The sequence below is a fragment of the Pinus tabuliformis genome, chromosome 6 (assembly GCF_031772625.1).
Source record: "Pinus tabuliformis cultivar Carrire ecotype Pingquan chromosome 6, CPIR1, whole genome shotgun sequence".
In the NCBI taxonomy this organism is placed as follows: Eukaryota; Viridiplantae; Streptophyta; class Pinopsida; order Pinales; family Pinaceae; genus Pinus; species Pinus tabuliformis.
In genome coordinates, this window is record NC_142292.1 from 1566929258 (window position 1) to 1567001346 (window position 72089).

A 72089-nucleotide genomic window follows, 5' to 3' on the forward strand; every position below is an offset into this window, starting at 1 on the left:
CTGTTGGGCTTCTGAGCCTACATGAGTTGTAGGTCGGCTTGATAATAATTCCATAATCTAAATAAATTCATATCTCCATGAATACTTATCAGAATTGGATGATCTTTATATCAATCCTACACCTCTCGACGGGAGGAATCTAATAAAAATATTATTAGCCATGAATAAGATGACCCACATGAAGTTTTTCCTTGGTTGCCAATTTTAACACTCCCTCTCAACCATGGAGAACTTCATCTGCAATCTGTCTATCGGTCGTTACTATTCATCCATCAAATGCACTGCCTTGTACAGCCTGACCCTTGCCCTGATCTGCTCTATTTTTCCTGTTTTGCTTTGTCTTGTTCTGCCCTGCACTGATCTGTACTGATTTGTTATGTTCTGCTCTGCTCTTGCATTGTTCTATTCTACTCTGCTTTTGTCCGAATTATGAAGAAGAAGAAATGATCGAGGATGTATCATACTGACTCAAAGTCAGTCTCAGAGTATGTACCACTAGTCCCAGACCAGTCTCAACCAACCCAAAGTCAGCGTCATAGTGAGTACAACTCCAATGGTCCCAGACCAATATCATCCTCCACTGACTCAAAGTCAGTCTCAGAGTATGTACCACTGATCCCAGACCAGTCTCAACCGACCCGAAGTCAGCGTCATAGTATGGTACAACTCCTACCACTGGTCCCAGACCAGTATCATTGATCCCAGATCAATGGAGGTCATCCTAGCGTAGGGAGTACGGTAGTTACAACGATGCATCCATCGGTACTACTATGGTCCCTAACTTCATTTCCCTGCTCATTGATCAGATGAGAGGTACTTCCCATGAGTCCCAGAGTGCATGGGTAGGATGCCTCGACAGGAGAACTAATCAATCCTGTCCTCACAGGAGAACACATCAATCCTGCTGCAATTTCCATGGAGAACACATCAATCCAGGCCTCACAGGAGAACACATCAATCCTGCTACAATTGCCATGGAGAACACATCAATCCAGGCCTCACAGGAGAACACATCAATCCTGCTACAATCGCCGTGGAGAACACATCAATCCAGGCTGCCATGGAGAACACATCAATCCAGGCCTCACAGGAGAACTAATCATCCTGCTACACAGGAGAGAGAATCATCCTGTTCCACAAGAGAGCGAATCATCTTGTCCCACAAGAGAGCGAATCATCTTGTTCCAGTGTGCACCACCAGGGGAGGGTGAGTCACCCTGTGGTCTTATGTTGCTCCAATAGGAACCACAAGCCCTTAGAGCTCCCAGAGCTCAATGTATGCAACATGCAGGACCCTTGTACAAAGGTTTCTTGCCGACTCCAAGTCGTTTTGGAAAATCACAGATTAGATCTTTCCTCGGGGCTTTGACAAGGTGTATCAACCTGTACATCATCTTAATGTGATGAAGCTTCCTTGCTCATCAACTTACCATATCCCAGATGATGTCTATCTGCTGGAGCAATTGACGAATACGGGATTCCTCAATAATCGAATCCCACCTCTGGTTTTTATAGAGAATCACAGTGGTATCCAATGTAAATCCAAACAACTCACTGAAGAGCTTTCACAACTAGACTGCCTCACACGAGGTTATGCTAGCATCAATATATCCTGCTTCAGTGGTGCTCAAAGCTACCGACTTCTGCTTCCTGCTCATCCAAGATATCGAAGAAGATCCCAAGGTGAAACAGTACCCGGAAGTGCTCTTACGGTCCACCACACTGCCTGCCCAATCAACATCAGTATATCCAAGTAGTCTCACATCTCCGGCAGTGTATCTTAATTCATGAGAGATTGTGTCCTGAAGACATCTTAGAAGATTCTTGGCATCAATCCAGTGAGGCTCAACCAAATATGAGCTCACAATGCTAACTACAAAACATATGTTCTGACGGAGGTTCACTAAGAACATCAATGCGAATGAGTTTTTGAAACTCAAAGGCATTTCCCAAGTCTGGCCCGACATCACTACCATATAAATTCTAAAAGTTAAGATCCTCGAGGTAGTCACAGGCTTGCAGTCCATCATACCGAATCTTTCCAATATATTTACCACATATTTTCCTTGAGATAGGAAAATTTCCCTTGGCTTCTGCCACACTTCAAGTCCTTGGTCCTTCATTTCAAATTCAGAAGCCATCTCCCTCTTACATTTGTGAATGAGAGGGTTTGCACCTGTTAGAAAGAGGTCATCCACATCCAACACCAGTATGAGAGGCTTGTCATCTTCAACCTTAAAGTAAAGGTTAGGATCAGCTTCACTCCTAGTGAATCCCAGCTTCATCAAGTAGCTATCGATCCTCTCATACCATGCTTGGGGTGCTTGCTTCAGCCCATAGAGAGCCTTCTTCAACCTTCATACATGAGATTTTCAATCATAAATCTCAAATCCTTCAGGTTGCTCCACATAGACCTCTTCTTTGATAGAACCATGCAAGAACGCGGTCTTAACATCCATCTGATGTAGGTTCCATCCTTGTGAAGCCACAAGGGCTATGATCAAGCAGATGATCGTATATTTGGCAACAGGTGCAAATATCATAGTCTATACCTCCCTTCTGGGATAAACCACGAGCAACAAAATGAACCTTATACTTTTCCATACTTCCATTTGCTGCATGCTTTATCTTGTAAAGCCATTTTGAAGTAACAATTTTCTTGTCCAGGGTCTGTGAACTACTTCCTAGACATCATTTTCCATAATAGACTCATATTCTATGTTCATAACATCCTTCCATAGTTAATGCTTCATGACATCTGAGAATGATGAAGGTTCATTTTGTATGATCGTGCTCATGATGGTCAGGTATCCCTGATACCTGTTAAGTTTCTTACTTTGATGGAAGGTCCCTCAGGGTGTAGCATGTCCTTCAGCATCATCAAGTATCCCCCTAAGCCATGAAGGCCTCTTCCTAGAAGAGGAAGGCTCATGTGGATGAGGATCAATCGGATCCATGGGTTCTTCTACATCAGGCATTGATTCATCATCCTTTTCTTTCGGTTCCCTGGTGTCGGCTTCTTGAGAGCTACTCAAAGTCAGCAGATTGTCCACCTTGCTGAGAGCCATATCTTTTTCAAAGGTGACATCATGACTAATCACGACTTCCCTTTGACCGGTGGTGAACATTTCTTCAGGAGTTTAGGAACCCAATGCTTGATGAGGGCATCAACTTTTTACATATATGACAGTGTTTGTAGTTTCAGCCCATACAAACTTCGGAAGTCTTTGATCATTCCATAATCGTGCAGTTATTCCTTCCCGCCACACCATTCTGCTCAGGAGTACGTGGTGTAGTAGTCTCCCTCTTAATGCTAGCCTCAGATGTGCCTAAGTGAACCAACTGTAATATATCGGAGGTCTTGCTTTGGCTTGAGGGGAATGGTCCCCTTTTGAGCTTTCCTTCGGCACATCCCGGACATACACCTTCTTTCTCTACTTGGAATTCCGGTATCCCTGTTACCATCTGTCTTATATCAAGTAGATCTTTATAATGAAGGTGGGAAAACCTCCGATGCCAAAGTTCGGACTGAAGAGTTGTGTCACAAGACATGACAACTAGCGGAAATCCATCGACCTGATATAATGAATCAACACTAAACCCAAGAGTAAAGGCATCTTTAACATTATTTTTCCGTATACATACCTTGCCATTGCTGAAGGTTACCTTGTAGCCTTTGTCTTCCATTGTCGAGATGGACACTAGGTTCTTTTTGAGGTCAGGTGCATTTAATACATCCTGGACTTTCTAGCCTTCTTGAATGGTTGTCCTCTTCTTCGATCCCCAACTCTCCTCTTACCTTTGCTGTTGAATTTGTCATTCCTTTGATTTGCCATTAGAGGGATTTTGATCATTGTCCCGGTGTGAGTCCTTTCTATCAGGGCACTCCCTTGCATAGTGACCTGCTTTATCGCAGATGTAACATCATCCTTTTCTTCCACCCTTAGGTCCAGCCTTTCCTTTTGATTTAGACCCAGAATTATTTCTTTTCTTAGCATGAGAAGAAAAAGCAGCAGGAGGACCTTTAGGTAAGGGCATTTCCTGCTCTTCTACCCTTGTTTGTTCTTGAATGCATCTAGCCATTAATTCCTCGAAACTAGGAATTACATTATTGTTCAGAAGAGTAGTCCTGAACACATACCATTCAGATGGTAATCCTCCGAGAGTTGTGAGTGCCATTTCTCTGTCAGTAATGGCTTCCCCAATAGATAGGAGATCATTCTTGATCTCGGTGATTCTTAAGAAGTATGCTTGCATACTTTCATCTTTACCCTTCTTGATTTCCCTCAACTTATTTCTAAGAAACAAAACTTGATTTGCATCATTAACTTTAAATAAACTCACCAGTCTGTCGTAGATTTCCTTGGAAGTGTCTAGATTAGAGATGTAGGCCACCAAGCACTTATAGATAGAGTCCCGGATGATCTTCTTTGTTTTGACTTCTCCATTTTTCCATTTGTTCCAGGCAGCAGCAGATGCATTTGATGAAGGCTCAACAATATTGCCTCTTACATGGTCCAGCACTCCTTGATCTTCAAGGGTTAGATCGATAGACATCTTCCATCCGTGATAGTCAGCTTTCTCACGGAGCTTGTCTTCGGCAAGAAAGAGTGTTGAGGACCTGTTGATGCCCCGAAAATCGTTGCAACAACATTGGGGAAACCACCCGGTCCGGACCTTAGTGCAGCTCCTTTTCCGTTTGGGATAGTGGCTCCGACTGGGGATAATGGGACCAGTTTCCCAGAAATATAGATAAATGGGATGGATGAGTGACTTCTGAATTAAGCTAGTGGTAAGCAATGGACTTAAACTATTAGCAAGAATATAACAACTAAAATCTATCCCGGGGTCTTATCAATCTTTCAAAGCGTAGCGTTTGATAATCTATGCTTTAAGGCAGGCATATAGATGACTCTAACACTAAAGCATAGAGGTTTAAATCATTTAAGATTGCTCTGCATAATTAGTTATGCAGAGCGATAATAGCGAATTACTACACTTATTCATTTATATCATTGGCACACGCATGATTAAAAGAGATAACAAATCACAAAACATTCAATAGTGAAATGAAATGAAGATTTGCTGTTATATCGCATACATGTATTCAACAATAGCAAAGATAATAACACAGCAATTCATATAAAAAGAAAGAATGCAGATGTAGATAAAAGTACCATGTAAGTTGCTCAACAATCCAGTGTATCAATCGCTATGTCGCAGTTCTTCCTTCAAACCAGAAAGCATTCCAAACAAGAGACAATAGTGCACAATTGAATATAACAGCCTTCTCGTTAAATTAAGAACTATTGGTCAAATTTCACAAAAGAATATAGGCTGAAGCACAGTAGTGCAAACTTCAGCTTTTAAGTCTGTTACAAAATTTTACGACCCTTTCCAAAACAATGAAAGGGTCTATAAATACTATGCTAATTTAAATATCTAAAAAAACTGAAAAGCTACTAAATTGGCATTAACAAATATCATCATCTTTTCTGGCGATCTGGCAGTCGGCGACGATGCTTCATTCGATGGTCTCTTTGCCTTTACTCCTTTGCTGACATATCGCCAGCATTGGCTCTACTTCTGGTGGAGTGTTGAGACGCGAAGTTAGCTGGGCATCATATGTGGCATCCTGAATGTCGGAAATCAGGTATCGGAGGGCATCTGTTAAACAGTTAAGAGCCGGCCTTTGAGAATGTGGTTTAATCAGAAAGAGCCAGTATGCGTCGGTGGTTAAAGTATTTACTCCTGCGATTAACCTTCCTTGTTTCTCCAGATCAGGATAATTTCTTTGCTCAAGCATGTTTGCTGTGGTTATGCTTCCAGGTGTGCACTGGGAGATCATGTTTTCCAGATAGAGTGTGTCGTTGACTAGATTGATCATGTTGCTGGCAATCATTTTACATCTTGAGGCCGCCCTTTCCGCTTTCATTACCTGGGTGTTCCATTCCATGAAGAGTATGTCCTTGTATGCTTCATAAATTCGGGGGAAGTTTGCCACTTTCCCTTCTTCAGAATCTTGCCACTCAAGATATTCGGATATGGTATCTTCGGCCTGATCTAGCTCATTTCTGGCTTTCTCTATCTGCTGACATACTGCTGTGGATGTTTCGCATAATGACTCAGCGTCAGTAAGTTGTCGGCATAAGAGCCTAATCTGAGATATTAATGCGCCATTTATTCGAGTTGCCTCTGCTCTGAAATCGTTAACACTCTGGGCGTCCTTGATGCTTTCGAGCTGTGCCGATAGCTGATCTATTTGCTCATCTTTCGATTTCATTATCAGCTCATTCACCGTTCTCAACTGTGCCAATGTCTCTGACAATTCATTCTGCCTCTGGACTGCGTTCTGTTCTTCGATTTGCAGCTGCTGGGTTAACAAATTGTTTTCTTGTTGTTGAGCCAGCAACTGCTCTTCTACCTGTGCTGCCTTGTTTTTCGCCTCAATTACTTCTACCTGTAATGCATAAATTTCATGGTCCTTAGTTTTTAACATAAGACTTACCTCTGATGCTTTGTCGATAGTTGCTGCCGAATAAGCTCCCGCGAATTGCGATAGCTTAGTTAGATCATCAGAGGGGTCCAATTCCCCTTTCCAGACCACATTGCCCGTGACTGTTTGCTCAGGAGAAATAGAAGGTTGATCAAGCCTTCGTCTCTTCCTAGAGCGCTTAACAATGGCTCTATGCTTTGGGCTGTAGAAAATATCTAGAGGAGGAATTTCTTCCACCTGGAGATCAATTTGATCGGACGGGTCTTGAGTGATTACCTCGACATCCTGTGAAATGGGTGGGCCGTTGGTTCTTTCTAGAACCTGAGAAGAAGTAGTATCGGGAGCATTGCTTGTTTTAGAGGTGTCTGAGTCTTTGGAGGCTTCCTTACCACTGATAATGGAATCGAATTGGTTCCATTCTTTAATCAATTCAGGATTAGTGGAGGTTTGCTCATGTTGTTCTGTGTGGGCCTTGCTCCGTTCTTTTTCTTGTTCTGCCCTCTGCTGCTCCTCCTGCACTTTCCGCTGCTGCTCCTCCAATTCCTTTTTCTGCCTATCTTCCCGTTCTTTCTTTGCTTTCTCTTCTTCTTTCTTCTTCCTCTGTTCTTCTATCTCTTTCTGCTTTCTTTGTTCTTGATCCTTCTGTGCCTTTTGCTGCCTTTCTAACTGCTCCCTTTTCTGCCTTTCTGCCTGTAGCTTGTTTTGCCTTTCCTCCTGATGTTTATCCTGTTCCTTAGTTGTAACATGAGGTGAACGTATCTGCTGCCGACCAGGCTCGCTTGAGGAAGATGCTGGGGTTGTGGATAATAAATCTAGAGGCAGAGTTTGCAACCTCTGCTCTCTAAGTTTATTAAACTCAGTTAACGCCACATCATTGTATCTTACTGCAGCAAGCTGTTTGGTTTGGCTTATTGAACCGGCACCTACGAACAAGTCATCAAACACGTCTTCTTGATGGACAATCTTTGACAGTTTGGCCTGTTCCAGGGCAATGAAAGCAGTCTTATTTGGATCATAGAGTCTGTTTGGGATAGTGGCCAGGGATATCATTTGGAGTTTTGTTGCTTCTTTTTCTGCATGCTTGTAGTTAAGTAAAGTATAAACTCCAATTCTTAAAGGAAAAGAGGGCCAACCTCTTTTCTTCTCCTCTTTGAGAGTTTGTGTGACACTCTCGGACATAATCTGGTAGCAGATTTCCCGGGCTAACAGTTTGTCTGGGATGTATAAAGGGAGAACGTGTGGCCTAGCTTTACTTCCAAAAACTCTAATATAGGTGAAATGCTCTTCCCCGAACCAATCTGCTAAGGCTGGTAAGTCAAAAGAAGCTTCAAGAGAAATTCTTGGGATAGGTCTGTCGAAAATAGAATAGTGAATGGGCACCATGAAACCATTGCAAATTTGATACAAATGGTCCTTGTAAGAGGACTTCCACAATTTCCGATGATACAAATGGATGGGTGTTGGATCATGGGTGGTCCATCTCCATCCGAGGACAGGAAACTCAGAATTAAAACATAGGGTATCCATAATGTAAGCAGAGTAATAAAACGGTGGGATTTTCCTTTCGCTGACTATGGTTTTGGCTCTAAATTCACGAACAGCTATGACCAACTTATCAGACAGAATAGTGGCCCAATCCATAATTGTACTATTGACAGCCGCTTCCATTAGGGGAACCATGTCAATATGGATATTAGCGGAGTCATGTAATCTCCACAATCTACACATCATAATCCCCGCATAGCAATAGGGAGAAGCCAAAGAAGCATTGGAGTACTTACCCGAACTTTCATGCTTGTGTTTGGCTGGGTTCTGCCTCCAATCTCAGAGGGGTTCGGATGGTGATTCATTCTCTTTCGCGAACTTCTCCACGAAGGCTCTGTTATAGACTAGCTCTGGTTCAGGCAAATGATACATTCGCCTTAGGTCATCAGGCTTGAACGACCCGAAAATCCTTCCATCCTTTGTATGAAAAGTTCTATTAGTGAGAGGAATTTCCTCGATCGCCCAACGTACCACATCAGTGAAAGGTAGGACCTGCTCTCTTGCTGCTATTCTGTGCAAAAAGGAGTCGTCCAAGTCTTTGAGAGTTGCATCAGACTTTCTTTGTTCATCCACACTAGCCTCTGTCACTGTCTTCGCCGGTTGCTCGGCTTCTAACAGATTATATGTACCCTGCCATGTAGTGCTAGGAAGACCGGTGCATGTAGTATCTGAGATTAGGCCTTTCTTCGAAACTGTGGCAGCTTGACCTACGACGGGTGCTGCAGTAGAACTCGCAGCCTTCTTGAACTTCTTCCCCATCATGTTTAGGCTTCTGTCGACAGCTGAACTCTACACAAATGCAAGAGAAATCGTAACAAGGAAATAACAATGACAATCCATAACGGGAAAGATATAACACTTGAAGTGTAGCAAGATCAATTCTAAAAGGGGCTGCGGATCTAATTATTTAAGAAGACACCGCAGATGCAATGATGGTGATTTTACGGCCTGTAGCTCCATAAATGACCATTACATCATTATTAGGCTGAATGACCCCTTAAAGCGTGCAACAGATTTTTTAAAGGTCTAATCGTAAGTGTTCGTTAAATCGAAGGGGCAAAGTTTTAATTACGCATGCATTACCTTATCCCTGCATTTAACGACATTTTGAAATCTGTGCTTTATCAACCGGATTTAAATATAACTTAAAAGCTTGAAGCAATCACCTTTTAAGAACTCAAATCGTCATTACACGTCATCGCATTGGGGTGTAAGTGACACTATCATTTGGGAGCTGTTTTGGCGAATGCCGATTGCGACATCGCATCGAATTAGCGCATGAGCACATTACCAGATGTATGTCAAATGATTTGCCGAGTTCCGATTGCGATATCACATCGCATCGGGGAAAAGACCTGCGCATCCTGTGAAAGTGTTTGGGATTCCGCCGACTACCGATAGCGATATCGCATCGGGTCGGGGCTTATAACTTAAAGCGTTTTTCCACAAGAGGCAGCGCCGATAACAGATTGCCGATATCACATCGCATCGGGGTGTAAGATATGTGCTCTTTTGTGTGTGCATTGAATACCGCCGATCACCGATAGCGATATCGCATCGGCAAGGACCAAGGTGATATTTAAATGTGTTTCTCTTGTTATTGCGTCATGCGATCTTGCGATTGCTTTTTCGCATTAACCAAAAATTGCTTGATATTTATTCAAAAAGGCTCTCATTCACAAATTCGTTTGATTATCGTACCTTTTTTGAACAAATTCATTAATGCCAATTAAATTTTTTAAAAGGGACCCATTTCATATGTTAATTGTTTGTAAATGAAAATGTTATGAAATGGGGGGTTGTTGTAGGGCACAACAGGACCCCATAGTTCTTTTAGGATAGCCTTGCCAATCTTCTCTTCAATGATTGCTCTTGCTCTTGCTCGGGCTTTGTCTTCACCTCAGCTCTGATACCATGTTAAGTTATGGTATGTTCTATGCTTATAACAGTTTACTTCTTTTTCTTATTATATTCCACCGATTAGCAATCACATGTGCATAAAGTAAAGTGCAGATAGAACATTAAACGATCGACAGAAAACAAGCCAAGACAAGAGACACAAGATGTGGTGGCTAGCCAGGGACAAACCCCACAATGTGTGGGGAAACCCTTTGATCAAATATTCTTTTATCTTCAATAATTCAGCAAAGAGAAATAGTACAATAAATCTGATTCATATCAGCAGTAGCAAACCCTAGATCAGTAGCATCAGCATTAGCGACTTCATTATCAAACTAGGGCAGACCATATCTCACAAACCGACAGTCGGATTGACTTCATTCCACCACCAAAAGTTTCAGCTTCCAGAGGAGGTTCAGATGAACCTATAGCGTAGTTCAAATGAGGAGATCTTCTAGGCCACGCAAGTCAATCTTTACTTCTGTAGTTGCAGCTTCAGTTTCAGCAGTTTCCTTCTTCAAACTAGGGCAGTCGACATTCCACCACCAAAAGTTGCGGCTTTCAAAGGAGGTTCAGATGAACCTACAGCGCAGTTCAGATGAGGAGATCTTCTAGGCCACGCAAGTCAATCTTTACTTCTGCAGTTACAACTTCAGTTTCAGCAGTTTCCAGCTTCAAACTAGGCGAGTCGATATCTTGCAAACCGTTCGTCGGATTGACATCATTCCACCACCAAAAGTTGTGGCTTTCAAAGGAGGTTCAGATGAACCTACAATGTAGTTCCAAAGAGGAGATCTTCTAGGCCACACGAGTCAATCTTTACTTCTGTAGTTGCAGCTTCAAATTCAACAGCTTCCGGCTTCACATGTGTGAGAGAGAGAGACCCATTTCAGCGCAGTAGAGAAGAGACTCATATCTGCGCAGTAGAGAGAGAGAGATGTGATGAGATGAGTGTGTCCAAATGAGGAAAAGTCTTCTTATATTTATACACAACATTGGTGGGTGAATAGATACGACTGTTGGGCTTCTGAGCCTACATGAGTTGTAGGTCGGCTTGATAATAATTCCATAATCTAAATAAATTCATATCTCCATGAATACTTATCGGAATTGGATGATATTTATATCAATCCTACACCTCTCGACGAGAGGAATCTAATAAAAATATTATTAGCCATGAATAAGATGACCCACATGCATTTTTTCCCTGGTTGCCAATTTTAACAAAAAATAAGTACAAAATTAGAAGGAAAAAATAGCATAAGACTAGATGCAAAAAATGGCACAAACTAGATGCAAAAAAGGCACTAAATCAGATGCAAAAGATGGTGTAAAATGTGATGCAAATTATGACACAAAACTAGAAGAAAAGAATGACACAAAACTAGAAGAAAAGAATAGCACAAAACATGAAGCAAAAAATGATGCAAAAAATGGCACAAAACTAAAAGAAAATCTTGTTGTAAAACCAAATGCAAATCTTGGTGCAATATGATGCAAAAAATTATGCAAAATTTGGTGTAAAAAAAGATGAAAAATATGGCACAAAAAAGGACACTTTAAAAATTGTGCTATAAAGCCAGATTTAGCACTAGGCTACTCATCCCAATTCAGAAAAAAATGAACTAAAATCGGGTGCTAAATCTCGTGCAAATTTCCTGTTTTGTTGTAGTGTGAAGAGAACTATGGCACAACTTCTAGAGGCAGCTCCAACACACACTCTTGCACTAGTGGATGACATTAATCATCAGAATAATGGTTGGACACATTCCTATGGCATAACACACATTTTGATTAAACTCGACACTTATGTCATAAATATACATATTAAGTGTCGCACTTGGAAATAAGTGTTTCTTTACTATCGATTCACTGTATACATGTTGATTTTGGGTACTGAACATGTTCAGATCATGTGTTGTATTGTATGTGTCTGTGATCATGTTTACGACTTGTCGTATGAACTTACTCTCATTTTCTTATGTCATTGATCCCACATTTAGTCAATTTTGGAGTTCTTCTAGTCCTATCAACTTGCACAATTCATCATTGATCCCTTAGCCTCCTCCTCCAACTATGCATTGCACATTTCCAAGCCATAGTGATGAAGTCTTACCCCCTAGAACTGCACATTGCATAGTCATAGAGGATAGCATCCTTCCCCTGCGCATTACGACTAGTACAAATTAAGAGATTAGTGACTACGCCACTAAAAAAGTTAGTCACCATAATTATTTCAAGTGAATTACTACTAAATTCGAGCAATTTTAAGTGACCCAACTAAAAAATACTAACTTAAACAACTAATATAGTCTAGGGATAAAATATACGACTAGATAATAAGTGACCTAACTAAAAATGACTAATGTAAATGAATAATTTAGTCCAAGACTAAAATATATGACTAGATAATAAGTGCCAAAATTAAACTTATGATTAATGTAAACGACTACTATAGTCCAAGAATAAAAATATGACCAGCTAACAAGTACAATAAGTACATGTATTAGTCATTTATGCTAGTCATTTTTAATTGTGTCACTTCGAAAATGGAAAATTGCAATGATACTAAAGTGTTACATTTAGCTAAATTTTAACACTGCAGATGGATTCAAAGACTCCTTTAAGACCATCTTTGAATCCATCTATAGTGTTAAAATTTAGAGACAAAGGGGTATCTGAATCCATCTACAATGTTAAAATTTAGAAACCCCTTTAAGGGGGTCTCTAAATCTGTCTACAATGTTAAAATTTAGGTAGATTGATACAATTACCCCCTTAAAGGGGTCTATGAATCCATCTATAATTTTAAAAGTAAAACAATTTATATAATATAGAGTATAAGTTTACAATATATAATAGTTGTATGCTTCCTTTCGAAGGAGGGACAAGAAAGAGAGTTTGAAACTCATATACAAGGGGATTAAGGGTTAATAGGAATTTGTTCCTCACATCTTAGAGAGATGACACACTATTTTTTGTGGGGTTTTTGTGATGTTGTTACATACCGAGGTTGATAATTGCACTAGATTCATAAAGAAAATGATTTTATTAATTCGAATTCAAAGTATGTTAATTCAAAATTGGCCAATTAATATAAATGTAGATTACTCTAAAGCCATATTATTCTATAAATAATTCTATAGATACATGCATTACAAAAATGTGCACAAATTCTAATAGTCACATTCTTACAATGTGCACACACTACCATTAGAAAACCATACATACTAACAATTCTTGTGGCTCTTTATGTAGAATAACATATCTTGACTCCCATGTCCAAGTTGAAATCTAAATATCCCTTAGAGAGTATCTATGTGGTTGTTTGAGGGTTACTTCGTGTTCCTTCAACTCTAGAAGCTTATTTAGGGCCTAAGGCCCTCTTTTCTCCTCCCCTCGAGATAGTACTTTCCCCAAGACCCATTCTTATCATGTAGACATACCAATGGTGACAAATATCCCCCATAGAGGCCAAATATCCCCTAGAGATGTCTTCTATGGTAATTCAAATACTTTTTCAACAATATTGATCATGGGAAGATTCAAATATGAACCAAGCACCTTATGATCCTTCCTTGACCATGCTTAAGGCCCCAAGTTCCATACATGGTGCAAAAAAACTCCTAATGATATTGAGGCCAAATTTAGAGGCCACAAGACCCAACTATGGCACACAAAACCTTCAAATAACACCCATAACACACCTGAAGTCTATATATATCTTAGATAGGACACATGTGGTGGTTTGAGGTTTTATTCACATCCATTGAACTAGAGAATTTTTTTTAGGGACTAAGGATATTTTTTTCCTCCCCTATCCATCATAGAGTCTGTAAAACCCATTATTATTATGAAAACATACTAATTGTGCCCATATTGCCATTATAATATCTTGTTCATAGATATTAAACATGAGAAATACTTTTTTTAGGCCTAAGGCCCTTTTTTATTCCTTGGTGAGATATAAGCCCCAGATCCCTTATATGATGTGGAAAACCTCATAATGGAACCCTTATCCTAAATGGAGGCCTAAAACCAATCAAAGAGGATATTTTCCATGCAGTATAATCCAAAGAAGATTCATTGTGGGCTCGAGGCCATTGTTTTCATCCCTTTCCCATGGTACACACCTAAGACCCATTCTTACTATGTAAAGCATACTAATGACACTAAATATCCCACATAGAGGCCTAAGAGCCCCTATGGGGGTCATGTGTGGTTCTTTGAGAACTAATTCACAAATATTAATCATCAAATATTTAAATAAGGCCTAAGCCCCTTATGTTCCTATTTTTATGAAGCCTACACTTCTAAGCATCAGATGTGATTTGAAATCCTCCTAATTTCATCAAGGTCTAATGATGAGGCTCCAAGACCCAATCATGGTGTGCAAAACCTTTGAATGGTAGACACATTCCTCCTAGAGGCCAAAGAATATCCCTTAGAGAATATAACCAATGTGGTGGTTTGAATCCTTTTTAATGGCCACTGATTATCTAGGACTTATGTCCTTTTTTTTTTAGAATCTCCTTCCTTGGCCATAGTAAAGGCCATGAGACCTATTTCTATTATGAAAAACATAATAAATGCCTATATTCCCATCTAGATGTCTTGTTCATGGAAATTGAGCATGGAAAAGATTAATTTAGGGATTAATGCCCTTGTTTTCCTCTCCTAACCATAACATATACACTAAATCTCATAAGTGGAGAGAAATACCTCATATGGTGCCCATATCCCAACTTAAGACTAAAGATCCATTAAATATCTATGTGGTTTTTAAGTCTAGCTCATAACCCTTGAGAGTAAAAAGATTCTTGCAGGGCCTAAAGCCCTTGTTTACCTCCCCTTTCCATGGTAGATTCCATGACTCCTATACATGGTGTGAAAAAAATCCTACTAGAGTTGATATACTATATATTCCTAATATATAAAGGACTAAGGCATTTTTTTCCTCCCCTCATATTAATTCTTATGATGGCAATAATAGAATAGTGCCCACATTGCTAGTCTATGGCCCTTTTCATGTCCATTGGTAAAGGACTTGAGAGTTATTCCAAGCATGTAAAATGTAGTAACGTTGTGCAAATATCAGTAAATATAAAGGCCCCAATAAAAATTCCTCCATTGGTCATGACCTCTCATAATGCTAAATTTGGGAATTGGCCTCATTGTGATAGGTTTAAGCTTAGTTAAAAAATTTGATAATTGTCAATCCTTTAGGAGGGGGCATGTTATCATACCTTCCTATGTATATGTTGAAATCAGAAGAAACCTTGACATGATTTCAATGTTGAGTCTTTTAATTTGTCTCAATACCCAAGAAATGATGGCGACATAAATAACTATAGCTTAAAGAAGGTTATACTCTTCGACACACATAAATTAATATCATTGCATATGAATACTAATTACATTTGTTCAAATTTAAGTTTTACATGTTAAATGGTTTATATACAACTTAATATATTGTTTATTTTTATTGAATCCTTAATTTAATACTATGAATAATTTTTTGTTTTAAATATTATTATTGACATTTAAACATTAAACATTTAGATAGTGCATATATAATAATTTTATAAGCATTTTTAGCCTATACTATTATTAATGTAATTGGCCAAATTTTAAAGTGGTAATTTCTACTTTTTTTAAAAAAATTCTTTTGATGGGGAACTAACAACCTCTCCAAATATATGCAATAGCCCGCAAGCCACATATATCAGAAACTCATAGTTCAACTTAGGACTGAGATGTATGGATACCATAGGAACTGGAGCTGGGATCCCAAAATCCAATGGGACGCCAGTCCTTCTGACCTTACTATGACAAGCCATTTCATTGGGGACTTGAACCCAAGTGGATGGGATGGAAAATCATCATACCTACCACTCAAGCTAAGCACCCTTTGATGATAAGTTCTATTTTTGAGATGCCTTTATAAATAGGCATCAGGGTTGGGACCTCAGAATGAAAAATTCCAATGAACACATGTGCATACTATTTGGAAATTAGCAGAAAAGGAGAAAGAAAGTGATGGAAATGGCTAAGAATCTATTGGAAGGTATTACAATTTTCTTTTCCAATATGACTCAATTGATTCCTTCACATCTATAAAATAATTTTTTCAAAACTCATTCATGTACTTTTCCCTTACTGACCATAATGATTAGATTATTTATCATATGTCATCATTATCATTGTTTTTATTTTAATATGTGCTTGTGAGGAGATTTAGTACCCATGTATTTCAATACCGAGACAAGGGTCCAGTTGTTCTATTAACAATAATAAGTAGCATGTAAGACCCCTTTTCATTTTGTGTTCATAACACCTCTTCCTCATTCTCTTTGGCTTTAAACAACTAGAGAGCGCCATGGATACCAACAATTGGAGGAACAAGGATTCCAGAAAAAAGATCGGCAATAAGATGTGCCCAATCGACTCACAACACCCATCTTTTTGGATTTTGTTTGTGTTTTCAATCTTCTCTTTGTGGATGGTCCAATAGTCATTTGTGTTCATTGTTTGATAATAGTTTCGGCCACCGATAATTCCATACAGATCTGTGTACAATTGAGTAATTTCAAATAGTTTCTAGGAGAGGAGGGATCTTGTTATGCTCAAATTGAATAATTTAATACAACTTGGTATCACTCTCTGTATGAAATGATTACCAAGTACTACTACACATTTTGGGTTGAGGTTAATGCATGTATTGATTATTAAAAATGACTATTTTTTTCCTAATGAAATATCCAGGTAGATCCACCCAAAGGGATCATTTTGCTGTTAGTTTATTAGCAGAGCCAAACCCTAAAGGCATCAAGCAGAATTGACCTGTCATCTCCAATTAGCTAGGTAATTTTAGCAATGGGAACTTGATCAATTGAATTAACCCTCGATGCTATTGAAATTGACTATTTTTCTTAATACCTTGTAAGGAATTTTCTGTAGAGGGGTCATCCATTTGTTTGATTGAGGCTTCTGAGACCTTTTTATTCCCAAAGATACATAAATAGTTTGCAGTATTCTCATCCCACAGAAGGAATGATTCAAAATTCATATGGATAAGTGTGCCACCTCTAGGAATAAAAGGATTTTATCATTGAACCCTTAATTATAATGGATTTTGCTGACTTTTTTTCATTTTGGACAATTGGGGTTGAGATTGTGTAGAAAATTCCTAAGGTCATCACAATTGTTATTAGTAAAATTATAAATTGCAACAATAAAAAAATCATTTCACCGAGATGCACAGATGGAATGATTCAATGTCCTTATGGATACGTGTGCCATCTCAAGGACTAAAATGCTTTTTTCATTGACCCCCTTTTTCTGAGGAAAACCCGGGTAGATCAACCCAAAGGGATCACATCCTGCCGTCCAAAATAGAAGACCCTAACCTCGAGGGCGTCAAGGAGAATTGACCTCGTGAGCTCTCATTGGTGAGGTACTTTGGAAATGGGAACTCAACCAATTGAACTAACCATTAAGGCTCATTGAGCCCCTTTTTAAAATGGCTTTGCCTGTTTTTTTCCTTTTGGATGATTAAGGTTGAGCTTCTGTAGAGAGTTTCCAAGGTCATTACAATTGTTATTAGTCAAATTATAAATGACAACAATAAAGAAATCATTGCATTGAGATACACTTTCTACAACACAGTACAAGGAAACTATGTAATTCTTGCCAGGTTCAACATGGAGTTGAAATGTGCCATTTGATAAGAATACAAGATGACATCCTTCTCAACTCAAGATCTATCATGAGAAGGGAGGGATCAAAAACCTCAAGCTAGAAACCTTTTTAAGATGGAAAAAAAACTCATGGAAAGGTTTACACCAGGAGGGATTTGATCCCTGTAGATTTAGAGTTTATAAGCAACCAATACGAATGTTCCAAGCCATAGTGAATATGGGTGCCTAATAAGCATGGTGTTATGATTGAGCCTAGAAATTCACCAATTCAAAATAAACATTGAAGGTTCTCAAGTATTGTGGTGTGTTATTTGGTTCAATTTGTGTTGTGTGCTTGTCTCTTATTGTTTATAATTCCGATGTGTAATCCATGCCTTTTAGTTTGCTAATCAAATAAAGAACTACAAACAACCTTTAAATTGAGGTTTTTCATCTCCACATCTAATCCTCAAACCACAAAGATAAACAATCCTCAATGATAGGGTTCAAACCATAATTACATGTCTTTACCATGCACATAATCCTTGAATTCAGCCGAACGAAATGTTAGTATGAAAATACAATACATAACTGAAGTACTAATTGTTGTTGAATTATCTTGTGTGCTGATAATACATTATTAGGGTGCCATTCTTGAAAAAGTTGTGTATTTGCAATCTATTGGAGCCTTCATGGTTTTTGGTTCCTTCAACTTGAAGTAGTTAGGGAAATATGAATAGTGGACAAGGATTGTAGTTTGGTTAGAGTAGCAAGCCCAGTTGGCTTCATGTCAAGATTAAACGTGTTTATTTGCTAGTTTTGGATCAGGCCAATTAGACTACTATAACTCTAGAATACAAATTTAATTCGATCAAATAAGCCCTATTTTCATTGAGAAATAATTGAAATATAGAATGGTTAGTGTTCAACTTGAATTCCGAGCCCTGAATTTTTTAGTCCAATTTACTTGATTGTTCTATTTACATGTTACTATTTAATATGAACCTTATCAAAGTTGAATTATCTTAAACAAAGAAATAAAACCGTTTGAACCTTATTAAAGTTGTGTAATATTAAACAAAAACATACAAGTGTTTGAATCTTATCAAAACTCTACAATCTTAAACAAAAAAACATATCGTTTTCAAATTTGCAAAAGTTCGTGTAATTGGTTGGTTTTTCAATAAAAACCTCAGAAGTTGGTTTGTAAGGCTATGTTTTTGTGTGAAAAATGGACACTCTTCGGAAACACATGCCACATAAAGGTCCAAATGCCATGAATGAAATTTATAAAATTTCTTTGCAGTTTGAGGATAAGATATATACACAAGCTGCAAGTCAAGTGTTATTCCCCTCAAATTTGAATTGTTCTGAAAATTCTCATCTTTCTTTCGAGGATGGTCCATTTTATCATTTTTCATTTTTACGAGATGGAACTGGTGAATTAGTTTCTTTATTTTGAATCAAGTGCATTTTTAATGAGTGTCTTGTCTACAATTATTACCATATAGTTAGATCTCCGTTCACCCAAGGAGAGATGACATTACCATTTGAATGCATATTGACATTTTACTTTGCTATTTCCTTGTTGCAATGGTTTTTTTGGGGGGATGTTGATGTTTTGCCTATGCTTTGTAGAAAGACTATCTACAAAAAATATCTCTCAATAAGCTATCATTAGAATCAAAAGCTATTTAACCTTCTATTATGGGTAGTTCTCCTGGTGAGAGCCAGCGACCTCTGGATCCAGGTGAGAGCACATACAAAAAAGGTTAATCTATTATAGAAAGCATTGGTTCTATTAGTTAAATAGAGCTTTATTTATTTGAACCATTTGTCTGATATGTGCAAGTAAGTACATATTTCTTTACTAGGATGATTCAAAAACACATTATTCTTACAAAGTTTGGATTTTTGTAGTTTGTCAACATATTGTGCAAGACGTCTGGGTAAACTGCATAACAAAATTTCTATTATGCCATGTTCAACCAATATCATTAGGGGCCAAATATTGAAAAATAGGTGGAGGATGCATGAAGAAAATATGCAGCGCTATGTCACATTTTGGTTGATCTCCTCAACCATCATTAGGGAGAAAAATATGAAAAATAAAGGGAGATGTAGTTGCATGAAGCACAATATTGCATACTATGACTGTTGGGTTTCGGTGTTTCTCTTCAACCATCATCATGAAACAAAATATAGAAAATAGAGGGAGGTGCAGCTTCATGAACCACAATATTTAAAACCAAGGCTATGAATGTTGTTTTCTTGTTGATCTTTTCAACCATTACTATGAAGAAAAATTTGAAAAATAGAAGGACATGCAATTGCATGTATCACAACATGCAACACTATGCAACACAATTTGTAGCACTTATAACATTGCATATTGTGCTTCATGCAACTACAACTCCCAATATTTGTCATAATTTTCTTCTAACAATTGTTGAAAAGATAAAATGAAATGTGCCAGGATACAAATTTTATTATGAAATTTACCCAAAAACCTTGCACACTATACATTATTCTATTTAATGTTAGTATTTAAACAAAGGATTTAACTGAAAAGTTAATTATTATTATTTAGTCTCTTTTTTTACCACGTTCACATTGTAGGGGGGTGACGCCAAAAAAAATTAGAAATCAACCACAAGCTTCCAGAAATATTCTTCCATTGATTGGGTGACCTCAACCACAATAACCATTGCTCCAATAAAATTTTCAAAAAAACATATCTGCAAGTGGAATGTTGAGCTTTCCTAGTTTGGCACCTCTCCTGTCTTCGATTCTTATGTCAATAATATCACATAACTCAATTAATATCTCAACGGGTCAAATTTTACCTTCTCTTATTGCAAATAGTCAGAGGTAGTTACAATCGAGACAAGAACAACACTAGCAACAAGTAGTTCAAAAACATAAACAATAAGAGTTGCAACAAAGGCTCTAGACAACTGGTGGATTTTGTAGTAGCAACAACAAAGTTCTAGTGAACAACAAAAACAACTCTTACAACCACAAGGGCTCTCAGAGGCATCTTCTAGTAAACCCACTCCCCTGTTTCATTTACATTTTATGTACCTTATTCCCATTTGGATTTTGTTTAAGGATTTATTAAATATCAATGTTAATTATCTATCATTTCCACTCTATAGATATTGTGCATATTTGACTTCATTTAAGCATAGAGGAAAGATATACATTTGGATATTCTTCTGATATTTCAGATTAATAAAAGTCTTATGTCACCTTATATGGTCTAATTATGGGTTTTCCAACATCATTTGAGTTTCTAGTTCAAACTGGACAATCAACTGTTGTTGACTGGAAGGAAAAGGTTTATGAGAGAGTAATATACAATGCATTCTAATTTTTCTTAACATTTACAATTTTCTTGGAGGTCATTTGCATTGGTCTTTTTGTACATATCTCCATTCTTTCACAATGATCAAACTTCTATATGTTAGCCTAAGTTCTCTTTCTATAGAGAGTATTGATGTTTTGTCTAATTGGGAAAGTTGCCACATAAATTTACCATTTAATTGTTAATAAATATGAATCAATAAAACAACCCATTAAGATATGCCTTGACATACCTATACTATATGCTTTTTTTTCCCTCTGTTTCAATATAAGTGTTTGGATAATTTTTTTCTTTCGAAAATGCATCTTATATTTATTTGTTGAGAAATAATGTCTATAATAATAACTTTGCACTATCTAGCCAAAATATGATTATATATAATATCTTCCCTACGTAAGTGAGGGGAGCCAACATATCCACTTAACTCTCAATATTCTAGAGAGTTTATGTACATTTTCTTGAGATTGGATGCTTTGAAAAATCTTTGGTGTCTCAGGAACAAAAAAAAGTGAGAAATTTTTATATTCTTTGTGAAACTACACAATCTAAAGGAGATATATTATCCATAGATACAATAATCATTTATAAATATTACAATGAAATGTGAGCAGGTGTGCTCCTTTTCTTCCTTAGTTGTAACGACTTTGACCGTTTCCAAATTTATAAAATGGCATGGTGGCATTATGAATATATTACAAGTGAGATGTATGCTTATGATATTGCAAGAATAGGTTGGGGTTGTTTTGACAATGAAATCCATGTAACCACCATTAATGGTGATAAATTTTTTTTTAACTTTTCATGTATCCAAAATGAATATCAATGGTTATGATAATTTAGTATTTTAGTTAATTCTAGCCTGAATGTTCATAGATTTTTTTTTAATCAAGCAATGGCACCTAACCAATATGAAAAGCTTAAGCACTATAGACAAACATTGCAACATATGATGCAATCTCTTCAAGTATTGAAGAAAAACATTCCATAAACATTCCATTCGGGTTTAAACAGGATAAGGTTAATGATTTTGAGAAGAAAATTCAAACTATTATGAACTCATTTAAGTAGAGAAATTCTGCTCCACACAATAGATACCAACAAATTGAAAATCATGTTTTTAGCCAAGTGCAATCTATGCAACAACAACCACAAACTAAGTTATCTCAGATGCAGGAACAAGAAAAACATGTTAATCAACTCCAACAGATGAATTTACAACCTTTTGTTACTTCAATGCAATAAAAAACTATGGCACCTATTCAGCATGGTTCCATCCCTTTACATCAATCTGGTGTACAAACATCACAACAAAATGTTTGGACTATAATGAAGTGTGCTGCCAATCTAAGTTCAATGCAAGGAACTAGTGTAGCTACCTTGCACCATAGTCCAGTAAACCATCTTCAAAATATTAATATTACTTCTCTTCAAAAAAATAATTCTCCTTTTTAGCATAATAGTATTAGCTCCATACAACAGTTTGGAATCAATCCTTTACAACAAAATAATATAAATACCCTAAAACATCACCACCAAGCTCTAAAGAAACAAGAAATGCTACAAGAAAAAGTCAGGATGCAACAACAATGTCATATTCAACAACCCCTACTGCAAAAACAACAACAACAACTTGAACAATGGAAGCAACAAATCCAACAACAACAACAAGTTGTTCAGTTGCAAGTTGAGTTTCAGGCACAACAAATGGCACAACTTCAAAAAATTATTGAGTTGAATAATGGATCGAGGATGAAGTAGTATTATATTAAAAAAGAATTTATGCCACAATTGTACCATCAATTAAATCATTTTTAAGATTGTAAACAACAACAACAACAACTTAAGACCGGATCAATACTTTCTTTTTCTTCACCTCAACTTCTCTAGGTTTCTTCTCCACAAGTTTCCTAGCATTCATCTCCATAGATAAATCAACAAAGTCTAGTACCATATTCACTTCAGGTTTCCAAAGTTGGAACTCCCATTTATTCGGTAACCTCGCCATTTATGCCTTCCTCGCCCTCTACTCTCCTACTCCCCTCACATCATATAGAAGATGTCGAGAAGTAGTCTTATTCCATTTATTCAATCTCAAATGTTGGAAATGCTTAGGGATTTTAGTAGCCCACTCCTATGCGAAACCATGCTCAATCTCTAGCTGTTAACACATCTGAAATTTCTACCTCACCACTATTAGCTGAATTTCCTCCTAGCCCATCTCAAAATACTATCAACCAATATGGACACCAAACTATTTCACATGCATCCCTAATGCAAGACAAGTCAAACACAAATGAACCCCCCTTGGAGCACTTGATAAAAATGGTATGAAAATGTCAAACACTTATTTAGTTTATATTTAAAAGGGATAGTTATTTCCTTTTAATTTTGTTCCCATTATTTCAACAAATTGGTCATGAAATGACTATTTGTTGTTAATTGCTATTGATACACTAATAGTGCAAGTTTCCTAACTTATGCAAATATCAGGTTCCATAGCCCATAGAGATGAGTTTTGTTTCAAATATCAAAATATAGATAAAATTTGATAATGCAAACTATATTCTAGTTGATCAATTGTGATATTACATATATACAAGAAGTGTTGTCTCAAGATAGGGAAACTATCTTGGACACACAATTAGTTGGTTGAGAGAATATCTTAACCACACACGAAACTAGGAACATATAGATATAACCACTCCTATAGAATAGGAACAAACTCCTTTACATAGAAAATCACAAGTGAGACAAGTGGAATTACATTTTCCAACACTCCCCTTTAATGACTACTTGTCTCGATATCAATATGCAAGATCTACATCTGGTCTAGTCTGGTAATTACACCTTGTACCTTGTTCATACAATTGTTTATGTCCATATAAAAGAACAACCATCTATCGGAATGCACGGGTTCCCAACCGCTGCAACCGCCAGTCTACTAGGAAGTCCTTCAAATACATGGTTCATCCAACCTCTCGATGAACCCCATATAAATATCAAATGTCAACTCATGGAGTCTAAAACTAATACATCCCACCCAAGAGTATCCATCCTGTATGACACCCTCTTCCAAGGTGTTATAAATCTCTAATATAGAGAACACATAACAATGGGTATGCATGTCTCTCTAGTTCTTACAATAGGTGCATAAAGCATTTCAATGACCACAATTAACCATTACAAAATAATAACATGTAGATTTTTTATAATTACAATGTGTGACTCACAATACATCATCATCATGAGTCTATTCCACAAACTCTAACAAAATTTCACTTCACTTTCCAACATTCTTTAATCTTTGATGCAGGTCTTCTAATGCCATCTTTAGTCTCATGTCTTCATCATATACTGCAAATTTGTGTATTGTTGGAATGACCAGTTCCAACACACACTCATAATTGTGACAATAGTTGGTTAGACTGATGTCACTTCAATAATAACTAGAAATACCATGACACGACATACTTATTATGAAAATCAGTAGCATTAGCTCCAAAATCCTGCATTTAACTTGATCAGACACTGCTGGCACCTTTATGATTTGACTAGCGATTTCCAACTACCCAATTAGATTTTGTGCAGCTCGAGCATCTTCAAGTTTTGTAAATTGAACAAATCCAAAACCCTTGCACTAGTCAATCTCGGGATCAATAGAAAATTGAACAAGCTCAACGACATCAAAAGGATTGAAAACCTGCCAAAGATGATCCTCAATTATGTTGAAATGGATATTACCAACATACAATCTTCTGGTTCCACCAGAATAGGGCCCAATAAAACCACCACCAGCTCCAATAGCTCCAACAACATTTGATTGAACTAGGTTTATTTTTTTTTCAGCTTTTGATGGTTTCACCATAAAGGCTGACTAAGCAACAAGTGACCAGATAATTCTATTGCCATTGGAAAGACATAATCATAAACAAAAATTATTTGTAACATGCAGCATCCAAAAAAACCTTAGCATCGATGGTTTTGCATGGGAGTACACCAGCATCCTGGGTCAGTAATCCAACTTTGGTAGGAAACTTCACTACCTGGCTCTATGCTTTTATATATGTAGAAGATGTTGTTTTCCAAATGGCGTGACATATGCATTGTTCTACATCATATCTGACTTGTGGCTTCTATTTAAATTTCATACAGGCATTTCAACGTGGTTCTCTAAATAAAATGCTCTCCAAAATAGTCTCTAAAAACGAAGATATGGTGTGCATTTCAATATATAAAAAATTGGAATTCACGATTTCATTGTTGATGTAATAAACTTGCAACCAATATTATAATTTTCATGCGATAACTATTGGTATTTATATTATGGAATTTTAGTTCGTTATTATTAGATGATGTAATGGGAGTCTCGAGGTTTATGTCTTGTGGGCAGTGATATCCTCCATCAAGTCACATTATAATACATATTTTTTTTGAAAGAAAATAAGTATTCATTGCAAGAAATTAGGTAAAAGACAATGCAGAAATGCTCTAAGGATGTAAAGGAACAATAAGTTAGAATTAATGATATTGGTCGGGCTATTGAGCCATATGTTTGAATGGTCACTATTACCATTAAAATTTGATTGATAATTAACTTATATAGTAGGAGCATATATCTAGGAGTTGGTTAGAGAACTTGAAGGGGCCTTAATTTCACTTATTACATTACAAGTCCCAGGGTTGATTATACTCTTGTTTTATTTAGCGAATTTATTGTGGATTTGAATTCACCATCTCTTTATTACATATTGGAGGATCAGTTACTAGTGATTGCATTGTGCATATGCAACTTAGAAAATACACTAGTACAAAATGGCTAATTAGTTACTAAAACAACGACTAAATTTTGTATAAAAATTACTATTTTTCAGTCGGTGACCAATAGTAGCTAATTTACAGTATCTTATAACGCGACCAAATTTTAGTCGTTTTTAGCTTAGTCATTAATTGATTGTCTCGATTTTATCATCTAGCAATATATTTAGTCATAAATTTGGTCATTAATTTAGTTATTAATTTAGCCATTAATTGCCATAATTAATGACCAAATATACAACAAAATATATTACTATATGATCATTTGAGAAAACCAATTAATGACTAAAGAAATATGACCAAAATGTTGGTCTTGTTATAAAATATTGTAAATTAGCTACTAATAGTCATATATATGAAAATTTTAGTCGTCGTTTGAAACCAGTTAATGACCAAAGAAATATGACTAAATTTTTGTCATGCTATAAGATATTGTAGATTAGTTACTATTAGTCGTATATATGTAAAATTTAGTTGTCATTTGTAATGAAAAATTAATCATTTGCAGTATTCATTTATACTTTTTTGGTAGTTTCATATTCATTATATAAACGACTAATTTAGTAGTTTATATTCATTTCATTTATTTTCATTAATAATCATTATAAACGACTAATTTAGTCATATATTCATTTCATTTTTGTTCATCATTAATCAATATAAACTACTAATTTAGTAGTTTCAGATTGATTCTATGTGTTCATTATTAATCAACATAGATTAATTAGTATGATTTTGCGACTAAATTGAAAAAACATCATACAATGTGAATTGGTTCATCTAATATGAGAATTCAAAATTACATATGTTAGTTAAAATACTAAACAATATCAAGTGCAACTATAAATAATTTCAACCATAGAAATTATGTTATATGAAATGTCGAGTATTACAATATGAGTTTCCAACTTAACATTGGTTGGACTATAATTTACACATGAAATGTTGTTTCATCACTATAAAACATTATCATTGTGTTGTCAAGTCATTGTAGGTGAATTCACCAACTATGAAGACTTGAAAATCAATCTCTATGTGTGTGTCTTATGTGAGATATTGGCCTTAAGGGTACCACTAGACCAGCTCTCTTCTCTCTCTCTTTTTGCATTTGTCGCTCTAGTGTTAGTGTTCTCCTCTTTCATCAAATCCTACTGCTTACCATAATACTGAGTTCCTTTTCTGAAAACAAAAGAACTTAGAATGCAGAGTGTAAGACATGAAAGATGATGAACACTAGGATATAAATGAAATTAGACTATAATGGATTTATATTACATATACCTCAACATCAACAATGTTAAATCCATTCTTCCCCATAAGAGAAAGAAACTCGAACAAGTTTACTTTAGTTGAGCAATAGAGGCCACTATGTGGCCAGATGACCTATATAAATAAATTAAACTCACCATAGAAAATAACACCTTAACTATAACTTAGTATTCAACCTTCAAGGAAAGCTTAGACATAATCATGCCAACTAAGTTACATGCTAAAAATCTCAAGCTATAAATAACTTGCTAAAAAAAATAATCTGAGGTGTCATGTCTAATCCTTGTCATTTTATTCACAACAACAATTTGTTGTCTAATGCATGAACTGTTGGCATTATGACACAGGTTTGGCGCTATGGCATAGGTGTTGTCCTTGATGGCAACTCACTCTGGTGATAGATCACAGTTCAGGCTCTCAGAATGAAGGAAAAAGATATATATGCAGGTTCCCCTTGACCAAGCCGCGTATACACATGGGTTAGACGTTCAAAAGATGCGTATGCGTACATGTGGGAGAACTTATTTTTGGTCCATGGTATTTAGTCCTTGGTATTTGAACCTATGGTTTTGGACCATGGTATCTTGTCCGAAGTGTTGATCCCAAGTATTGGGTCCATGGTATTGATTTGTTATGGTTTTGGACCGTGGTATTGTGAAAGGCCTAAGACTATAAAAGAGGAAGGAGATCATTAGGCAAGAACATCATCTGAATTATTGAATATCTGATAAAGAGCTAGAGCTGGAATACTGGTGATTGGGTTATGGTGCAGAGCTGGATCTGAATGAAGGAGGAACCTAAGCGCAAGGAGAAGGATAAGTTCTATTGATGGGTCAAAATCTTAAGGCTTGAATAATAGTATCTTTATGTGATTTTGATCTGTTAAATTTGGCGCATAACTTGATCTATAAATATGATAATCTGGGTATAACTGATGTCTGAATATTTGAAAGGATGAATTATCTTTTATAGATCTGTACGCAGGTTCAGTGAAGCAAAGGCGCGTATACACGCTGTTTCTGTAACTCAAAAGTGCGTATACGCAGGTTGGCCTTAATTCAGAAGCGTATGCACGCAGGTTGTATACATTGAAGTAGTGTACGTCTCTTGAAATATGTTCTAGCTGCTTTTGTTTATTGCTGCAGTGTTCTGGGTTCAGAATTGGTGTGTGGTTACTATTACTGTGTTCTGGGTACAGCTGTCAGAGAAGTGTCTATTTGATTCAGTTTTGATTGGTGAAAAGGAGATTGTTTGATACAGAGATTCTTGATGTTTGATTGATGTTATTCATGGATCCAGTTTGAAAATTTATGAAACGTGGTCCCTGGAAGAAAGAGAAGGTTGTAGCCTTCTGTAGGTTAGCACCTACATACTAGTACTTGAACTAGTACAAGAGCTAAGGGGATTGTAGCCCCCTTCCAGGAGAGGCTGGAGAACGAGAGAAGGTTGTAGCCTTCTGCAGGTAGAAGCCTGCGTACTGGTATAAGTCTAGACCAGTACAGAAACATTGTAAAAAGAAGTTTCTAATTAAAAGAAGATAGAGACGAATTGCAGCAGGTGGTTTTCACCCACATTGGGTTTCCACGTTATATCTTGTGTTCCTGTGTGTGACTATCTTCTGCTCTGTTTTACTGTTCCTGGTTACTGTTCTAATGCATAGATTAATATCTGTAGAATAAATTAAATTATAAGTCTGCATGGTATATGCTGGTTTCCTTATCTGTAGTTGTGTATATACATGGTTTTCACTAACTGAAGTAGCGTATATGATCTGGGTGTGAAATGAAAAATAATTGACTTGATAATACTGATTCACCCCCCCTCTCAGTATTATTTCCAACATGAACTTGGTCAAGTATATAAACAACATGTTTTCAAATAAAAACATGAAAGTAAACTTTTCTAATAATCATGAAAATATTTCAATACGAAATAGTTAAAAGGATTTCAATCAATATCATGTAATATTAATTTCATCTTCAAGCTTTGGTTGTTGTTTAAACAGACATAATACCAAGCACTTTCAATTTCATAGTTAAAATACAAAGAAAAATCGAAATAAATGTTCAAAGTACAATCAAACAATAAAGAGAGGATATCATGGAATGGGCATTGCAATTATAAAAAATTGTTTACCTGTCCATCAATATCTTATCATGCATTCCTAAAACATTCTCTTGCCCAAAATAACCATGAGGTGAAACAATCACAACATTAAAAACCATACAAATACTTACTAGAAACATTTCCAAAGTCGATGGCTGAAGTGCCTGAAGGATCTCCAACAAAAAATGAATCATATCCAAGACATGATCTCTATATTGTCTCCCCATCCTTTTTCCAATCATATTTCATGTAACCTTCCCACACTAGAGTCAAGTAACAATCAAATGAAGGAATTGACATTTGTTTTTATCTTTTATATTTATAAACTTTGAATATAATTTGTTTTGGTAATATATTAATTTGTTTTAAAGCCTTCCTATCATGAGAATGTATCAATCAAGTAGAACATCAGAAAAATTCACCTCAACGAGGTCCTCTAACAATTTCTACAATATCAATATTTGTCTTGCTATGATATCTTGGATAGAAAAAAGAACATATTTGCAAACGAAAAAACCATATATTACTTATGTTGAAAATATGTATATGGTGTATTCTTAGGTAACTTTTTAAGATGTCCCTCTACCTTTACCAAAGCGGATTCTAGCTTGGTTAAACTCTTTATCCTTTCATTCAACATCAATTTCTGCAAGATAAATGTCACAGATTATTCTTTCCCATTTCTCAACATGCTAGATATGATCAATTTAAAGTCACATAAAAGCAAGAGAAAACCATTATCTAACCAAAAAAAATAAACAAACAATGCCTCTAATAAAACTTCACACCTCATAAATTACTCTACCACGTGCTTAGACTAAAGGTGATATTCTTTGAATCATCTTTAGGTCATATTTAATGGGATATTCATATTTTTACCATGATTTCAATTTGGTGCTAAAAGAAATATATAAATCCAAGTTATTATCAGTGAACTTCAAGTATAATTCAAAAAAAAAATGTCATTATAAGGTATGGAGAGAGAAACATCTTCATAACTAGGATTCTCTATTTTAGTTTGGTTTGAGTTGAGTTGGTATTTGAATATATAGTTTTCTCTAAAGAAGTGAAATAGAAAGATGAGAATTGAAATAACCCTGTGAATTTTTAATTAATTCATATTATATATCTCTAAAGCAGCCAGGTCATCCTTCTCTACTATTTGATAGAGATTTATTGGCATAGAATAATAATGAATTAACTATCAAACACAACGATGCAATATATTAACCAAGGAAAGAAAAATGACATGGCTTTGGTATTTGTGCGCTCGAAGGAAATCCAACAATGGTTGGGTTCTTTCTTTAACATGAAATAGTATTGAAGACAAATGTTGGTTCATAAATTAACTCCATTACCAATAGGATATGGTTGTGTTGGGTAAGGAAAGGATGAATTGAAGGGCTCAAGGTCTAGCTCCAATACATAGTTATCCTTGTCACCTCAAGACGAAATGCGCCAAGTAGGACTTTCTCAAATATGAAGTCACTGCTCTCATTTGTTAAACTTAAAGAGTTAAGCTTCTCTGAACCCAGAGTTCAATAGGCAGAGAAGTAAGTGATATAGAAACTAAAGAGTCACATCCTTCCTTGCATATCACTGATCCATGGATATCAACAAGGGCCTTTATAAATTCAATGCCAAACATTGTTCTAGTTACTGTCACATCAATATGTGATGGTGAAAATTGAAAACTAGAGTCACGTTCTGCTATTGTGGTCAGTGGGGATATTCGATATTAACATGGTTGAACCTTGAAGCAGAAGTTTCCCATATCATCAATCCTGTTTAGTTGAGGCTTAACAACGTCTGGCCCATGTGTCAAGCCAACTTGATGCTTGCCATAATATCCATTTTTCACTAATTTTAGGGAACCACAAATATTATAATGTGTTTCTTCTATCTTTGGGATTGAAGCCATGTTTGGCACAACCATGAAATTCTCCAAACTGCTAAACTCAAAGTGATCCTTCTCAGCCTTGATTTTGTAGCGTGTTGATGTTGCATGATCAAGTTTGTAATATCCCTCGACATCTGTTGTAGCTCTTTCTCATCCATCAACTAATATCTTAACAGCTTCAAAACAGACTCCTTCAGAAGTCACCACAAGTCCTCCAACTGAGAAACCTGTGACCTGAAATGGTTGAGATATATTAAAATGACTATGCTCAATAAGAACCTCTATAGATTGAAGTGAAACGTCAAATATTGTATTCTCACCCTAGTAGAACGACAACAACCTTTATTTTCCACATGGAATAAAATTAAAAGAAAATTTCCCATATGCATCAGATAATGCATGACAAAGCACTTGATTTGGCCAAGGGGCTTCTTTGAGGGCACTTCACCTCATGGACATCATCTGAATAAAGGTACACATGAACACCTAAAATAAGGTTACCCTGAGAAACAACTAAGCCATCCATATCATAACTTGGGACGTAAAAGATGTCATATACGACCAGATTTCCAAAGCCCAACTCCATCTCTGGAGAGCCTCTTTGGAAAATTGTTAAGAGAACATGAGAATCATGTATTTGAAAGAGAATATTATAGAAAATATACTCTATAAACCTCAATCATTGTACCTCATGCGTAGCACCATCCTAGCTAGGATCGACATTAGGTATGACCTTGTATCTTCTTCCTTTGTTTAACAATTGGCTCACAGAGCCCGCTCTTTCCACTTCTTCACGTTTGATTTCATGGAGGGCTATTGTGTCCTCTAGACACTCATCCTTAAGGAATCTCCAAACTTATTCTGCGTATCAAATGAAGGCAAAGAGAGAAAAATATCATGGCCTTTCCTTTTTGAAAAAAAATGTAGTGGGATTTGATATGACCTAATATTTGTATACTTCTCGAGGATTGATGAAGTTTATATATTCATGATGGGAAGCAACCTGCCTATATCTCCTTGGAGTAATATTTGTAAACGTGTAACTGCCTCCTTGCAACATAAACACTTCATTAATGAGATCATTACTGGTGGAAATGAGTTCAACATTCACATTGGCACGACCTCCATTTATATCTGGACAACTTTCTGCTTAGCCCCCATCACTCTCCTAGAAATAGTGAACCTAGTGAAGTGAAAATTGATGTCGGCCTACATATTCACCCATTTAAGATATATTCACCAAGTCAAGGAATATGAATATTTCTGATGTAATTTTTCCACTCGATAATCTTAACATCAAATCCGAAATTGTCTCATTCATCTTCACATCAAATCCGAAACTGTCTCGTTCATCTTTAGAGAGCTCTTGAAACAATTTTTCAAAATTGTATCGAATTTGCATAAATATATTAAAAAAATTATTAATGTATGTTGCTTGATTACCAATCAAAATGTTTAAAACAATACAACACCAACAAATTTGTATTTCATCTCCATTGCACATAATTCACCTTCCTTCGTAGAATGCATATGGCTCGTAGATCTTTTCCAGGTGCTTCAATTGTTGTAACATATATTTTGTAGATGATCTTGATAACCCTGCTATCTACAATATGACTATCAGTTTGCAATGATTCATTTTATGTATTTTTTTTAAATTTATGGTGAATCAATAATCCTTTAGATTAAATAACAAATCTACTCCTTGAACAAAGATTATATGCAGAAATTATATACAAAACAAAATTTACATGAGTAAATTTTTAACTTTTCAAATTTCACTTATATTCATCAAAAATTTCGAGTAAGAAACATAGAGTATCGTTACAACTTATGTTGTTTGGTGAACTAACTTCTATGTCCAGAGCCTACCCATAATTCTCCATAGTATTAACGTAGGTCAACTGTTTCAACAATTTTACTGGGTTAGGGATTACATTTAAAATGTTCAAATATCATTTTTAAAAATTCTTGAATTGTTATGGGATTTACCACCAAAGAAGAAACCTGATAAACCTTTATGCCATGATTTCCTACATGTTTGACCATGGCTGCTAAAGTTTCATTAGCAACCATGTCTGCCGATATCCACAATTTGAATTCAACCAAAAAAATAACACATTTAAGAGAAAAATGATAATGGTTTTTTGGGTCGAAGTTTTGAAGACATATATGGAAGATTTGATCTCCCAAGAGAAATAAATAATGTCGAGAAGCTCCAGAAAATTCAAATAAATATGATTTAAATAATTAAAAAGTGTCAAATCTAAGTTTGGAACCATCTATTGCCATCTTCCAGATATAGATGAAAAACTTAATCTAATATAAAAAAAAATTAATATGGAAATACTCTACAAAATCTAAAATTAATTACGAAATGTTTTTTCACACTTTCTTAAGAGTTACTCACCAGATCTAGCACAGTATCCGGATCGGCCAAGAAGCAAGATAGTTGATCTTTCCCATAGTGCGTAACGATTGGATCAATCATTCTGCAAGCTCAATATTTGATTTAGCTCAACAAGGTTTCCTCAACTTTGTGAAGATTGATCCATCGACAATGGTTTGACCTTCCAGATATGTAACCAACATCTGAAGCACCCACCATGTCTCCATTACAAGGAACTTAGAATCTAAAAAGATACTAGATTTTTTCCATGTTTCATAGCTCACTCTCTTTGTCTAGTTGCCAACTAGTTGTAGCTAGTTCAATGCCGATAGAATCTGAAATCACTCTGATGGTTGAGATGTCAATTTTTAGGGGCACCAAACACATGGATCCACTGAAAATCCAACCACACAATCTGGATTAGTGTTATCCTCCCATAGATTTGGATAGGTGTTACCCTAGTGGAAACAATACCAGATGTAAATAATGCCTTTACATTGCCAATTATCAAGGCAAGATGATCTATAACCCCTAAGGTTTAGGGAAAAATCACCCAAAACCCAAAATTTATGCCAGTTTAAATTATTAAATTATTAAGTTATTTGTATTTCGAAGTTTAAATAAAATAATTACAAATTTCTTTACTCTCTTTGAAAATAGAAAGCAAAATTTCATTCAAATAATATTATTGTTGTATTGAGACTTTTGTGATCCATATCAAGTTTAAGAGAGATTCTTTCGGTGTAAATCACTTGATGTTTCATTTGTTGACGCATTTCGAACCAACAAATTGAATGAACAGATCAAGCTTTGCATGTTAAATAGAGTAGAACCTATAACGGCTAGATTTGACTGGTTAGTTGGGTCATGATAATAACTATTATTTAATTAGATAAGTTACCCCAGTTAGTTATAAAAAGGACCCTTTTTATACCCTCACCATTATACAAATGTATTAAAAAATAAAATAATAACCTAAATTAATTTAATTCGATAGTTAGTTAACAAAGTTATTATATCTAAAAATTAGAGTAACTAAAAGTTGGTTAAAAAAGTTATTAAATATATAAATAATAGAGCAATATATAAATAGCTAGATATATTCTTATTAAAATATAAGTTAAAGGGTTGTTTCATACCCTTATTTATAAATGAATTATTAAAAACAATCAATTATGAACTAGATTAAATTTAAAATAATACTTATTTATCAAAGTTAAATAAATATAGAGTAATATAAGGGTATGATAAAGAGTAATTTAAATTATAATAATGATATTATAAATCTATATTAAATAAAATAATTTAAATTAATGGTAAGTGAATTAAATCTAAAAATTAGAGTCGTTAGTTATAGGAAAATATAGTTATATTTATTGAAAATGGACTATTTTAAACACTTATAAATAAAATAATTAAAAATAAATTAATTCTAATTTAATATTTAATATATAAATATTAAAGTAATTTAAGGGAAGAAAGAAAACTCTAACTTTTACAATTTTATTTCAAAAATTAAGGTTGATTTAAGGGTTAAAATGATCATAGATTAATTTCCAGATTATTTTCTTTGCCAACTAAATCAATCAAAAAGAACAAAGGCCACAAGAAACAGAAGAGGCTAGTGTTATTGCTAGAGTGTCCCAATTCCATCACCAAAAATTTAGGGAAGCAATTGAGATTGAAAAAAGGCCGAACAATCTCAATAGGGAGGATGGCTGGAAGATCAGTAGTTGCTGGGTCCCAACCCTCTCCTCCTAGTCATTGTCTTCTTGTCTTCCCCTCCCTTTGTTTGGTTTTTTCTTTTTGCTTTTTAAAATTTCCCCTGGTTTTCTGTTTCTTGTGGCCTTTGTTCTTTATGATTGATTTAGTTGGCAAAGAAAATAATCTGGAAATTAATCTATGATAATTTTAACCCTTAAATCAACCTTAATTTTTGAAATAAAATTTTAAATATTAGAGTTTTCTTTCTTCCCTTAAATTACTTTAATATCTATATATTAAATATTAAATTAGAATTAATTTATTTTTAATTATTTTATTTATAAGTGTTTAAAACGGTCCCTTTTCAATAAATAGAACTATATATTCCTATAACTAACAACTCTAATTTTTAGATTTAATTCACTCACCATTAATTTAAATTATTTTATTTTAATATAGATTTATAATATCATTATTATAATTTAAATCACTGAATTTAGGCTTCTGTAATCCATATCAATTAAGAGAAGAATCTTCGGCGAAAATCACTTGATTATTTTATGATTATAGTATATTAGCTCACTTATCTTAATATATATTTATAAAATTGTCAATTTATGTTTATTTTAATAAGAAAATTAATAACCGAATTAACTGATTTGGAAAAAAATAAATAAATAAATATTTTGGTCTAACTAGCCGTTTCCTGGTCAAATCGAGCTGTCATTATTCTAGCCATTACCTGGATATTCTGCCCGATCTATTTATAATGCATAGCAAGATCTGCTCATTCAACTTGCCCTGACGATGAATGTGATGACCCCGTAAAAATGTAATTATTTAAAAGTTACTACAGCAAAAACTGAATTAGAATGATATTGAAGGATTTAATTCTTTTGAGAATATTCTGTTGATTTTACATGTGCACTAAAATAATGATTAAAAGAATTACTTATGAAAGTATTTGAATTCCCAAAAGAGAACTGGGAAAGAAAAGTTAGTTAACAAAACTAGAAATAACCACCTTCCCTAACTGGAAGGGTTTCCAGGAAAAAGGGAAGGTTGGTTGAAAGAACTCTGGGCTGTAGGGATAGGCAGAGAAAAAGAGAAAGGGAAGGAAAAACCCTGGAGGGACTAAGTCTGGTAAGGACCAGATAGTCAAGCACACAGTGCTGGCTTACTGAGGATAGTGATCCGGTAAGCGAAAGCTTGGGGGGAGACTCAGGTCTCGAAGGACTGGTCTCACGGTTGGGTGGATAACAAGCTTTACATAGAGATTTGGCAGGAGACTGGTTCCAGACTCACCTTATCAGTGGAGATCAGGTAAGTAACGGAACCCTTATGTCCCCATAGTTATCTGTGTAATTTATAGAATGACTGTTATTATCTGTGCAGCAGTTGTAAAACAGTATATAGTATGGCTATGACTATCTGTACAAAATTATAGGCAATGTTGCTGTACAAATAAAAAGATAGTATAAACTATGATTAGCTGTACATAGTTATAGACAGTTTGCTGTAAAAGAATCGAAAGATAGTGTAACTATATATTCTGTACAAAAATTACAGTCAGCGTATCTGTAGAACTCAAAAGATAAAGAACTGAGAATATCTGAGCGAAAGAAAAATAGTGTATTTCAAGAACGAGCCTTATTCCTACTAGACAAATAGGTTACAGTCATAGGGAAACCCAATCCGGAAACCGGCTTTATATTAGAGAATGGAAGTCTGCGTCCCGGATATTTCCCGTTGAAATCTTGAAACAATTACAGTTCGTTATAATCGTAATCTGCCATATATATTCCTAATATGAAGATTTAAAGATAAGGATAATAAAGATTAAAGGAACTCTGATTTCCGAACCGGTCGAACCGTAGCAAGGAGGTCCTGGAGAGTTCATAGTGTCGGGCAAAAGCCTGAACCCATGAGTTAAACAAAAGAACAGCCGAATCTGAGCTGAGAAGTAAACCCAAAATATTACCTTGAATTAAAGGTCTGATAGTTAACATGCAATAAATTTTCTGAAGATTACGACATTAAATTATGCATATCGTTACAAGGATTAAAGAACCATGCGATAATCTTCATGCTGGCATTCATGAAAATAAAGTGAAAGTATTTAAATACAACAAGTAAAATACCAACGATTCCATACGAATGAGGGAACAAATAATAATAACCTACAGTCATAATTTAACTACAGAACCTCAGGTCTCGGGTTATGGAGAAAACCCAGAACTGTTGACCGTACTTCTATGGCAACCAGAAGCAAGTGCGGCAGTCCTTTAACACATCTATGCATGACTGTTAAATATATTGACATTACCCTTAATACATTCTGTAAGCAAAACGCACCCATCTGTAAACGAAAAAGCAAGAATGAAGAATGAGGAATCATAATACGAAGTCTGGAAGCTTTCAAACCCTATATATTTCATAAAACCTTGCTTAACAGCAAAAAAAAGGGTACACCATAGCATAACGCAAATAGTGAGTCACATTAAGTATTGGCCGCCAAGCCATACGAGTCCAAATGGAGAACAAGCGAGCTGGCTTAAAACCAGAGCTTCTGTATAAATTACATTACATTCGGCAGTTAAAATATATATAGATGATTAATAGATTTAAGCAAAATCTTCAGTCTCGTGAAACAGAGGTAAATCCCCAAAATCGCCGCAACAAAGTATTACCCAATAATCCTTAACTAGACCCAGAACGTATGGAATTGGAACAAGAGCATCCGTCCATCGTGATCTGCGGCCATCCATGCAAAGATAAGGTTGGGGCTTGCTTTGGCACAGAGGAAAACCACTGGTAACCAGAGGCGAGACGGAACAGAATCAACCAAGACCAAACATCTGAATAGGGATAAATACCTGTGCAAACTCGGCGGACCACATCTGGAAGGATCCTCCTATACCATCAAAACCGGGAGTCGCCGTATGCAACCTGTCATGCCATGGATCAAGGGATTACTCTACCTCGTAGCAGATAAACCAAAATCATATCCAAAAACCTTAAGAAACTGACAACTAATTACCTGGCCGGTTCGAAGGTGAGGAACCATGGAGCAGAATCACACCAGAGAAGGCGCATGTGCCTGGTAAGATGGATGACCTCGGCGTGAAACACAGAAGCAGATCACATGAAAAGGTGAAATGGAGCAGAGAGTCATGGAGCACCGAGCAGAATGAGAAAAGCCTCGAGAAATCCAGAAAGGGCCGCGTATATACCCTGCCTGCCAGCAGAGGAAACGTGGAGCATTCGTGGCCCTTGATCTCATGCAGAGCCACCGAACCGTTGATCAAGGCACCGATGCCCAGGAGCAAGGCGCGGGAAAATTCCAGACTTGGCAACCTCACTCCAATCATGTGAACAGGACGGTGAGGGTCAGTACTGTTGCCAAATGTCAAATGCATAAGATGCCAACAGTCAAGAGCAGGACAACCTTGATACACTCGAGGAAGAATCATAAAGTCCCTATGCCATCGTATCCGTGGTATAACAAAGTCAAGGAATAAACAGTGATTAATCCAATATATGACAAACATTACCTGCCACACCATAGACCTTCCAAGGTTACGTTGATATATGAGGTGGTGGCACTATATACTCAGGCATATAATTAAGAGTAGGTTCTATAAAATAATTTTTTTTTTTATGATATATGTGTTTATCAAGTAGATATGTGACAATTGGTATCAGAGCCAGGTTACCCATACTGTGGCCTCTGGGATGTGAATAAAATATTAAAAGATGAGAAGGTCACTATGACATTGATAATCTTTTTGGGGTAACAAAATTGTGCAGGTAGCTCACAATGTTACATGTTTCATGATCAAATCTGGCCAGGTACAGGGTAGTCAAATGGAAAGAAAAGAGCAACAAAGGTACCACAAGTAATAGTTAGCATGCAGGGAGCTGGCAGCGCACCGCACAAGACCTCAGCCAATCAGGGGCCTGCAATAAATCTTGGAGACAACTCGGAGTTGTGGGTGCAGCTGGGTGAGGAGACCCGCAACACGAATCTGGCCATACTAGAAACAGTTCAAGAGCTGAAGAATGAAATGGCTCGGCTGCGGGAGGATAATGCACGATTGACAATGGATCAGGAAAGGATTCTAAAAAGTTTGTCTGATAAACAGAACCCGCCACTAGCTAACCCCAGCGCAGAACAACTGAGAATGACAGAGGAGCAATGTTATCAAGCAGAATCTGAAATCCCTGAAGAAGGAGAGGATCAATCTGATCATGCATCAGAACAACAGACTTCAAAGCGTCAAAAGGTGGAATTACAAGGAGAATTTCGGAAAATTAAACCCCCACACTACGATGGGGAACAAGAGGAAGCGGCTGAGGCGTGGCTAATCAATATGAATAAATATTTTCAGTTATATGAATATGATCATAACTTGAAGGCACGATTGGCTATCTTCCAGTTACAAGGGAAGGCGACACTGTGGTGGAAGGAAGTTAAAATCATTAAAGGGGTAACCGAACGAACCATAACGTGGGAAAAATTCCAGAAATATTTTAAGGAGAGATACTTGACGGAACGCTTTTATGATGAAAAGGCAAAGGAATTCCATGATCTGCGATTGGGACAGCAGACTATGGATGAGTTCATCAATCGTTTCACATCTTTGCTTCGTTATGTACCCTACCTTAAAGAAGAAAAAGCTAAGGTGCAGCGGTTTCTTAGCAGTTTACCCATGTATATGAGGGAAAGGATTGAATTTGACAATCCTAGAACCATGGATGAAGCTATTCGCAAGGCCAGAATCTGATACCAGTAGAGCAAGCAGAAAGGGGACAGTACCAACAAAAAATGGAATGAGAAAAAGAATAGTAAAATTGTTGGTAATAGTAGGGGAAGTCGAAGCAGTGGAGTCAAAGGAAGCAGCAAGGGCCAGAACAATAGAGCAGCACCGAGAGGTTCATTCAGGTCCAAGCCCATCAGTGAAACGAGAATGGGTGAACCACCCGCCAAAATGGATACTGAAGGAATAACCAGACCCCCAGTACAGTGCTGGGGTTGTGGCAGACCGCACTACGTCAAAAATTGTCCACAAAGGAAGGGAGCTGATCAGATATCCCAGATTCATGAGGCATCAACCGTGGGTGATGTGGGACGAAGTGTGCCAAGAATTAATGCAGCTTTGGACGACCGCCAGGCAGAATACCAGCCCACCATGGTAGAGTTTGAAGGTAAAATTTTAGACCTTTCCATCACTGTTCTAATTGATCCTGGAGCTACTTTAAGTTATATTAGTCCAAAGATAGTTGAACGGTGTAAATTGCAGCCTGAAAAATTTAGGAACCCTTGGCTGGTACAGCTAGCTACAGGGACTAAAAGATGAGTAATGGCAAAAATCAATAATTGTCCTATAGTGATAGCAGGACAGCCAATAGTGGCAGATCTGAACATGCTTCCACTCAGGTCCTATGATGTCCTAATTGGGATGGACTGGCTAGAAAAGCATTGGGCTTTAGTGAACTACAAAATGAAGGTCATACGGTACAAGGATGATGCTGGAATAGCACAAGAAATGCAGGGAATTAAACGACCAGTACAGGTCCGGCCAATCACTGCATCTCAGCTGGCAAAATGCATCCGGAATAGATGCCAAGTGTATGCTATTCAGGTGGGCTATGCAGAAACTAAGAATAAGGTAAACCCGCTGGACCACCTCCCGATAATAAAAGAGTTCGCAGATGTGTTTCCGGAGGAAATTCCTGGACTACCTCCAAAGAGGGATATAGATTTCACCATTGAGCTAATACCAGGAGCTGCTCCAGTTTCACGGACACCTTATAGAATGAGTGTACCTGAGTTGACTAAGTTGAAAATGCAACTACAAGAATTGCTGGATAAAAATTATATCCGCCCTAGTGTATCTCCATGGGGAGCTCCGGTATTATTCGTCAGGAAGAAAGACGGAACTCTTCGAATGTGTATTGATTACCGGTAGCTGAACAAGCTCACAATTAAAAATAAATACCCCTTACCCCGGATTGATGAGCTGTTTGATCAAGTCAAGGGGGCGACAATATTTTCTAAAATTGATTTGCGATCTGGTTACCATCAAACCAGAATTAAAGAAGAGGATATTGCTAAAACAGCCTTCAGGACCCGGTATGGACACTACGAGTTTGTAGTGCTGCCTTTTGGATTGACTAATGCACCCGCCACATTCATGTGTTTAATGAACAGCGTGTTCCATCAATTTTTAGACAAATTTGTACTAATATTCATTGATGATATTTTGATTTATTCTCGCTCTAAGGAGGAGCATGAGGAACATCTCCGGATGGTACTGCAAACTTTGCGAGAACATCAGTTGTATGCTAAGCTCAGCAAATGCGATTTCTATAAAGAGGAAATTCAGTACTTGGGTCATGTGATTACAAAGGAAGGGATTGTCGTGGATCCTGAGAAAATAAAAACCATACTGGATTGGCCTGTGCCAAAAGATGTGGCGGATATCAGATCCTTCATGGGATTGGCGGGATATTACAGAAGATTTGTGGAAGGCTTTTCGAGGGTGGCATATCCTATCACGTCCTTGCAAAAGAAAGGGAGGACATTCAAATGGAGTTCTGAATGTCAACAAAGTTTTGAAAGACTTAAGCAATTACTCACGTCTGCTCCCATTTTAAGTATAGCTGATCCGGACAAAGATTACGTGGTATGTACTGATGCCAGCCGAGAGGGCGTCGGAGGTGTGTTAATGCAAGAGGGGAAAGTGATAGCCTATGAATCAAGAAAATTGAAGGAACATGAGCAGAAGTATTCTGCCTATGACTTGGAGTTGGCAGCTGTCATACATGTGCTTAAGATGTGGCGGCACTACCTTCTAGGAAGGAAATTTCTGTTATTAACAGATCATCACAACTTAACAAATTATTTTAGTCAGCCCACACTGAATGCAAGACAAGCCCGTTGGGCAGATTTCTTAAGTGGGTTCGACTTTGACATTAAACATCTGAAGGGAAAGGAAAATCGTGTAGCCGATGCACTAAGTCGAAAGGTACAATGTTTGTATGAAGTTACATTCAGTAGATGGGAAAATTCCTTGCGGGAAACAATGAAAACAACAGCAAGCCAAGATGCTGAATACCAACAAATGAAGCGGAAAATGCCACTTTCCAGCGAAGGAAGTCAGCAGGAATATGAAGTTAGCAGGGATGGAATGCTGCTTTACAAAAAACGGTTTTTTGTACCAAATGACAACAGCCTCAAAAATTTAATCTTGAATGAGTTTCATACCAGTCACTACGCTGGTCATCCCGGGTACCAAAAAATGCTGACTGCACTTCGGAAGGAATATTACTAGCCGAGAATGAAAAAGCATGTGGCTGAGTATTTAGCACGATGTTTGGAGTGTCAGCAGATCAAGACGGAGCACCAGCATCCGGCTGGATTATTGCAACCCCTGCCCATCCCAGAATGGAAATGGGAAATTATATCAATGGACTTTATAACTGGGCTGCCTAAGACAAAGAGGAACAATGACTCTATTATGGTAGTGGTAGATAGGTTAAGTAAGGCTGCACACTTTATACCAGTGCAATCCACCTACCGGGCAGTGCAAATTGCACACATTTTCATGCAAAATGTGTTCAGACTTCATGGACTCCCAAAGACTATAATATCAGAACGGGATGTAAAGTTTACATCCGCTTTTTGGAGAGCGCTATTTTCAGAATTGGGTACACATCTGAATTTTAGTACAGCTTACCATCCCCAGACTGATAGACAAACGGAGAGAGTAAATCAGATGGTGGAGGACATGTTGAGGTCATGTGTCATGCAAAAACCGACACAATGGGAAGACTATTTGCACCTGGTGGAATTCGCTTACAACAATGGATATCACACATCAATTCAGATGTCTCCATTTGAAGTCTTGTATGGACGAAAATGTCGGACGCCCTCAAATTGGAGTGGCCCGGAGGACAAATTAAGGTTGGGACCAGAAATGCTCAAGGAAATGGAGGACATGGTCAAAAAGGTGCGATCCAACCTGAAGGCCGCTCAAGATCGGCAGAAAAATTTTGCAGACCGAAAAAGAAGGTTCAAAGAGTATCAGGTGTGCGATCACGTTTACATCAAAATTCAAGCCAGGAAAAGTACTCTGCAATGGAGCAGTTGTGCTAAACTTGCACCCCGTTACTTCGGACCTTTTCAGGTCTTGGCCAGGGTTGGGCCAGTAGCTTACCAGCTAGCTTTACCGAGCCACATTAGAATTCATAATGTATTCCATGTATCCATGCTTAAAAAGTATATCTATGACCCTAAGCATGTGATCAAGTGGCAAGATATACGGGTAAGGATTGTTTTTAATTGAACTAATTGAAAATGTATCTGGAACAAAAGACTGATACTGTTATTATTTGCAGGTCGAACCGGAAGGAGAGGTCCTGGTCGAGCCGCTGAGCATTCTAGACCGGAGAGAAGTGCAGTTGCGGAAGCGGGTTATTACCCAAATTAAAGTGCAGTGGCAACACTATGGGCCTGAAGAGGCTACTTGGGAAGACGAAGAGCTTTTTTGGAAAGCTTACCCAGAACTGTTTGGAGACACTAGACATCGGGACGATGTCCAATCTCAGGAGGGGGAGATGTGATGACCCCGTAAAAATGTAATTATTTAAAAGTTACTACAGCAAAAACTGAATTAGAATGATATTGAAGGATTTAATTCTTTTGAGAATATTCTGTTGATTTTACATGTGCACTAAAATAATGATTAAAAGAATTACTTATGAAAGTATTTGAATTCCCAAAAGAGAACTGGGAAAGAAAAGTTAGTTAACAAAACTAGAAATAACCACCTTCCCTAACTGGAAGGGTTTCCAGGAAAAAGGGAAGGTTGGTTGAAAGAACTCTGGGCTGTAGGGACAGGCAGAGAAAAAGAGAAAGGGAAGGAAAAACCCTGGAGGGACTAAGTCTGGTAAGGACCAGATAGTCAAGCACACAGTGCTGGCTTACTGAGGATAGTGATCCGGTAAGCGGAAGCTTGGGGGGAGACTCAGGTCTCGAAGGACTGGTCTCACGGTTGGGTGGATAACAAGCTTTACATAGAGATTTGGCAGGAGACTGGTTCCAGACTCACCTTATCAGTGGAGATCAGGTAAGTAACAGAACCCTTATGTCCCCATAGTTATCTGTGTAATTTATAGAATGACTGTTATTATATGTGCAGCAGTTGTAAAACAGTATATAGTATGGCTATGACTATCTGTACAAAATTATAGGCAATGTTCCTGTGAAAATAAAAGGATAGTATAAACTATGATTAGCTGTACATAGTTATAGACAGTTTGCTGTAAAAGAATCGAAAGATAGTGTAACTATATATTCTGTACAAAAATTACAGTCAGCATATCTGTAGAACTCAAAAGATAAAGAACTGAGAATATCTGAGCAAAAGAAAAACAGTGTATTTCAAGAACGAGCCTTATTCCTACTAGACAAATAGGTTACAGTCATAGGGAAACCCAATCCGGAAATCGGCTTTATATTAGAGAATGGAAGTCTACGTCCCGGATATTTCCCGTTGAAATCTTGAAACAATTACAGTTCCTTATAATCGTAATCTTCCATATATATTCCTAATATGAAGATTTAAAGATAAGGATAATAAAGATTAAAGGAACTCTGATTTCCGAACCAGTCGAACCATAGCAAGGAGGTCCTGGAGAGTTCATAGTGTCGGGCAAAAGCCTGAACCCGTGAGTTAAACAAAAGAACAGCCGAATCTGAGCTGAGAAGTAAACCCAAAATATTACCTTGAATTAAAGGTCTGATAGTTAACATGGAATAAATTTTCTGAAGATTACGACAGTAAATTATGCATATCGTTACAAGGAGTAAAGAACCATGCGATAATCTTCATGCTGGCATTCATGAAAATACAGTGAAAGTATTTAAATACAACAAGTAAAATACCAACGATTCCATACGAATGAGGGAACAAATAATAATAACCTACAGTCATAATTTAACTACAAAACCTCAGAGTCTCGGGTTATGGAGAAAACCCAGAACTGTCGACCGTACTTCTATGGCAACCAGAAGCAGGTGCGGCAGTCCTTTAACACGTCTATGCATGACTGTTAAATATATTGACATTACGAAATAAACCCTTAATACATTCTGTAAGAAAAACGCATCCAACTGTAAACGAAAAAGCAAGAATGAAGAATGAGGAATCGTAATACGAAGTCTGGAAGCTTTCAAACCCTATATATTTCATAAAACCTTGCTTAACAGCAAAAAAAAGGGTAAACCATAGCATAACACAAACAGTGAGTCACATTAAGTATTGGCCGCCAAGCCATACGAGTCCAAATGGAGAACAAGCGAGCTGGCTTAAAACCAGAGCTTCTGTATAAATTACATTACATTCGGCAGTTAAAATATATACAGATGATTAATAGATTTAAGCAAAATCTTCAGTCTCGTGAACCGGAGGTAAATCCCCAAAATCGCCGCAACAAAGTATTACCCAATAATCCTTAACCAGACCCAGAACGTATGGAACCGGAACAAGAGCATCCGTCCATCGTGATCTGCGGCCATCCGTGCAAAGATAAGGTTGGGGCCTGCTTTGGCACAGAGGAAAACCCCTGGTAACCAGAGGCGAGACGGAACAGAATCAACCAAGACCAAACATCTGAATAGGGATAAATACCTGTGCAAACTCGGCGGACCACATCTGGAAGGATCCTCCTATACCATCAAAACCGGGAGTCACCGTATGCAACCTGTCATGCCATGGATCAAGGGATTACTCTACCTCGTAGCAGATAAACCAAAATCATATCCAAAAACCTTAAGAAACTGACAGCTAATTACCTGGCCGGTTCGAAGGTGAGGAACCATGGAGCGGAATCACACCAGAGAAGGTGCATGTGCCTGGTAAGATGGATGACCTCGGCGCGAAACACAGAAGCATATCACATGCAAAGGTGAAACGGAGCAGGGAGTCATGGAGCGCCGAGCAGAATGAGAAAAGCCTCGAGAAATCCGGAAAGGGCCGCGTATATACCCTGCCTGCCAGCAGAGGAAACGTGGAGCATTCGTGGCCCTTGATCTCATGCAGAGCCACCGAACCGTTGATCAAGGCACCGATGCCCAGGAGCAAGGCGCGGGAAAATTCCAGACTTGGCAACCTCACTCCAATCACGTGAACAGGACGGTGAGGGTCAATATTGTTGCCAAATGTGAAACGCATAAGATGCCAACAGTCAAGAGCAGGACAGCCTTGATACAATCGAGGAAGAATCATAAAGTCCCTATGCCATCGTATCCGTGGTATAACAAAGTCAAGGAATAAACAATGATTAATCCAATATATGACAAACATTACCTGCCACACCATAGACCTTCCAAGGTTACGTTGATATATGAGGTGGTGGCACTATATACTCAGGCATATAATTAAGAGTAGGTTCTATAAAATATTTTTTTTTTTTTATGATATATGTGTTTATCAAGTAGCTATGTGACAATGAACCCCACTGGTTGGTTCGAAACGCGTCGACAAAATTATCTCTATGTGATTTTCGCATTCTTCTCTTAGTTTAAATTACTCTTTATCATACCCTTATATTACTCCATATTTATTTAACTTTGATAAATGTGTATTATTTTAAATTTAATCTAGTTCATAATTGATTGTTTTTAATAATTCATTTATAAATACAGGTATGAAACAACCCTTTAACTTATATTTTTATAAGAATATATCTAGCTATTTATATATTGCTCTATTATGGATATATTTAATAACTTTTTTAACCACACTAGTTGGTTCGAAACGCGTCGACAAATGAAACATCATGTGATTTACGCCGAAAGAATATCTCTTAAAAAATAATATTATTTTAACTTTCAATTAATTGAAATTTATTTTATTTTAATTAATATAAAATTGTTTTTGGTTATTTATATGTATTTTTCAAAGTTATTTGTAATTTCAGATTAAAAATAAAATAATTATTGTGCCCATGGGGTAGATCTCATGTAAAAACGTAAACATGTAAACTTAAATGTAAATGTAAACATAAACGTAAATGTAAAAGTTAATATTTAACATTTAACATTGTTAATCTAATGTCGGCCCTATTTAAAAATCAATCTAATTATTATTATGTATAAACACAACATAAATTTAAAATATAAAGAGGTTTACGAATAGTAAAAAAAAGAGTTATGGTAAATAAATAAAAATATAATAAATCATAAGTATGGTAAATAAATAAGACCTTTTTTTATATATTTTTTTTTATTTACTCCAAAGGTATGGTAAATAAATAAAACCTCTTTTTATCTTTACTCCATTAACCTCTTTATATTTATGAAAACTCAAAAAATAGGTTTTATTTAGGTGGATCCTACGGGACACATAATTATTAATACCATGGGCCAATTACCATATTTATAAAAGAGGTATGATAAATAAATAAATATAAAAGAGGTATAAATATGTATGGTAAATAAATAAAAACATATCAAATAAGATTAGAAATCAACATCTAATTATATACCAAGCCTATGGGCCAAATACCATTGTAAATAAAAGAAATATGATAAATAAATAAAAATATAAATAAACAAGAGGTATGGTAAATAAATAAAACCTCTTTTTATATTTGCTCCATAAACCTTTTTACACTTAATAACACTGAAAAAATAGGTTTTATTTAAGTGAAGCCTATGGGCAAAATACCATGGAACAAATTATTATTAATACCATGCAAAAAATACTATTAACCATAATATTAATATTAAAAGATTATTATTATTATTATTATTATTAAATCTAATATTCATATTAATATATCATAATATTGATATTATTAAATATAATAACTTTGTTTTAATCCAATATTAAATTTGTTATATTATAATATATATTAATATATCATGATATATATTAACTCTATATATATGGGAGGTAAGAACAAAGACATAAAGTTATAGAGGTGGAGAGATAGGGGGAGTGACAAGGGAGAGATGGAGATAAACTGAAGGAGAGGGGAGAGGAGGAATAAAAGGAGAGAGAGGTAGAGAAGGGTAAAAGAGGGAGAGGGAGACACAAAGATGGAGGGGGAAGAGAGAGGAGAGTGGGAGGGAGATAGTGAGAGGATTGGAGGGCAAAGAAAGAGAGAGAGAGAGAGAGAGAGAGAGAAGGGCAGAGAGATAAACGTAGGAGAGAAAGGGAGAGAGAGGAAGGATGAGAGAGATGAGGAGAGAGGGAGGGATAGAGATATGGAGTTGGAGGGGGAGAGAGGGAGTGAAGAAGAAAGACATAGAGAGTGAGAAGTGGAGAGAGAGAGAGGGACTGGAAAGGGAGAGATGGAGAGAAAGAGTGTATGTTTACGGGTGAGATAAAGAGATAAATAAGGAGAGATAGAGAGAAGGGGGGAGAGAAGGAGACAGAAGGAGAGAGGGAGGGATATAGTAACATAGGTAGAGAGAGAGAGAGAGAGATAGATATGGGGGAAGAGATAGGATTGGAGAGAGAGAGAGAGAGAGAGAGATATGGGGGAAGAGATAGGATTGGAGAGAGAGAGAGAGAGAGATATGGGGGAAGAGATATGATTGAAGAGAGAGAGAGAGAGAGAAGGAGAGTGATGGGGTAAGAGAGAGGATTAGAGAAAGAGAGAGAGAGAGAGAGAGAGAGTGAGTGGTGGGGGAAGAGAGAGGGAGGTAGGAGAGAAAGGGAGAAAGAGGAAGTATGAGAGAGAAGATTTGAGAGAGAGGAGGAGAGAGGGATGGATAGGGAGATAGAGTTGGAGGGGGGGAGAGGGAGGGAAGAAGAAATACATAGAGAGTGAGAAGTGGAGATAGAGGGAGTAACAATGGAGAGATGGAGAGAGAGTGTGTATGTTTGGGGTTGAGATAAAGACAAAGAAGGAGATATGGAGAGAATGGGGGAGAGAAGGAGAGAGGGAGGGATATAGTAGTAGAGTTGGAGGTTGAAGAGTAAGAGTGAGAGAGAGAAAGAGAGGACGGAAGAGAGAGAGGATGTGAGAGAGTGGAGTGAGGGATGGAGTTTGAGGGGGAGAGAGAGAGAGGTAAGAAGAAAGAAAGATAGAGAGAAAGGTGGAGAGAGAGATAGAGGGAGTGATGAAGAGGATGGAGAGAGAGGGAGAGAGGAAAGAAGTAGGGAAGAGAGATAGAAGCGAGAGAGAGAGAGAGAGAGAGAGAGAGAGAGAGAGAGATTGGTTGAAGAAATAGAGTGTATGTTTTGGTGGTGAAATAGAGAGGCAAATGGAGATAGAGATATAGATGGAAAGTGAACAGAGGAAAGAGGAGAGAGATGGAGAGAGGGAGGGATGGGCAAAGAGATTGATAGATATAAAGTGAAATAACATATGTGTTTGTGGGGTTGATATAGAGTGGAAAATAAGGAGAGATGGAGGGAGATCTAGATATATATGGGGTGAAGAGAGGGAAGAATATTTCTTGCAATAGATACATTAATTTCAGTGTAGATGGTGATTTTTAATCTAATTTGATTTCTTGCACTAGATGCATTGATTTTACTGTAGATGTTGATTTCTAATGATATTTGATTGCTTTCACTAGATGCATTAATTTCAATGTAGATGATTTCTAATCCTATTTGATTGCTTGCACTAAATGCATTGATTTCAATGTAGATGGTGATTTCTATTCCTACTTGATTGATTGCACTAGATGCATTGATTTCAATGTAGATGTTGATTTCTAATAATGTTTGATTGCTTGCACTAGATGCATTGATTTCAGTGTAGATGGTGATTTCTAATCTTATTTGATTGCTTGCACTAAATGCATTGATTTCAATGTAGATGGTGATTTATAATCCTATTTTATTGCTTGCACTAGATGCATTTATTTCAGTGTAGATGTTGCTTTATAATCCTATTTTCTTACTTGCACTAGGTGCATTAATTTCAGTGTAGATGTTGGTTTATAATCCAATTTTCTTACATGCACTAGATGAATTGATTTGAGTGTAAATGTTGATTTTTAATCTTATTTGATTGCTTTCATTATATGTAGTGATTTTAATGTAAATTTTGTTTTCTAATCTTATTTAATTGTTTGCTTTAGAGCCATTAATTTCAGTGTAAATGTTGAGTTCTGCTTTGATGTAATTGGATGTATGATGGTACATTAATTTTAAAGTTATTGGATTAACATTGTGCATTGATTCCAGTGCAAGCACAAAAGGTTATTGACAATGTACATTGATTTTTGCGTTATAGTAATTCAACCTATTAATATTGGAGAGAAGGAGAGACAAGGAATGATGTTTACTACAATAGATTGAGCTAAATATTTAAATGGTTTATGGTTTAACCTATCCTTTTCATATAATCGATATGAAAATATGACAATATATATGAAAAGATGACAAAAGTAAAAAAGGGTGACAATAAGAATAATAGAAGAAAATGGTTTTAGATTAACCACAATGAAGACTATGTGTAATTGACTATATTCTTATTATTCACGTTTTCTATCATTCAACACTATTACATTGTCCCTTTACATTCAAAATTTATATTTCATCATTTTTCATCATTAAAGTTATTATCATCACGAAAAATTGAGGCAACTAAGCAAATTCAAAATTAAAATATACAGATTAATTTGAGACATATTAGCATATTTAAAATGATTATATTAATATTAGATGAATTTACGTATTATTGATAAGATTAATCATATGTTCATTAGATTTTCTTTGGTTGCAGTTGACTGAAACCAACCTAGATCCATCTTAACTTTGGATCTATCAAGCACCAAGAGGGATCAAATCTCTCAAGGTACAAACATTTCCTCATGTTTTGCACTCAACAAAGAGGTTTTCAACTCAAGAGATGTGGTCCCTCTCGTCACTTGATAGATCCGGAGTTAAGATGGAACTAGGTAGGCTTTATTTTAAAATTGAGGAAATTACAAATATTTTTGAAAGTAACTTTTCATTAAAATAATAATTCTTTACTTTCAATTGCATAAATGGATATAAAAATAGCTTGGATCTATCTTAATTTTGGATTTACCAAGGGAAGAGGGGATCAAATCTCTTTTCACTTTAAAAAAAGTTTGCATATGAAGAGATTTTATGCCTTTGAAACTTGGTAAATTAGGAGCAATATGATTGAATTATTAATTATAATTATAATTATTAATTTTATATTTCACTTTACTATTTTTTTTTTCTTTTATAATTTACCCCAGCTTTATTTTTCTTAACATTTTTCACATTAAATTTTATTTTATGGAGTTTCCTCAAATTAGATGTTAAAATTGATTTTCAAATAAAATAAATTGGCTATATTTTTTAATATTAAAAGTTATTTTTAATTTGCCCCATGGTGTAGATTAGTTGATGATAGACTGGGTTGTTAAGGCATTTCTTATGATGTTATTGGTTTAAACTTTGATTAACTCAGTGTACCACGTGTGAGGCAGTGTGGCTACACTTGGAGGTGATTGTGGTAGTGGATAGAATCGATCCTTAAGTACAAACATGCTATAGTTGTCTATTCTCTCATATACAAAAAAATAACAACAATAATAATAATAATCTTATTTTTTAAATTTTATTGAATTAATTATTTATCAAAATTAGATTTTATTAAAAGCACATGATTTTATTGGAAGTAGTTTAGGTGATGGAAATAAAGGAAACTAATTTTCTTGTAAGCATTTTCTAAATTTTATCTCCACTCAAACACTCTCATAGAAAAAAAAAGTCTTGACCCCACCCATCAAACAAGCCACCCAATGTCACCTTGGTGGCCTTCTCTCACTCTTTAGACTGCAAGAAGGATATCCTTATCTTGGAGGGAATCCTTAAATATCTAGCTAAGCTAGGTCATTGAGTAATGAAAGGAAGTTCCTTAACGAAGACTAGTGATTTGACACTACTCACTCTCAAAGTAAAAGGTCAGGGATAAGTGTGCGAATAGTTAAACAAACCATGAATTATTAACAAATTTTGAATGATTCTAATTACACAAATATGCTTATTCATGCAACCAAATTATACTTGAAAAATGAAAGATAAAGCTTGCTCAATTAACCATATAGCATGAGATGCTTGTGAAGAATATATACAATGACACAATAAAAATAGAAAATGAATCATAAATTGTCTATACAAGGCATTAGATCATTCATTCAACGTATTCATGAGAATTGGAGATTGAGAGTTCATTATCATCATCAAGAGACCTTCCAAATGTACCATGTACTATCTAGAGGATTGATCATGTATATTTTTTAGTTTCTTCTTTTCTAGTTTATGTGTTGATGGATCAACATTCAAAGAAGGGAGACCTAATATGGAAAATAATCCCATCATAGTGACTCACCACTAAAGAAATAAATTTTATTTGGGATATTAGCAATCTAAATATTACAGATTTTATCAGTTGTCAAACACTAGTAAAACTGATAGATAAAGTGTGAGTCTCCCTCACTACTCGTCCAATTCACCATCTTTGTGTCACACACTAGAGGATGAGTTGCGCGTTGTTGGAATATGCATTGTAGAAAACAATGATCAAGGAATGCAATTGGGAGTCAATATCATAACAAATTACAATAATCTTGGTTGAATAGCCCTACCTAATGTACCCTATTCAATTTATAATATTCGTTATGTCTACTTTTTAGTCCTTCTTTTCAATTTTTTTTTTTGGTGGATTGGAATTTAAATAAGGGAGTAATAATATGGAAAAAATTCCCGTCATAAGGACATGTAATTATAGTAATAGATCTCAATTGGGACTCAAGCATTCTAAATATGAGAGACTTGATTGGTTCTATCACTAGCAAAAGTAACAGATAGTGTTAATCTCTCTTATTATTTCACTAGATTTGAAGAAATTCAGAATGTGATGTTGACTACTACGAGCAATATAATCTACTTTTGATCGACTTTGTTAGGTTTGACTAATTGCCAAGTTTCCATTGTCACTTTTTTTATGCTAAGTAACTTTATGAAATACTTGAACTGAAAGTAGAACTATATTATGTTGTCATGCTTGGAGAATTATTTCTAGTTGAGGTTTGCACTTACAAAATATGAGAAAAGTGTAATATTTAGTTTTAATACTACAAAAATTGACTATTAACTAATATTTGAAAGCATGTTGAGACATATATATCATGTAAGGTTGTTTGAGGTTGTGATTTGTTTTGAATTACACAGATCAATTCAATCTCCCTAAAGGCCTTGAGTTCGACTGTGAATGACATAGGCTTAGTGGTAAGCTTGATAGATAGGATGGAAGGGTCTGCACCAGGTGATGGTTTTAGAGATACTACTAGAAAATATTTAGTTTCTATGACAAAATTTCATAGGAAGGTAGTTCCATGACAAAGAGAACGAGTATTCGCATGAGTTCGATGCCCCTCATCACTGTAGCTTCAGGTGGAAGTGTGATCAATAGTCTCCAACAACATAATAATGTAGAGTCTTTAGAAATGGAATCTACAACAACTTCTAATATCATGAGGCTGAGATTGGAGGTATGTTCTTTATTCACTTGTTTCTAATGTACTATTATAGTTTTCATGTGTGTTTGTGTTTATTAACTTGTGTTTGCATTAGTCCACACTATTGTCTATCTGTGGATCTTGAACTCACTAACCATGAAAGTTTAGAGATTTTTATTTTATCTGTTAATATACCTCTTCTATTTCAACCTTAGCAAACTATATATTTGATCTTGTGTATCCCGTTTCAATTTTTATGTATGTCTCAAATCATTATTTTTTAAATATTATTCATGATCTTTGATTTATTTTTGTATTTAGTGTCATTTAAACCTTGGGAGTCTTTAAACTAGTTTAGCTTGTCTCAGCTAAGACTCACGAGTCTTGTGAAGTCTTATCTAGGGTGAGTACTCACCTAAGACCTTCCTATGAATCTATCCACTCACTATATTCATGGGAAGTTTGCCATTCTTTCCAAGTCTCACAACAAAATTTCCAATGACCATACTCACCACAAACTTGAAATATTTTTTGTGTACAAAATTAACTATATTTTAGGGGGTTCTCATCTTTGTTGAGCATTTCCTAGGTCACTAAGTTTTGTTGAGTCCCTAGGCAGCAATGTATTTACTGAGCCCGCAATATTGGTTTAAATAGTTTAAAGCATATTTTTTTGTTCCATTTCTACAAGGCATTTGTGGGTTTGAGATTGTGGTTTCTCTCTACTAGGTGATTCTTTTTTGCCACATCACCTGATTACAATTTATTGACACATCTATCATCATTTTGGCTCATTCTAATGCAAATCAAGATAATTTGTTTTTCTATGTTCAAGCATCTCTAACACCATATCTGAGCCATTGTGACAAGTTTTTATCTCTTTCATCTCTGCAAAAATCACATCTAGATGGTTGGGCATTAGCATTTTAGTCCCATTACACTAAACAATAGAGAGATAGGGTGGCTGAGATGTTGTCGTACTTCAATGAGGTTTAATCAAACTTGAAACCATGTATAGACTTGAGATGTTATTCAAGGTTTCTTATTCCTCTATGCCAAGTTTCTCTTGTAGAGGCTATGACAATGAGGGGGGTTAACTTGGAGTCCACAATCTATATCCTTTTTTTAAAGAAAGAAATGCCTCTGATGAGACTTGGCTTAGTGAACATGTTTTGTACTTTATTCTTGTCTCTTGTGAGTGACTTAGTCTAAATTGATCACTTATCCACTTTATCATATTTTATTGGAGACTTAGACAACTTTTATCACTTTCCCCACAACTTTATGCTCTATATACATGAATATAGATGAGCGTATTTTGAAGCCTAGGAAAACCATATCTATGCTTCCTATGTTTTCTATATTTATTTGGCTTCCTAAACATTTGTACATTTCTAGAATACTCTTCTCATACTCACCTGCTTTTCTACTCATGAATTCATGTGCATCTTCTTGCATTGTTGGTTTTGTGCTTATATTAATTGGTATAGGAACCTTAATATTATGGGCTTCTTAAGACTTAACCACTTTTCGATCCATATCCTTTAGGATTTTCTTCCCACATAGAATCTTTCTTTAGAATATCCATATTGTGGGGGTGTGGCTAAAAGATGAAATACTTGGCACTTTATCCTGGATATCTTGGGGATTGCCATTTTCGTGTAAAATCCTATCATTTTGTGCATCTCCCAAGTCATGTGGCACCCTGTAAAATATCTGGTAACTCATGAGATTTGTTAATGATTGAAATTGGAAGAATTCCAGAGTTAATTAGGGAAAGTACAAAGTCACCACGTAGTTCCCCTTAGAATTTTGGCTTAGTGTTTTCTAACCTTGGGGAGAATCCTTATGCAATCTATTGGTGGAATATAAACTTGGGAAATAAAACACTCCCAAAATGTGAATAACTTTCTATTATATAAAAAAAATGACCTGAAATATGTGTAACATAAATCTAGACAACAAACTATAATGCATATTTACACCTAAGTAATCAATCTTTCATTTATAAGTGTTAAAATCTGCTAGAAATACCTCAAACCTTCTCTTAAAAGGTGCAGATCTGCATATAAAAGAACAAAAAATTGCGAGCTTAAAGTTGGGAAATTAATATATGTGACCATAATGCCTTGAATTCATGGGTGGCGGAGCAAAAAATCAATTAGGCATGAGTAATTTACAAAGTCAAGTGATTCATAGTAATTCAGATAAGGGAAGAAAAAACATCAAGTAACTAAGATTTCATCTTGATGAATGCCTTGAGATTATTAACTGTAAAAATGACATAGTTAAGCATCAACATGGGGAATATGTCTCTTGGGTGAGGTATTGATGATTCTTACCAAAATATTTCAACTATGTAAGTCGTCTAATATTTTTTCATTTGCCACATCCCAAGACATTTCCTTTATGTAGGTGGAAGCAACTCTAGTAAGTATCCATTAGTTTGACAATATCATGTTACATGAAGATCCATTCCACAGTTACTATGTGTCCCTTGTCATTCAATCCCATAAAGACCTTGAAGGTTGGGCTCAGAAAGAAGGATTTGTTTACAAGGATTTTGCTGACTTGTGTCCAAGAGTGAATCAATTAAAGAAGTTCAAAGCTCAATTTTATATATCTATTATGGTGTCCACCACTTCTGCTTCATTATAAATTTGCATTAATATTAGCTTTAGTTTTTCTATAGTACTCATAATATCTTACAATTCATATTTTCTATGGCACATTAAACATGCTCTCTGATATAATAATGCAAGAGTTTATTTATTAGGGAAAACAATAAAAGGTTGCATGGAGACATTTCATGAAAAATGATGGAATTGTCACTTTTAATGGCATTCTGTTGAACAACTAATTGAAGATCAATTTATGTGCATCAAGAATGGAAAAAAGAAAAATATATATTAGTACTGGAGGGTTGATCATATGGGAGTGATAATTCCTATGGTTTGTGGAAATTATGGATGATTGTTAGGATCTAGAGATATTAGGGTTGTCTTGGTTTTTGAAACACACATTTTTTAGGATGTAGATGAATGTGAAAGAAGGAAATCAAGTGGGTACATTTGGTCAGATACATTGGAAGAGGGTGTAAATGACATAGTTTTAGAAACAATTCCAAAATGCCATTTATTTGGCGTATCCAAAATTTTTTGTGGGTATGTGGAGATAGCATGCGAAAAGGATTCTATGGAGTACAACCAATTAAAGATGGACTTATTTTTATTTTTTTAAATCACAAAGGAGTGGAAACCAATCAATAATTATGTTACCAGAAGGTTTACTCCCTCTAGACGCTAAGGATCATTGCATATTGGGGCATGGTATCCACCCACATGTATGGGTAACCATAGGAGAAATTTTTTCTTCGATGATGCAGTTTGTCAACCAGTTTTCATAAATTATTTATTACATGTTATCCTTTTCTTTCCATTTGTTTCCACAAGTTATCTACAACTTGATATTTTTAGCATGTAACTTAGTTGACATGCTTGTGCCTAATATTTTCCCGAAGGTTGAATACTAAGTTCCTAAGGTGTTCTTTTCTATGGTGATTTTTTATTTGCTTTGTTTACACAGGTCATCTAGCCACATAGTGGTCACTATCGCCCAACTAAAGAAAAATTGTTCAAGTTTCTTACATTTCTGGGGAAAAATGGCATTGACATTGCTGATATTGAGTTATATGTGGTATAAATTCTTTATATTCTATTTTATTTTATATTTCAGTGTTCATCGGATTTCATGTCTTATACTTTGTATTGTATCTTCTTTCATTTTCAGAAGAGGAACTCAATATTGGTGGTAAGAAGTAGGAATTGAAAAAAGAGGAGAACAATAACACTAGAGCGACAAATGTAGAAAGAGAGAGAAGAGAATTGGTCTAGTGATACCCTTAAAGTTAATATCTTGCATGAGACTCACACATACAGACTAATGTTCAAGCCTTTAGAGTTGGTGAATTCACCTGCAATTCATTGGCAACACAATGATAATGTTTTGAAGCGATGACACAATATTTCATGTGTAACTTGTAGTCCAACCAATAATAAATTGGAAACTCATATTGTAATACTTGACATTTCATAGAATATAATTTGTGGTTGAAATTATTTATAGTTGTACTTGATATTATTTAGTATTGTAATTAACATATGTAACTTTGCATTTTCATATTAAATAAACATGCACATTTATGGAATTTCTTAATTTAGTCACAAAATCATATTAATTAATTACGTTGATTAATAATGAACACATAAAATCAATTCAAAACTACTAAATTAGTAGTTTATAGTAATTAATGATTAACACAAATAAAGTGAATGTGCAATGATTAAATTAGACATTTATAATGATAATTAATGAAAGTAAATGAAATTAATATAAACTACTAAATCAGTTGTTTATATAATGAATATGAAACTGCCAAAAAAAGATAAATGACTATTGTAAATGATAAATTTGTGAATTACAAAGGACAACTAAATTTTGCATATATATGACTATTAGTAGCTAATTTACAATATCTTATAACATGAATGAAATTTAGTCATATTTCTTTGGTCATTAATTAGTTTTATTGGGTGATTTTGTATTAGTACATTTTGTTGTGTACGTGGTCATTAATTGTGGCAATTAATGACAAAATCAATGACTAAATTATTGGCTAAATTTACGACTAAATATACTATTATCTGATAAAATTGAGACAACCAACAAATGATTAAGGTAGATACGACTAAAATTTGGTTTCCTTATAAGACACTGTAAATTGTCCATTATTGGTCGCCAACTGAAAAATGGTCATTTATATGCAAATTTTAGTTGTTTTTTAGTAACTAATTAACCATTTTGTACTAGTGCTTAGCTCCTGGAATTGCATATTGTGCAAGCATGGAGAACATCCTCCTTCAACTACACAATGTGCAATCCAAAAGCTCAGTCACTCCATTACGCTGGCTAGACTTTCCCAATACATAGTCCTTGACCAACCCAACCTAGTTTGTTTCACTGCACACATCTAGTGGACAGTCGGGTCATCCTTAGACCCTTCCCATGCTCAAATGCACACTACATAATCACAGTGTGCACAAATGTCACTCTTACCCCTCCAGTGCTCAACTGCACAAAGCCTTGATCAAATATTTTCTCCACTATACACTACACATTTCTAGTGTATAGTGGGATCATCCCTTAGTCCTTGCATTGCTCAATTATGTAATCCTTGGCTTCCCATCCTTGACCACTGCACACTTCACATTCTTAGTTAGTAATCTGGTCACTCTTGTCTCTTTTACTTTCTCAACTATGTAATGCCTTCATCAGTGTTTCCCTTACTATGCATTTCATAATCTTAGTGGATAGTAGGGCCTTCCTCTAGTCCTTACAATGCTCAAATCCACAATTCATGGATTGCTCCCTTCAAGCATTTCATATTGTGCAGTTATAGTGCCTAAGCCTACTCTCCTTTCCCTCTGGACTTTCCCAATGTGTAATCTACACCTTGCCTCTCTCTTACCACTTTACATTGTGCAATCACGGTGTCCACACCCTCACTTCCTACTTCTTAACTCTCTACACTGTGCATTCATAGGCTTCTCATTCAGTTCTTATGCATTGTCCCATCACATTCTACCTCACATGAGAAAACAAAGATAAAAAGGTAATTTTGGGACTAATATTCTATTGTCATGGGTGACCTATATTTGCTAGTGTTAACATCCTATCAATGCAAGATGATGATGAAGGAGGTTAATAAGAGAGGTTACAAGAAGGAGACTTATGGATACAAGTCACAAAGACATTATCATGCAGGAATAAAGGATTTGTAACACCCTCCTCCCACACCTACCCAAGTAACCATGCCAACTAGTAAACATGTGACGAGAGGCTACTATGATTAGATTCGACCTCCTATGTGACCTTAAGGAAGTGGAATCAATGGAACACATAAACCAACTTATCCACATCAACAACAGAACCCTCAGGAGACATGTCAGCCACTCAAACATCCTGTCCCTGGGTCCCACTTATGTTCTAGACATATTAGGCCTTAGTCACTCCCATGCTATAGGAAAGAGAGCGTCTAGAAACCAAACGTTGCTCTCACAATCTTTCCTTCCAGTGACTAGAGACTAAATTTTTCGGTCCTATGCTAGTGACACCAATATTTGAGCCACTTTATTAGGCCCAGAGCCTAGGTCACTGCCCATAATGGAATGATAACTTGAGAACAGTAAAAGAACAGGGAAACAATGATGCAAAGAAATAAGTTGAACAAGACTTTAATCAAACCCCTACTAACCATGCCATGCATTTCGTCAAACATATCATCAACATGTAACCTGCAGGTGTAAACAACATAATTAAGTGTAGGGGTCTCATACTTATCTAAGAATCACTATGAACCATTCTTCCCTCATGTCATTTGCTGCATTATCATCTATTAGACCATAGATACATTATTCATTCATTTACAAGTAAAAACATGTTGAGAGCCATACATAGTTGTTGTCACAAAACATACATATAACTAGCATTATAGGGACAAAATATCATAAGCATATCAGCCATAAAATCCACATAAACATCAGTACATTTACAAATTAAAATAAAAGGAATGAATTTCTCATTAATGAATGCAATAAAATAGCTGAAGATGGGACTACCACGTTCTACCTGACCATAGAATGGCTGAGCCAAATCTCTCTTCAACCATTCACCCTCGTACCATTCCAAGCATGAATGTGGGACTCAAACCATAAGAACCAACTAGGGCATATCGAGGCTAAACCACCTCACCTAGATAAATAGAAACCGAGCTTTACCGTAATCCATCCTGGATCACTAGGCCAACAGATTGAAAACATCATAAAAGGCTTTACCGTGATCTCCACCCGATCACTAGGCCAAACAAGCATGGATGCCACTGAATTTCGCCACCTACACTGTGAAGATATTTTTTGTCTCCTAGTCTTTTAGGCATTACCGCAATCCAAACCCAAATCACTAGGCTCTAAATCGAGGCCCACTCTCCAGCATTTACTGCATATCCCAAACCCGAGATTACTAGGCCCAACAACCTGGGATAACCGCTTTATCGCAAACCATAGTCTAGCTCAGGGGTCACTAGGCTAGTGGCTTTGCTGTTATCCATAGTACAGTTTAGGGACCACTAGACCATGTGCTCTATCATTCGAAGATCCACCCCACTCAGCTTCGAATCCATTCAACAATCCAGCTCAACCAAAACATGAGAATCCCATCACACCATGGCTATTCAGAAATGGAAAAGATAGGCTAAAAATGTTGTTACACCTGTAAAAACCCATGCCACAACAACAAAGAACCACATGCAATACCATGCATGCCAAATTTAGCAAGGAAAATACACATGAAAATCGATACCTGCAATGAATCCTACTATAGCTGCCTGATCCTGCCTTTCCCTACTTGATCTTTGCTTCCTCTTGCCTTATTTTCCTTTATTTCTCCAATGCCAAAATGCTTCAAGAAAACTTTGCGTCTAAGAGAGAGAGAGAGAGAGAGAGAGAGAGAGAGAGAGAGAATAATTAGAGAGTTCCAAAACTGAATTGACAAAAGCTTACCAACTGATCCTCAGAAGCCTTTTTATGAATGATGCCTTTATTTTCTTCATTTTCCATTATTTTCCTTCATTTTTCTCCTCACATGCAACGTGTGACCTTTCACCCTACTTTTCTCCTAATTTCCTTTATTTTCATAAACAAATGTGCCAAAAATGCCATTTTTCCTTTCCAAAGCCTTAACAATTGACTTTGCCAATTTCCTTAGCCATAAACAACTGAATGAACACCCCTTAGGATGTCTTACCCAACATTCATCTTGGAATAAGTGTCCCATCAACCATGGTTATTATTTTTCCTTTATAAACTTTTATTACATGGAATTTTCACCAAGGTTGTTACAGAACCCTCACCCTTGGGGAACACCATCCTTAGTGTTAGACCACACCAAGACCTCAACAAAACCGCTGAAAAGAAAAAATAATTCCCATGGATATTTATAATATGGCTTGATGCAGTATTTACAATGATCACCCTACTGAAAGCAAACCAACATAACAACATAATACCATGACATCATAATGACATGACACCCATACTACTTATTGGAGTTTTATAACTTAGCTCATGGCAGTGTTTACATCCATATACATATGTACATATAGAAAAATCATCAAAACATATACCAGAACATATACCAAAGCATATACCAAAATCACACCAAAACACCAAGCCAAAACTGCTTTGCCTCAACCGGCAAACAAGGAAGGATACATAGCCTGCATCTGACCCGCCATCTCCCATGTAGCTTCATTGGGCCCAAAGTGCTTCCATTGCACTTTAACTTGCTTGATTTCTTAGTTTTGGAGCATGAGCACCTTGTTTTGCAATATAAAATGAGGCTCTGACTAGAATCCTCCATCTAGTTCCACCTGCAATACAGACCAGTCAATCACATGATCAAAATCTTTAACATACTTCTTAAGCAATGAAACATGGAAAACATCATGTACTTTAACTGTCGGAGGCAGTGCAAGTCGATAAGCTATTGGCTAAATCATCTGAATGATACTGAAGTTTCCACAAAATCATGATGCTCGCTTGGCACATGATCCAGTCAATAAGGAGCTCTTCATCAGTTTGATGCGTAAGTACACTTATTCCCCAACCTGGAACTCCTTGAAAAACCTGTTCTGATATGCATAAATTAAATGTCTATCCTGTGCTGCCTTTATATTTTTCTTGATCACCTACATTTCCTGTTCAATATCTGTCAACATCTCTGGTCCAATCAATTCCATGTTAACAAGATCACTCCAAGTGATGGGAGTGTTACAACTCTTCCTATACAATGCCTTAAAAGGACCCATCCTCAAAGATTATTGATACCCATTTTTGTATGGGAACTCTACCACTGGAAGGTACTCTTCCCACTTCCACTACTAATGCATCACATACATCCTCAACATGTCCTCCAATATCCCATTGACCTTTCTATCTGCCCATCTTTCTATGGATGATAAGATGTGTTGAAGGCCAACTTTGTGCCCAAAGCTACAAATAATGCCTTCCAAAACTTGGAAGTGAACTTCGAATCCCTGTCCGACACAATCTTCTTTGTAACACCATGCAATCTAACTACATCTCTTATGAATACCTATTCTACATCGCTAGCTGAGAGTGTAGACTTCATTGGAATGACGTGTGCAATATTTGTTAACCTATCCACAACAACCATGATGGAATCATGTTGTCTCACTATCTTAGGAGATCCTATTATGAAGTCCAAGGAAATGACCTCCCATTTCCACTCTGGAATCATGATTTCCTATAGAAGTCCACCTGGATGTTTTCACTCTGCCTTGACTCACTGACAATCAAAACACCCGGCCCCAAATTCTACTACATCCTTCTTCAAATTCGGCCAATAATAATATCTCTTCACTGCAGTCAATGTCTTCTGATAACCTGGGTGACCTAAATAAGGTTTCACATGAAACTCCCTCAAGATCACCTTCTTGAGCTCAGTGTTATCCAACACATATTTCCTATCTATGAATATGACAAATCCATCTGTTGTAAGACAATAATCCATACCCTGTGCACCTACACCTATACTTGTACCTATGCCTGTACCACTACGTGTACCTGTACATGCACCTGTACCTATACCTTTAACAACACCGTGCTGCAACCTGTGCAAAATCTCCATAAACCTAACATCTTACTGACCTGACTACAAGATGCTATCCTATAGATATGTACCATAAGAGCTCATAGTTGCCAAGTAATTTACCTGTATCTGTCTACTGAGAGAATCTATCACCATGTTGTCTTTACCTTTGATGTACCTAATCTTGAAATAAAACTCACTAATTGTGGCCAACCATCTAGATTTCCTGGAATTCAGATTTGGCTGGTCAAGCAAATATCTCAACCCAATATGATCACACATTGATACAAAGCTCATGCCAAGAAGATAGTGCCTCCACATCCTCAATGCATGTATGATCACTACTAACCCAAGATCATGTGTTGGGGAGTTATGTTCACGCTCATTTAGTTTCTGCAACTCAGCATACCACTTTTCCATCTTGCATAAGGACTCCACCAAGTCCCCTCTTGCAAGCATTTGTGCATACTATAAACTCTTTGTTTGTATCTGCAATTTGTAGCACTAGTGCATGTGTCAACAACTGCTTAAGCTGCTCAAAACTAGCCTCACACTCCTCTCTCCATTCAAACTTCTTACCTTTCCTTTGCAATGACATAATAGGATAAGAAATATGTGAGAATTTCCTGACGAGCCTCCTATAATAGCCTGCCAAACCTATGAAATATCTCACATCATAGCGATGCTTTAGTTTCCAAATAACTTCCTCAAGTGATCGAGGCTCATCAGACTCAATTTGATCTTTAAATGCTAATGGAAAACCACTGAAAAACCATTGAACTTTATCCTTCTCATCAGTAAGATATGGTGCATACCTCAATAGCTCTAGAAACTTAGTCATGTACTCTTTGTCTGTCATCGATCCCATCTTTAGCTCATAGAACTATTTAGCCTTACTGTCGTAGTACCTTTCTGACAAGTACTTCTTCCTGAAAAGCCTCTTGAACTCATGGAAACTCAAATAATCCATCATGATGTCTTTGACCCGCTTCACATCTTCCCACCAAATGTATGATTTACCTTTCAAGCTGAAGATCGCTACTCTAGCCTTCATGTTATCTGTGTAATTATGCAACTCAAAGAATTTGTTCATCCCAAGTATCCAATCATCTGCATTTTCTAGCTTCTTCATATCTCCATCAAAAGTAGGTGGTTTTTCTTTCTTGAATTCATCTGGTAAGTATCCCCTATCATTCCTCCTGTAAGGATGATAGCGATGATGATCATGATGTCTATCAGAACCAAAACTAGAATAGTACCTATACTCATCGCCCCTCTTATCCGAAGTGTCCAACAACCTGCCATCTCTCACCGTATTAGATCTATCTAACCTATGTCTACCAGTAAACCTACTACCATATACCCCATTAGTTCTATCCTCATGTCCATGGTTGATCCGAAGTGGCCCTTTTCACTGGAAGTCTGAAAAACTTTGAAGGAGTATAGCATTAACCTTTTCTTGTTTCTCTTGTTCCTGTATGATCTAGTCATTATCTGCCTTACAACTCCTTATATCTTTCTTCAAGCTTCTTAATGTGTCTTCCAAATCAGAAGAGTGCCCCACACCATGATGCCCATCTGTTTCATAGGGAGATTCTATGTAGTCTACCACCTTGCTAGCCATTTGATCTCTTTACTACAATGCACAATATGTCAGGTAAACCAAATCACAATAAATCAACGTACCTTAGTATAATTTGGGGAGAGACCTTGTTTGAAATATCATCAAATCAACATGATACATGCATAACATAATCATAACAACATATAGAAATGTAATAAGTAAGTGCATCAACAAATAAACATCATTCTGGAAAGGGTCCAGTCATCAATGCAAGGCCATATCAATAATGCATGTTATGAGATCATGCATGACAACAACCATTACTCCATTGTACACGTTGCCACCGAAAACCATTAACATGCATAAGCAATGATAAATCAACTACACATATGCATAAATGCATGTAGTCGAGCATAAGCGATCAATTCTTGTAATCAACCTACAAGACTGATACATGTAATCAAACCTACAAGAATGTAGCCTAACATAAAAGGATGTAAGTAGGTGACATAAAATCAACATGTAAGAGACATATAACCATATGCAACCATTCCTATACTCATGACGATGCATTCCACAAAATCAACATCAAATTCTCCATGATAACCTTACTTCAACCATAATCAATCATCAAGCAAATGCAACAAGCACATGGAATGCAAGTGTAAGACACACACATGCAACTGACATGCATGCATGACCAACACACACTGCCCATCCAGTCTGAAGGGTGAACCATGATATGATACCACTCTTTAACACCCTCCTCCCACATCTACCAAAGTAACCATGCCAACAAGGTAAAAACGTGATGAGAGGCTACTATGATTGGATTTGACTTGCTATGTGACCTTAAGGAAGTGGAATCGATGGAACACATCAAACAAACTATCCACATCAACAAAAAAACCCTCAGGAGACCGTTTATCCATTCAAACATCCTATCCCTGGGTCCCACTAATGTTTTGGACATCTTAGGCCTCAGTCGCTCCCATGCTATAGGCAAGAAAGCATCCAGAAACCCAAAGTCACTCTCACAGGCTTCCCTGCCAGTGATCAGAGACTAAATTTTTCATTGATTTGCCAATGATCTCAAGATTTGAGCCACTTTTCAGGGCCAGAGCCCAAGTCACTACCTAGAATGGAATTATAACTAAGGAATAGTAAAAGAATAGGGAAATAATGATGCAAGCAATAAGTTGAACAAGACCTTAATCAGACCCCTACTAGCTGTAACACCCTCCTCACACATCAACCCAAGTAACCAGCCAACCAGGTAAACATGCAAAGAGAGGCTACTATGATTGGATTCGACCTCCTATATGACCTTAAGGAAGTGGAATCAACAGAACACATCAACCAACAAAAAACCTCAGGAGACATGTCTGCCACTCAAACATCCTGTCCTTGGGTCCCACTAATGTTCTAGACATCTTAGGCCTTAGTTTCTCCTATGTTATAGGCAAGAGAGTGTCCAAAAACCAAAATTCCCTCTCACAGGCTTGCTTGCTAGCGACAAGAGACTAAATTTGTCAGTGTTATGTCAGCGACTCTAGGATTTGACCCACTTTTTTAGGTCCATAGCCTAGGTCACTGCCCATAATGGAATCATAACTAAGGAACAATAAAATAACAGTGAAATAATGATGAAAAATAAATAAGTTGAACAAAACCTTAATTGGATCCCTACTAGCCATGACAGGCATTTCGTCAAACATATCATCAACATGTAACCTACAGGTGTAAACAACATAATTAAGTGTATGGATCTCATACTTATATGAGAATCGCTATGAAACATTATTCCCTCATGCCATTCACTGCATTATCATCTAGTAGGCCATAGATACATTATCCATTCATATAGAAGTAAAATCATGCTGAGAGCCATACATAGTTGTTGTCATAAAACACACATATAACCAGCATAATAACAATAGAAATACTCATGCAATTATAACCATATAGACCACATATAATCCATCAAAATGCTCATAGAAATACAAGGAGAAATAACCTTTCATTAATGATGCAAAATTTAAACTTGGGATGGGACTTCCAAATTCCACCCGAACATAGAATGGCTAAGCTAAATTTCGCTTCAACCATTCACCCCCTGCCATATTCCAAGCATGAATGTGGCAATCAAACCAAAAGAACCAACCAGGGCATACCGATGCCAAACCACCTCACCCTCATCAATAGAAACTAGGCTTTACCGTAATCCATCCTGGATCACTAGGCCAACATAATGAACACATCATAACAGGATTTACCATGATCTACACATGATCACTAGGCCAAACAAGCATGGATGCCACCGTATTTCTCCACCTTCACCGTGAGGAATTTTCTGGTCTCCTAGTCTCTCAAGCTTTACCGCAATCTAAATTATTGGGTGTCGAGCCTAATTATCTTCTTTATTCAAAGGCATCACCGCATTGGACACTAATTCATAATGGGAAGACAACACCGCCCGTTATTTGCGTTGCAAGGGGGTCTGTGGGGGGCGCCCTTGTAAAATTGCCCTGTAAAATGTTGTAATTTCATAGTCAATCTGGGTGGTTCATTAGGCAAAAATCTGAAGGTAGAAGTTATGTTTAATTTAGGGTTATTTTCCTAGAAGGCAACTCCTTGCTATATATATGAGGGAATTGTATTACCGATATGTAGATGTGTATTCTGAGTGAGAAAGAGAGAGGATATTGTGTGAGAGCAAAGAGGGAATTGCAACGGATTTGTTGTAGGTTGTATCTCTTCATTTTACTGGATAATATAAAAGGAAGGATTGGATTTTTCTCCATGGACGTAGCCCAAATTGGGTGAACCACGTATATCTACGTCTCTCTTGTTTTATGTGTTTTCTGTGTTTTTATTTCTACAATATTTTATGTGTTTGATTGCTTTGTAATATATAATTTTCTAACATAAACCTCAATCACTAGGCCCTAAACCGAGACCCACTCCCTAGGCTTACCGCATATCCCAATTCTGGGATTACTTGGCCCAACAAAGAGAAAACCACCTCTTGGATTTACCTTATATCCTGCCATTCACAGGCAAGGATTCCTAAGCCCACCAAGGAAACATAATCCCAACTTTACTGTAACCCACAATTTGGCTCATGGGTCACTAGGCTAGTGGCTTTACCGTGATCCATAGTTCGGTTCAGAGACCAATAGGCCATGTTCTCTATCATTTAGAGATCCAACCCACTCAGCTTCGAATCCATCTAAAAATACAACTCAACCAAAACATGAGAACCCCTTCACACGATGGCTATCAGGAAATGACAAGGCTAGGCTTAAAAAACTGTTACACCTAGAAAAACCCATGCCACAACAACAAAAGAACCACATGCAATACCATGCATAGAAAATATAGCACGGAAAATACACATGCAAATCGATACTTGCAATGAATCATGTTGTAGCTTCTTGATCGTGCCTTTTCCTGCTTGATCTTTTCTTCCTCTTATCTTCTTTTCCTTTCTTGATCCAATGCCAAAATTACTCCAAGAAAACTCCGTGTCCAAGAGTGAGAGAGAGGAGAGAGAATAATGATAGATCTCCAAAACTCAACGGACGAAAGGTTATCTACTGATCCTCAGAAGCCTTCTTATGAATGAGACCTCTATTTTCTTCATTTTCCATTATTTTCCTTCAATGTACCCCTCACATGCAACCTATGACCTTTCACCTTCCTTTTCTCCCAATTTCCATTATTTTCATAAATAAATGTGCCAAAAATGTCAGATTTCCTTTCCAAAGCCTTATCCATTGCCTTTGCCAATTTCCTTAGCAATAAATAATCAAATGAACACCCCCTAAGATGTCTTGCCCAACATTCAGCTTGGAATAAGTGTCCCATCAACCATGGTTATTATTTTTGCCTTTATTAGCTTTTATTACATGGAATTTTCTCCAGGGATGTTATAAAACCCTCCCCCTTGGGAAACACCATCCTCAATGTTAGACAACACCAATAATTAAGCCAAAACCAGGTAAAAACAAACATATACTGCCCATGGAGCTTTATAATATAGCTCGATGCAGTATTTACAATGATTACCTTGCTGAAAAGTAAATGAACATCATAATAACACCATAACATGACATCATAATGACATGACACCCATACTGCTTATTGGAGCTTTATAACTTAGCTTATGGTGGTATTTACATCCATATACATATGTACATATAGCAACATCACCAAAACATATCCCAAGGCATATGCCCAAAACAACATACCAAAATTGCTTTGCATCAACTGGAAAATAAGGAAGGATACATAGCTCACATCTGATCCGCCATCTCAAATGTAGCTTCATAAGGCCCAGAGTGCTTCCATTACACTTTAACTTGCTTGATTGCTTAGTTTCAAAGCATGAGCACCTTTTTCTGCAATATACACTGAGGCTCTGGCTGGAATTATCCATTTGGTTCCACCTGCAATACAGACTAGTCAATCACATGATCAACATCCTTAACATACTTCTTAAGAAATGATACATGGAAATATCATGGAATTTCACTATTCGAGGCAGTGCAAGTCGATAGGCTATTGGACCAATCCTCTCAATGATATTCAAAGGTCCACAAAACCGTGGTGCCATCTTGGCACATGATCCAATCCGCAAGGAGATCTTCTTCAGTTTGAAGCGCGAGTACACATGTTCCCTAACCTAGAACTCCTTGAACAACCTGTTCTAATTTGCATTGATTTTCTACCCATCCTATGCTGCCTTTAGATTCTTCTTTATAACCTACATTTCCTATTCCATGTCTACCAACATCTTTGGTCCAATCACACCCTGTTAACTGGATCACTCCAACTGGTGGGAGTATTGCAACTTCGTTCATACAATGCCTCAAAAGCACTCATCCTCAACAATTCATGATACCATTTTTGTATGCCAACTCAACCAAGGGGAGATACTCTTCCCACTTCTACTGTTGATGCATCACATACATCCTTGACATGTCCTCCAATATCTTGTTGAGCCACTTTGTATTTCTATCTGTCTGGGAATGATAAGCTATGCTAAAGGCCACTTTGTTCCCAAGCTTGCAAATAAGTCCTTCCAAAACTTGGAAGTGAACTTTGCATCCCTGTCTAACATAATCTTCTTCGGAACACCATGCAACCTAACCACTTCTTTGATGAATACCTATGATACATCACTAGCTGAGAATGTATACTTCACTGGAATGAAGTGCGAAACCTTCGTCAACCTGTCCACAACAACGATGATAGAATCATGCTGTCTCACTATCTTCGGAAACCCTGTGATGAAGTCCATGGAAATGACCTCCCATTTCCACTATAGAATCATGATTGGATGTAGAAGTCCACCTGGATGTTTGCACTCTACCTTCACTCGTTGATAATCAAAACACCTAGCCACAAACTCTACTACATCCCTCTTCAAATTCGGCCAATAATAAAATTTCTTCACTACAGTCAATGTCTTCTGATAACCTGGGTGACCTGAATAAGGTTTCGCATGAAACTCTCTCAAGATCACCTTCTTGAGCTCGCTGCTATCTGGCACATATATCTTGTCTCTGAATCTAACCAATCCATCCATTGTAAGACAATAATCCATACCCTGTGCACCTATACCATTACCTGTGCATGTAATACCACCTATAATTGTACCACTACATGTACATGTACTTGTAATATCACCTGTACCTGTACCAACACCTTGCTGCAACCTATGCATAATATCCATGTATCTGACATCCTACTGACCTGCCTACAAGATCCTATCATGTAGATCTGTCCCATAGGAGCTCATAGCTGCCAAGTGATTTACCTGTACCTGCATGCTAAGAGCATCTACCACCCTGTTCTCTTTACCTTTGATGTACTTGATCTCGAAATCAAACTCACTGATCATGGCCAACCATCTAGCTTTCCTAGCATTCAGATTCGGTTGATAAAATGAATACCTCAACCCAATATGATCACTCATCAATACAAAACTCCTGCCGAGAAGATAATGTCTCCAAATCTTCAATTCATGTATAATCGTTGCTAACTCAAGATCATGTGTCGAGTAGTTCTGCTCATGCTCATTTATTTTCCATGACTCATAGCATACCACCTGTCCATATATCATAAGGACTCCACCAAGTTGTCTCTTGCAAGCATCTGTACATACTACAAACTCTTTGTCTAGATTTGCAATCTGTAGCACTGGCGCATGTGTCAACAACTGCTTAAGCTACTCAAAACTAGCCTCACACTCCTTTGTTCATTCAAAATTCTTACCTTTCCTCTACAACGATGCGATAGAATAAGCAATCTATGAGAATTTCATGATAAACCTCCTATAGTATCTTGCCAACACCATGCAAGATATCACCTCATCCACATTCTTAGGAGCTACCCACTCCATGATGGCCCTTATCTTTTTTGGACCTACTACAATGCCTTCCTTGGAGACAACATGCCCCAAGTAGTGCACCTCAGTTTTAAAGAAACTACACTTGTTGGGCTTAGAATACAACTGATGCTCCCTCAACAACCTCAAAACTACTGCTGAATGCTCAGTATGCTCTTCCTCAATTTTAGAATATACCAATATATCATCAATGAAAAAAATAGAAAACTTATCCAAATATGGTCGCAACACACTATTCATCAAGAACATAAATGTAGCTAAAGCATTACTCAAGCCAAATGGAACAAAAATGAATTGATAATACCCATACTTGGTCCTAAATACATTCTTGTAAATGTCATCCTCTTTGATGTGTACCTGATGGTATCTTGATCTCAATTCAATCTTGGAGAACACTACTCATCAATCCTCAGCAACGGGTACCTATTCTTGATATTCACTTTATTCAACTTCCTTTTTGTTGTCCACTGTTGCATAGATACGAGGAATTTTTTTCCCTACATCCCCAACAGTCTGCACCTCCTATGCACTCTATATCTGAGGCCTACCACCCTAATTCTATGGACAATCTCTCCTAAGGTGTTCCTTGCCACATGTCCAACACTCCAAATGACTAGTACCAACACCTCTATGCTACTACTACAACTCATGTCCATGTCTAGTTGCATTAAATCTCTTTTGTGGTGCCACATTTTCTTTCT

At 36.5% G+C, this 72089-nt stretch overlaps 2 pseudogenes; both read left to right on the forward strand.

The window, feature by feature from the left end:
• Positions 1 to 21653: 21653 nt before the first annotated feature.
• Positions 21654 to 22438, forward strand: LOC149264747 (uncharacterized; annotated as a pseudogene).
• Positions 22439 to 22623: 185 nt separating this feature from the next.
• Positions 22624 to 57277, forward strand: LOC149264748 (mediator of RNA polymerase II transcription subunit 15a-like; annotated as a pseudogene).
• The last annotated feature ends 14812 nt before the right edge of the window (positions 57278 to 72089 follow it).